The following is a 72,089-nucleotide window of genomic DNA, read 5'->3' on the forward strand; positions in this document are numbered from 1 at the left end:
GATGATGAATCTTCCCTACTCAGTCTTCTGGATGAGATTGGTGCAGACCGGCCTTCATTTTGGGCAGATGTAACTTCCTGTTCACTAATTTTAGTTTTACTAGAGTAGCCTGCTGTGCATGATATGCAACTTTTAATTTGAAGGAAAGTACAATCCTCTCTATATGGAAACAATACTATGGTCATCATCTCCTCCCTATTCTGCAACATTTAGTATTATTTGAAGGCCTTCTACTGTGAGATTGTTGACAGTGATTTTGTTTCTTCCATTTTTCTAATGGTTTACAAAGATTTGGATCCAGTGCTTGTGGCTCACTCTCCAACATCCCAGCTACTGGTAAATAAGACAACTAGAAAGTTTCAGGAATTATATCTTCACATGTATTGTAGTAAAATACTATTTCATGAATATTGTCTAACCCTAACCCACCTTTCATTGGAAAGCAACAATTTGGTATTATACAATCAAATAAAATATCAATACCAAGAAATAATCATAGCTTTTGCTGACAAGCAACTCTAGCAGAAAACATTCTCTAAAACAGAGGGTGTCGACAGGCTGACTTAACTGAAGTGTCTGCCATTAGCTGTTAATGAAATCAAATACACGGGGTTAGTTAGCAATATTTCTATTGTATTGGTGCCAATTAGCAAACAATTAACAACTAATAAAAAAAATAAATGCTACAAAATGTTATTTTTCCCAACATCACATAATATTTTCAAAGGCTTACCTTGGAAACTTTCAGAGAATATCTCTGAAGACTGTGGTAACAGGGATGAGTACAATTAGAATACAATTATTACAATTTTTCTTAGCTTCAAAAATGATCTTGAGCATCATATCAGTGGTACTTGGTTATCTTCTGCGAGGCAATCTCATTCAATCACATGACTGGTAAAGTGGTTCTCAAACTGGGGGCTGTGGCCCCCTGGGGGGCTGCCAGATGGCGCCAAGGGGGCCGAGTAGAAATTATAGAACATTTAAAAAAAAAAAAAAAAATCACCTGCATGTAAGTCAGGATTGTCAACCTTTGAACTATGATGTACATACAAATGAGAAATTTTAATTAGTTAAATCATTTATACAAAGTACACTAAGACACACACTAAACAGAGACATCCATTGATATACTGGTGTACTATTAGCCACACGCTGATAAAACCTAAAACTATTTAAAATGGATATGTTTTTAGATAGAGGACAAAGTCTCTTAGCTGAGAAAGTTAATACAGAGCCTAGCATTAAAAAAAAATTAAATTGTGAAAATTTGACGACTCTAGGGGGCCACAAATGGATGCACCCTACACAAGGGGGGCCTCATGCTGAAAAACTATGAGAACCACTGCACTGGTATGTTATACACCATAGCAATAGCTATAGTTATACAGCATAGCAATACAGGCAGTGGTAGCCCACTGGTTAAAATGTTGGATTGCTGATTGGAAGGTTGTGAGTTCAAATCCCAGGACTGCTGAGCTGTCACTGCTGTGCCCTTGAGGAAGGGCCTTAACCCTCAACTGCTCAGTTATAAATTGCCCTGGATAAGGGTGTCTGCCAAATGCTATAAGTGCAAATATTTAGCCGATTTGAATAATATTAAATGTACATATGCTTACACACTTCAGAATTTTTTTTAAATATTAATTATTCATGTTGATAGTATAAAAAAACTATGACATATGACATATTGACATTATTCAGCATCATTTTTACATTTATAAATTACATTTATTTGTAGTCATTTTATTTCGGTTATCTCTTTTGAGCAGAGGTTGGTAGAGTAGCTAAAAAATTACTCAAGAACAAGTAAATCTACTTATAAAAATAATTACTCAAGCAACAGTCAAAGTGATAATGTTAATAATTACTTGAGTAAGAGTAATTAAGTATCCAATGAGAAGACTACTCAAGTAGCAAGTTACTAGTTACTTCAGATCTGATTAAAATAATGGAAAATCCTGAATCTCAGACTACATGGAGAAGTTTTCAATTACTAAAAAAGTTACTGGTTTCAATATAAAGTTACTGGTTAAAGTTACTAATACTGGTTAAAGTTACTGGTTTCAATATAAAGCAGTCCTGTGATGGGTACAATAACACACAACCTGTCATTTTCAAGACAAAATATCTCTCTCTCTCTCTCTCTCTCTCTCTCTCTCTTTCTCACACACACACACACACACACACACACACACACCAACACTGTCCCAACAGTTGTCTTTAGTTTCACAACATGTTAACAACATGAACCTGTCAGCATCTGCATTTAAACAAGACAAGAGAACAAAAGAACAGACTATGGAATAGAACAGAAGACAGGGTGCGTGTGTGTGCGCGTGTGTGTGCGCGTGTCCTGCTCGCTTCTTCCCATTCTCCAAGACTGAGCCGCTAAAATAGCGAGCGGTTGTTATACCGCTCGGTTGTTATATAGACTCGTGACCCATTATACGTGATATAAACTATTAAATCTACATGTGTTCATTAACATTTAACAGTAACAGTAACGGAGGAACACCACCGAATGTAGCGAAGTAAAAGTACATTTCTGTGATTAAAAATGAACTTGAGTAAGAGTAAAATATGGCCAGTTAAACCTGCTCTTAAAAGTAATTTTTTTTTTCAAAAGGTTACTCAAGTAAATGTAACGAGGTAAATGTACCATGTTACTACCCACCTCTGCTTTTGAGTTGTATTTGCCAGTATTATTCCACCTCTAAAAAAGGTTACAGTGGTGCTTATATAGGCCTATCTGCATAAATATGACATAAAACATCATCAGATTTTCACAGTCCTAAAAGTAGACAAAGCAAACCCATTTAACCAAATGAGAAAAAAAATTATCCAAAATTACATATCAGTGAGTGGCAAAAAAAAATATGTGAATCTCTAAGATTAGTAGATATTTTGAAGGTGAATTAGAGTCAGGTGTTTTCAATCAATGGGATGAAACTCAGGTGTGAGTGAGTGCCTTGTTTTATTTAAAGAACAGGGATCTGTCAAAGTCTGATCTTTACAACACATGTTTGTGGAAGTGTATTATGGCATGAACAAAGGAGATTTTTGAGGACCTCAGACAAAGAGTTGTTGAAGCTCAACAGGCTGGAAACGGTTACAAAACCATCTCTAAAGAGTTTGGACTCCACCAATCCACAATCAGACAGACGGTGTACAAATGGAGGAAATTTAAGATCATTGTTACCCTCCTTGTTGTTCGACCAACAAAGATCACTCCAAGAGGAAGACGGGTAATAGTCTGCGAGGTCACAAAGAAGCCAGGGTAACTTCTAAACAACTAAAGGCCTCTTTCACATTGGCTAATATTACTTTTCATGAGTCCAGCATCAGGACAACACTGAACAACAATGATGTGCATGGAAGGGTTGCAAAGAGAAAGCCACTGCTCTCCAAAAAGAGCATTGCTGCCCCTCTGCAGTTCAAAGATCACATGGACAAGCCAGAAGGCTATTGGAAAAATGTTTTGTGGATGTATGAAAACAAAATAGAAAACACTGCATTCCAGCATAAGAACCTTATGCCAACTGTGAAACATGCTGGTGGTAGTATCGTGGTATGGGCTTGTTTTGCTGCATCTGGGCCAGGACGGCTTGCCATCATTGATGGAACAATGAATTCTGAGTACCTAAGCATACGTCATTCTACCAAAGAAGAATAAAGTTAATGTTTTGGGATGGCCAAGTGAAAGTCCTGACCTTAATCCAATAGACATGTTGCTGAAGGACCTGAAGCAAGCAGTTCATGTGAGGAAACCCACCAACATCCCAGAGTTGAAGTTGTTCTGTACTGAGGAATGAGCTAAAATTCCTCCAAGCTGATGTGCAGAACTAATTAACAGTTACCAGAGACATTTAGTTGCAGTTATAACTGCACAAGGTAGCTCTGCCTGAGCCACAACCGCCCCACAGCCATTGTGGGGCTGTGTTTGTAGGTCTGTATTTCCTCAATGCATCAGGATACTCACATAAAAAAATGTCACACATGTAGCGTAACCCCCTACTCACTAGCAAACTAATTTTTGGGTCAATTAGAGCTTGCATTATGAACATGAGTTCAGGTGTATCAACTCCCGTTCCGCCTGGCTTTATTTATCACTTTTTCATTTGTTGGGTGTCACAATATCAATCAAGTTAACCACTTCTGCAGCAAAATATTTTTATACAAGAATCAATTTTATATATGGGAGGTGTTCCTCCCTCTAGCCTAAAGTTCATGCTAATCTAATGGACAGTCTTGAGCCAGCAAACGTCTCTGACACTAAAATTAGGAGTAAGAAAACACATTTCAAATCATGAAAACAAATAATTACGAGTTATAATTACGCTGCTTATTAGTTCTGGTATGTGAAAGTTTGGAATTTAGCCTTTCACTGAAATTTGCAGTCACCTGATACTACAGAATCAAGGTCAATTGCCCAACAGCATCACCTAGGGGTCTAATTCAAAACAGCAGGACAAAAAATTAAGAGCTGTTCATATGTCTATACTGGGGGTTTTCTATTACTTTATTATTATTATTAATTAGTGCTATACATTAATACACAGGATCACAACCCTGATCCTGGAGTACCCCCTGTCCTGAACGTTTGAACGTTTTCCCTGCTCTAACACAACCACTTCAACTCAGAGGGCTGTTAATTAGCTGGTCATTTGAATTAGGTGAATTATGAGGAAAACACTAATATATGTGGGACAGTGTATACTCCAGGCCAGGGTTGGGAACCTGGGGGCTAATGAATGAGTTTCTAGGTTCATCTCTCTCACACTGTCCCCTTCCATGCATCTATCTACCTGTTGGTCACAATGATTGCATTCGAATCTGTTGAAATAAAAATTAAATCTCTTAACTTGATTTCAACAAATTAAACAATAGTTATTCCTCTCATGTGTTGTGTCTACACTTGTTTAGAGACTCTGGCTATATTCCAGCATTTACCTGGAGGCTCACAATTTAACATATGGAAAAATAGTCTCTGACAGTCTAGGGGCAAAAGTAAAGTCCAGTGGCAACAACCACCACTATAATGAAGCATGAGATTTTGGTATATAATATTTAATACATGTCTATAGCATGTATACAAGGGGAAAAAACAGCATGTGAAAGAATTTTATGTGGCCAAATTTAGTTACTTAACCTGAGGCCAGCTGCTGTGTACACACTCCAAAGTTCTCAAATCAATTCATAATCACAACACAGAATAAATCAAGACAATCATAAATGTTGAGCAAAGTTATTCATAAACACACTATATGGCCAAAAGTATGTGGACACCTAACCATCACAAATAAATGTGCTTGTTGAAATCACATTTCCAGATTTAGTCACCCCTTTGCTGCTATAACAGTGACCACTCTTCTGGGAAGGCTTTACACTATATTTTGGAGCGTAGCTGTGTGAATTTGTTCTCATTCAGCCACAAGAGCATTAGTGAAGTCAGGTATTGATGTCAGGTGTGGAGGTCTAGCACACAGTCAGCATTCTAGTTCATCTCAGAGGTGTTCAGTGGGGCTGAGGTCAGGGCTCTGTGCAGACCACTAGAGTTCATTTGGGCCCCTTTAGTTCCAGTGAAGAGAAACTGTAAATCACCCTTGAAACTGTAAATCATCTAAGTCAACCTCGTTCAAACTATCTAGCGGTTTATGTACGTCTGCAGCTAAAAAGGAATCATTATTTGAAGTGTCAGGAATGTAAGCGTGTGTCCTGTGAAATTCCCAATGTGAAGGAAAAGTGCCTCTTTGGTGTTACTCTGTTTTAATATTGTGACTTTGGATAAACTCAGTTCTTGTGTCCTCTGCCCACATTTCTTAAAAAGTGATCTATTAGATTTCTCACTATGGAGAGTCCGAGGAACTTTGCAGTAAATACCAGCAACGCATAACTTCATGGAAAATACCTTTTTTTTGGTACTACGCAGATTAAATGACTGTATATTATCCCAAAATATTGTTAAGCAATGCAATATGGCATTCTGCACTTAATAGATCTAGTTTTTACTTGCTAATATACTTTGAACATTGCCGTAATCCCAAAAGAGCAACAGTGGTGAGGAAAAACTCCATGTTAAATTTATTTAGATTAAATTGAGGAGAAACCTCAGGAGAGACCTGGTCTTTTGGGGGAGCTGTCCTCCTCAGCTGCCAGTGAGCACTATAGTTAAACAAGCACTGTAACTAGGCTTGTGTGATATAATGATACAGTATTAACATATTAATGTTGCCACGATATCCAGTGACTACTTCCAAGTTATGTCAAATGCAGCACAACAGCATAACACAACTTTCTGGAAGCCGCACCCCTTTCCTCCATTTCCTTATCTGATCTCACCTTTAAGGAAAGAATCAGGTAAAAAAAATCTATATCTTACAAGCCTAGCTTTAATATAACTAATAATAAGACCAAATTTTATATAAAATGCGTAAAACAGGAAAAGTATGTCACATTAACTGATCAGCCCTTATGGCTATGTAAGTTTCCTGCTATGTAAGATTTGTAAGGATACCTCCAGCTTAGAGAACATGTTTGAACTTGAATGCAGCGAGACCGCAGAGTAGTTTGGACTTTTAGCTTTCAAACTAGTGTAATGGACACCTAGGTCGTGGATTATCCCACTTATACCATGGTCACTTGCACTTATAATACATTTAAACTCAAACAGTTTAGGTGTTTTAAGCAAGATAGTCAGATCCCTTCACCCCCTTTCTCTGGATAATTTCTTTTTGTTTAATTTATTTATTTTAATTTAATTATTTATACTATTTTACATGTAGATATAATGGGATATATTTTTAAGACATTTTTAATATGATGCTTTGTCATTAAATGTGTTGATTCTTAGGGATGAAATATATTTCTGAACACCATCCACCACCCAAGCGCGCGCACACACGCGCACACACACACACACACACACACACACACACATTCATGTATACATCACTGCAAAGAGTTCCTCCAGAAGCAGAAATGTGATACAAAAATAGTTGCTTTATTTCGAAATTGAAAATGCATCTGAATAGTATATGAAACTAAGCAGATAAGCTGCCATGAATCATTGATTTTTGTGACTCCAATAACAGGGCTCCAATAACTCAGGACCTGAGTATGCTTAGTAGATATAACGGATAAAAACAGAATGTCATTAGAGTGTTACAAATACTTAAAATCTAGTCAAAACTACCATTCACAACACAATATGACTATTAAGATGGATTTTTCCCCACAAATAGTGATTGTCAATTAAGGCAATTAATTTATTTGAAATATTAAATAAATTATGCATTTAAGAATAAATTATAATTCTTCCTGGTTTCTCTGCACATATTTACTTTCTTCTCAATTTTGAATATTAAATATATTGTTTAAAGTGTAGTATCAAGATACATAAGTGTATATTTCTATACAAACAACAGTAACATGAGCCACTGCACAGTAATGTATATATAAATGTTTATCTTATAAGGTTGTTTATATCTTGAGCATTAATGTTCCAGTAGTGTAGGAAAAATTGTGTTCCAAACATTAATTTAACAAATAAATGTTACAGAAAAATCTTGTAATGTGTAATGGACCATATTAAGTAACAGGCCACGTTTATGTTAAAATTTTAATCAAGGCAGATTTTCCCTGCAGAGACAGAAGCAAGTTAGAGCCAAAGTATGTATAAGGAAGTTCTCAAAGACCCCTGGAACAACCTAATAGTGTACCTAAGAGAATTTATGCAGATTTATACACAAGGCAAATTTTTGTTTGATTGTGTTTTTTAATTAATTTAATTTTAATTTAATGTGTGTGTTCCAAGGGACAAGGGTTGCTTGGATCATGTTCATGTCCACATCCATATTGTAGCAAACATGGTTTTGATTCCAAAACTTTGAGATACTCAGATTTATCATTTCATAACTTTTCATTTCTACTACATTTTTATATATTTGGGAAACGCAAACGTATTTTTTTTAAGTTTAAGTTTTGTTGGTTTGTTTTTGTTATTTATGTTATTTGCTGATGTAGGCACACTGGCCTTCTTCCAGCGCCATGTTGTCCTTTAGATCTCCTGTAGCAGATCAGCAGGGAAGAAGCCGAGTTTACGGCCTGTACTGACTTTCAGATAGCCATTCACCTCCTCTCCTTTCTTCACCACTATCTGCAAGATACACACATGAGAAAAACTCTTAAGACATATGTGTCACTGTGAGCTCAGATTCGAGCTCAGGTCATGAATCTCAGTTTGAGAGCTGCAGGAAATTCACATTCACTGCCAATTTATTTTATATTATTATTGTTGTATTTTTAAATAATATATTTGTTTTTGCTCAATAAGGCAGTAAGTTGTGTTAGCTAGTGGTGGATCAAATTTTCCCTCAATTTTATTTAATGCTAGATTACAATGCTTACTTACTTGCAATGTAATAATACACCGTGGAACATAATCAGAAATACATTTTGGATTTTCCTGAACGTCCTACCTTCATGAAGCGCATGCTGGTGACTAAGCAAACCGTAAATGACGCCACGAACAGGATTCGGTAGGATGAGGGTGGAGTGAGTGACCACTGCCATTTTAAAGCAGTACAAGAAACTGGAAGGCTCGTTAGATTTGTTTACTGCTTCTCAACCCATTTCTAAAACTTAAGAATCCAAGACTATGGAGGGTGGAATGAAGTGCGTGAAGTTCCTGTTTTTTTTCTTCAACTTTATCTTCTGGTTGTGTGGCCTGGCTCTCATCATAGTGGGCGTTGTGGTGAAGACGGCAATCACCAAGATTCCTGCGATTCAGGAGCTGGCCAGCAACGGATCCCCCATTGTGATCATCGTGGTAGGAGCCGTGATCTTCTTAATCGCCTCCTTCGGCTGCTGTGGAGCGTGGAAAGATAACTACTGCATGGTCACTACGTTTGTCATCCTGCTCTCAATCATCATCATCATTGAAACTGGAATAGCCATTGGTGCTTATGTCTTGAAAGGAAAGCTGGAGGATCTGCCGGAGAAGATCGTGCAGGAAATGTTGAGAAATTACACAACAAATCCAGATGTTCGGAAGGGACTGGACAAATTACGGGAAGAGCTGAAATGTTGTGGAGCAGTGAACTCTTCTGACTGGGTGTTCTTCAAGCCTGACAAGAACTCCGTTCCCGACTCCTGCTGCAAGAACGTCTCAACCAACTGAGGAGCCGGAGCCCTGAAAGACGCCAACAAAATCTACATAGAGGGCTGTGGGGCTGCTATGGAAACTGTTATCAAGAAAAACCTTCTCTGGGTTGGCGTAGCAGCTCTAGTCATTGCCTTCATAGAGATCTTGGGTGTTGTGTTTGCCTGGACGCTGATCAGAGGGATCCGCAAAGGCTACGATGTCATGTGATCCCATCGTTGAACTTCAGTAAAAATCACTTTCACACTCTAGTCGAACACTTCAGATTTGTAAATGCCTTCTTGCAGAGTCTAAAATTCTAGACAAAAAATGTGCCTATATGCAGGTAGAGAACACCTGAATCTTGCTTTTTAATCATAGATGCTGAAGAAAAGGTGAATTACTGTCTATCATTGCCTTGTTATGTCTCATAAATTTGTTCTTCAGTATTCTTTATGGACTTCTTTTAGGGAGAGATTGTACTTTTATACTCTCACATTTCATGTATTTTATTATCAACTTTTCAATGTTGAAATGCTTAACAATTTTGGAATGGCATAAACAATAAACGTGTCCCCGTCCCCGTCCCCCCCCCCCCCCCAAAAAAAAAGAAAAGAAATACATTTTGTATTTTCGTATTACCTATTTTATACTGCATATAAATAACATTAAAAAACATTTTATAATGTTGGTCTTAATGTGACTCAGAAAGAAATGCTGAACGGAGAGCTACGTGTGAATGCCAACTTGACATGAGGAAAACAAGTTCATTGTTATCAAGTGGCCTTAAACTCTAGGACCTAGAACAGAGCTGTGCACATCATCAGAAGAAGAGTGGAACAAACACATTAGGCCTGTCTAATAAATTTAGTTTTTACAAGACTATGTAGAGGACTGTTTAAGATGAGTAAAACTGAGATGAGGTGTGGCAAAATCAAGTATAAATTTTGCATATATTTTAAAAATATTTTATAAGTTTCCTATGGATCTTAACTAAGGGTTATTAAGCCTCCTATTATGTTATGGGTCAATTTGACCCATTTCAACTTTTGAGATGTCTGAAATACTGGTTAATCTCTCTTCTTTTGACTTTCATCATTTAGAGCCGTATGTAACTTATATGCAAATATTTCTTCTTATGGCTTGTCAAGGACAATAAAGGTTTACTGTTTAAAACTGCTGGTTTGTGTGTATTTAAACTGTGGAAATCATTTTGACTCATAACTTAATGGATGTAACTTTTTAAACTTTTTAACTTTTTTTAAAGGCCACAAAAGGGCATGTCTGTAATTCACAAAACATATAAGATTTTAGATTTTACTTCATAATAGCAAACAGTGCAACAGGATTAAAATGTTTATTCTAAGCTTGTGAATAGATTTATGCCATTCTTCCAAAAACTATTCAGAATAGTAGAGTTATATAATTAAAAGCACAGTAACGGGTACATATCAAGAGTAATTCACTGTAAAAGTGTTATACTGTTCAGGAGGGGTTGTAAAAATCAGAACAAACAAACTTTTAAATCTTTACAGTTTACTGTTATTTGGAACACAGACAAATACCTGGTCTTTCTTTAGTGTGATCTGACCCATCTCTCTGTTCCCCACAAAGGAGCGTGTCACCTTATACACTCTCTCTCCTGCACGCACCCTGATGATGTAAGTCATGGGAAGGTAACCTGTTTTCTCTCCAATCTTACCCTAAAACACGCACATGTGAACGCACACACACATAAACACCCATACTTTACTTTCTTAAAGTAAAAGAGGACATAGGAGAAAATAGGAGGTACAACAGAATGGTTAAAAAGTGATGGAGTATCTATGAAAACTCACCCTCCACCATTCTTCATTAGAATCATCAATCACTGTAATACGATCACCAGGACTAAAACGCACATAGAAACAGTAGACAGTTTTAACAACTGTTAAATTGTTAAATATGTGCAGTTTTGAGAAAGGAGCACCTTAATCAAGTACAATAATATAGCTGTGAGCAGTATACATTATGTAAGATACAGTCATCTGAAAAAAATAAGTGCACCCCATGGAAATTGTTCGCTTTTTTGACATATTTGGACAAGCAAACATTTGATCATCTTTGAAACAGTGCCTATTAATCAAGTTGATATGCTTGAACAAAACTACAAGGAAAATTAGCTTTTTCAATCATTTGTTCAACAGAAATATAAATAGATGTGATATTCTTTTGTGGTAAAAGTAAGTACACCCTTGGCCTCAGAAGCTATTGCCCCCTTTAGCAGAAATAACTTCTGGTAGGTGTTTTGCATAATTATCTACCAGGCTTGCTGGAATTTTTTTGACCACTCTTCCATGCAATATTCTTTCAGCTACAAGATGTTTGAGGGTTTTCTTGCACATACTACCCATTTCAAATCCCCCACCACATTTCAATGGGATTCAAATCCAGGCTTTGACTAGGCCATTCCATAACCCTCCATTTCTTCTCTTTGAGCTATTCTTTGCTGGATTTGCTTGTTGTTCTTAGGATCTTTATCCTGTTGAAAGGTCCATTTCAGTTCAACATCAACTTTCAGACAGATGGCCTCACATTATCTTCAAACACTCTTTGATATGATGCAGAATTCATAGTTGAATCAATGAATGCAAGCTGTCCAGTTCCTGAGGGAGCGAAGCAACCCCAAACCATAACATTTCCACCACCATGCTTCACAGTTGGTATGAGGTGCTTCTCCTAAAAAGTTGTCTTTGGTCAGCACAAAACATGTCTGCTGTTACTATGGCCAAACAACTCTAGCTTTGATTCGTCTGTCCAGAGCACATTATTCCAAAAGGCCTGGTCTTTGCCTCTATGCGCCTTGGCAAACTGTAGTCTTGCAAAGGCTTTTTCCTTTTTCAATCCCTTGCCAGACTCATTGGCATCCTTTTTTCTGAAGGCTTTACAGAACTCTTTAGAGCTTGGCATGATGACACCACACACCTGAATAGCAAAGGGAACACCAGACACTAGATATGAGAGGAGAATAAATAAGACAGGTTCCACCTGCACTCCCTAAGCAGGTTCTAATCACTGACACCCAATCTTGAACACCTGATTCAAATTTTATGGATTTGAAGGTGTGATAAATGTAGGGGTGTACTTACTTTTTACATGTGACTGATCTGTGTTTTATTAATTTAAATTGTTAAAATTACTGCAAAATGTAAATTTTATGTGTCATTTGATCGAGTGTATCAGCTTTATTAATAGGCACTGTTTCAAAGATCAAATGTTTGCTTGTCCAAATATGTCAAAAAAGAATTTCCATGGGGTGTACTTATTTCTTCACATGACTGTACATGTATAACTCATACAAAGTCAGATACAATCAAGCTTTGAAACAAAAAGGAAAGAATTTTACACTTACTGGAAGTCCAGGTCATCCTTCTCAATCGCTTTAAAACGGTACAGTGCCAGGTAGTAATGAGTCTGACTAAAGGTCTGCTGCTGCTTTTTATTCTTTAACATTTAGCAGACAAACATACTGTTAGTAACTCTGACATTTTAACAACAAAACAAATTGATATAATTAACACATTTCTCACCTTGTCATCTGTAGCCGCCTTGTCTTTCTTATCTGCATCCTGCTTTCCTTTAACAATAAAAGATAATAGTCAACCGTTTATAAGATACAATAACAGTTTATGTAGTAAAATAACAGTTTATAAGATACTGTTATATACAGTTTATACAATAAAATAAGTTCATTAGATACAGAACTATTTTCAGCCAGTGCACAATAGCAATTCAGTTAAAATTCTGGTTTTTGATACATTAAGCAATATTCTGTTAAAATACTCAGTAACAAGAATATGTACAAAATATATTAATTATGTTTACAACAGCTTTCTTTTTCCTTTTTGACATACCAATAAATGAACTACATAATACTCAACTGGATATGTCTCAGTTTATAGAAGCATTGCAATGTTTAAACTGATATAACTCAGCATAGTGTAATAAATGTGTTAGACTACAGCACTGTTCAGAATTATTACTTCTGATTGGTTAAAAGGTGTTAAATAATTTCCTGTAACAGCAACTCAGACAGTAATTCTGGCTGTTAAGCAGTTCACAGCTTTTTTTTTTTTTTTTATTAATGCACACATTCTAATTCTAATATCATTTCTATAATAATTTTATGGTGGACACTCCACATAAATTGATTAAAATATGTGTGTAATTATTGCTGTGAAAAGTTTCAGTGAGGAGACATTTATTTAGCATGTTTTTGGAAGGAGTTTCCAGTGTCAGTGCTTTGCGACAGTCAGAGTTACAAAGATTTCCAACATGGGAAAGTCTTCAGGATGGAAGATTTTGGGCTTTCTCAGTAACATGGCTAAATCCTTTTTTATGTGTGTGTTATTAATTTTAAAGAGAAAAAAGTGAAAATCAGGCAAAGAAATAATAGTTTCTAAGTGCTATAATGTAAGAGATAACAGAAACTACCTGCTTTATGGATGTTTCACAAAATGAAATGTAACTATAAATAAATAAATAGTATGAAGTGTCATTAATGAATAAATATTAATATATAATTATAATAATTGCTTTAGTATAAGAGGAATAAAACATTTTGCACCCTGTTGTTGATTATTTTCCCATAACAGCACACACCATCGTGTATTATTTCTTACTTAACAGATTATCTACTGATCATAAACTGAGGCCAATGATCATAAAACATATACCTCAATATACAGTCAAATATTCAAATAAAAAAATAATAATAAAGTCTAAAGATGTCATAAAATATATGACAGATGTCACAGAAAACCAAGAGCCTTTTATCTTTAATAGCTTATTTGAAATTAAACTAAATTGAGTGGTTGAGTGTGCCACCACAGCATAATTTTTCTTACATGTGCATTGCACCAAACACAAATTTTTTTTATTAATTTGTTCTGGTTTCAAAACACAGCAATCTTCTTAACTACTCACTAGTAATAATGCCTAAATATCTTGCATATGTAACATGTCAAAGATAAAGCCTATTGCATGGATTATTACTTGATGAGATGCTAATGCTAAGTAATTTAACCAAAAATATTGATTAAGGTAATGTTAGTGCTTTTACCTTCACCTCCCTCTTCACCCTCTTTGGGCTGCTGAGCCTCTTCTTCCTCCATCATCATCATCATAATCTTGAAAATATATATATATATATATATATATATATAAAGCACTAAAAGCATATTTTAAATTTGAATTACAAACATTTTACCTTTTGAAATGGCCTACAGTCTAACTGACAAATGCCAGAAACAATACACAATGGCTATAGTAGTTAGATAATTTGTAATATATAAAAATCCATATATTCATATAAATTGGGATGGAATCGCCAGAACAACAAAGGCACATCTTAGGGAGATGGAAAAAAATAAAAAATTTATTGAAGTGATTTAAGTTTTTTTTTTTTTTCTTGAAAATGATTGTAATTAGTGTTTATTCTTTGGATGTGAACAGATCTTTATTAATGTCACTACACAGTGAGTGTCTTCTTCCTTACTACTTTGTATTGTCTAAAATCATGTTTGGAAAACATGGAAAACAAATAAAATAAATATCTGAAAACAGTGCACATAGGAATCTGACTCAGGGATTGGTGTGGAATTATAATGTAGTCTTGTTTTCACTATTTTTGAGCATTCTGTAATACAACTGCATTGCTCTTTTCCTATTTCTGGATCAGTTTGAATGGCCAAATGATGATGGAATGACAAGTACCTTTATAGCCTTAACATGATTTCAAGAGTTCACTTACATTCTTTTTACCTTCTGAACTTTTCTTTCTTTCTTTATTTGCCATAATAACTCCAGTTCGCAGAGTGTCGAAGACTGGATCACTGCGATTTTGGTGGCCTACACACACATATACATAAACACAAAAACAAAACTGCCATTTTTGTATCTGGGGTTTAAGCTGCAGTATTTATGGAAATATTTTATTGTTATGACATGTTTTATGCCGAATCCTTCAATGCTAGGACCAATTCACTTGGTACAGTACATTGGGGGAAATAAGTATTAAATGCGTCAACATTTCTTTCAGTAAATATATCTCCAATGAGGCTATTCACATGAAATTTTCACCAAACCTTGGTATTAACTCAAGAAATCCACACATGTAAAGAAATCCAAACATTAAAGTCCATAAATAAAGTTATGTGTAATAAAGTTGAATGACACAGGAAAAAAGTATTAAACACGCTAACTGAAATTTATTTCATACTTAGTAGAGAAGCCTTTGTTTGTAATGACAGCTTCAAGACGCTTCCTGTATGAAGGAATTAATCGGTCACAGTATTCAGGTGTGATTTTGGCCCATTCTTCTAAACATGTTGTCTTATGATTGACTGGGCCATTCTAACACCTTTATTTTTCTTTTCTGAAACCAACTGAGAGTTTCCTTTGTTGTATGCTTTGGATCATTGTCCTGCTGGAGGAACACCCACGTCTCATCTTCATTATCCTGGTGGATGGCAGCAGATTCTTCTGAAGAATCTCCCGGCAAAGCGGTCCATTCTTTGTTCCTTCAGTTATATGAAGTCTGCCAGTACCATGCAATGAAAAACAGCCCCACACCATGATGCTTCCACCTCCAAACTTCACTGTTGGTATAGTGTTTTAAGGGTGGTGTGCAGTGCCATTTCTTCTCCAAACTTGGTGTGTAGCATGACAGCCAAAAAGTTAAATTTTGCTCTTGTCTGACCAGACTACACTCTCCCAGTATTTCACAGGCTTGTCCAAATTAGCTGTAGCAAACTTTAAACAAGCTTTGACATGCCTTTTCTTTAGTAATGGAGTCTTGCGGGATGAGCGCGCATAGAGGACGTGGTAAAGTGCATTGCCTATTGTTTTCTCTGTGACAATGGTACCTGCTGCCTCCAAGTGTTTCTGGAGCTCTTTCCGAGTGGTCCTTGGCTTTTGGGCTACTCTTCTGACCATGCTCCTGTCCATGGCTGGTTGATGACGGAGTGATGTTGCTTACACTTATGGATAATGGCCCCAATATTGCTTACTGGAAGATTCAGAAGTTTTGAAATACATCTGTATCTGATTCTATCAATATGTTTTGCAACAATAAGGTTCTGAAGGTCTTGGGAGACCTCTTTGCTTTTACCCATCATGAGATGTTTCTTGTCTGACACTTTGGTAACGAAAAGCCTTTTTATAGACCATCAATTTACTAACCCAGCTGATATTAATTTGCACAGATAGAAGGTATAATTACTTTCTAACTACTTACAGCTTTCAGCTGGTTCCTTGCCTTACCTTGCCTTGGAGAACTGCTTTTTCTTAGCGTGTTCAATACTTTTTTTCTGTGTCATTCCCCTTTATTGCACATAGCTTTATTTATGGACTTTAATTTTGTGAATTCTTTATATTTGCAGATTTCTTGAGTTAATACTGATGTCTGGTGAAAATCTCATGTGAACAACCTGACTGGAAATATATTTACTGAAAAAAACGTTGACGAGCTCTATACTTATTTCCCCCACTGTATATGGCAAAAAGTATGTGGATGTCTGAGTACTAAATATCCCATTCCAAAACCATGGACAGTAATATGGAGTTGTTCCCTCTTTGCTGCTATAATAGCCTCCTCTCTTTTGAAAAGGCTTTCCATTAGATCTTGGAGTGTGGCTGTGGAGATTTGTGCTCCACAAGTTCAGCCACAAGAGCATAGGAAGTTGGGCACTGATGTTCAGCAAGTAGGCCTTGTGCAAGGTTGGTGTTTCCATTAATCCCAAAGGTTTTCCCAAAATCAGGGCTCTGTGCAGACCACTCGAGTTCTTCCACTCCAACCTTGATAAGCCATGTCTTCATTGACCTCACATCGTGTACGGGGGTATTGTCATACAGGAACAGGTTTGGGCCTCTTATAGTGAAGGTAAATCTTAAAGCTACAGCATACAAAGAGATCATATACAATTATGTGCTTTTAAATTTGTGTAAAAAGTTTGAGGAAGACCCTTATTTAGGTGTTATGGTTAGGTGTCCACATACATTTAGCAATATAAGTGAGGTAAAGCCTGAATGCGTTAATGAATTGAAACTGTTTAGACATCATTGCTCTAATACATTTAAAGGACACCATAGATAGTTTTAATAATGTGATACTCACCAGGGTTATTTATCTCCTGATCATACAAAGGGGAGCTGTATGCTCGCCTGAAACCTGGGGGCTAAAATAAAAAAAGCATTCAAATGTCCAACTTTCAATGTTGTGTAATGGCCATCATGCTACAGTATCAGGCACAGAGATCTGAATGAATTTGTCATATTGATGAATGATATCTCACTATTTTGCCAAAGCATCTCTGGAACTCCACATAGGATTGACATGCATGATGAATATTGGTCTTGCAGTTCTTGCAGCGCAGGGCGAATTTGTTATTGACTGAGAAGAAAAGAGATAGAGGGATTAGAGTGGTTAAAAAAAGCTAACCATATCCAACCATGTCTGAAGACAAATTTACAGTGTACTGTATTAAGACACTTGCAAATCCTTAATGATGGCTTCTTGGCAGACATATTTGTGGGTTTGTTTGCAGATGAATGTGAAAGCTCAGTCAAACACATGCTGAGCTACTTATTGCAGAATGCTGTGAACAACTCATTTTACATTGGAAATAATGATCTTTTTAACCCTCAGAAGCAAAAAAAAAAAAAAAGGAGACATAAGCTTACCTTTAAAATGTACATCGTAGTGAAGCAGAAATGAGGTGCTGAATCATTAGTGAGCTGAATTACAGTATGTGCTAAAAGGTTAATAAGTTATTACAATGCTACTGACCATTTGTATTACATTCCTAATCACATTTTATAAAATGTGTTGCACAGTATCATCTTTCATTTCAGCCTCTGCCACTAATCATACACATACTTCGCAGTTATATAAGCTTTATACCAGAAGTGGACAACTCTGAGTCTCTGTACTCCAGTTACTGATGTCATGAGATGATTTTTTATTTATTTATTTGTTTATTTATTTATTTATTTTCACAGTTATTCAGCTATTGTATGTGTGCCAGGTCTGGATGTTGATTCCTTCACTATATCAAGTTGCTTTAATCTGTTTGCTCTGAGGGCAAAATTAATAGGGTAAGTTCCTGTTTTTAGTAATAAATACATAAAAAATAAATTTAAAAAAATTGGGGACTTACTGTCCCTGAATTTAAGCACTGTACACCAATGACTACTCACATAAATGAAAGAAGATGATGGTTTTCAAATGTTTCATGTTGCTAAATAAACTAAACCAAATTTTTTTTTTTATATCCATCAGCTGTATTTTATTGTTGCCTTGTTGGAACACAATTTTTTGACTGTAAAAAATATTTGGTTTGTGATGTCCCAAGTACTTGGCCACATTACATCAAGAGTTCTGCCAGGCTGTGAACAAGTCCAGAGAGGACACATCTGTTCAGAGTACTCCACCCCAAAAAGACAGAGAAAGCTCAGATTTCATATCTGCAAAGATAATTTATTACTTTGGAAGATGACGTGGATTTGTTGATATTGCCACTATTCTACACCACTAGGGGGCCTGAACAAAACAGGCCACTGTACCTCCTTGTATCACTACACGGGAACAATGTGTGCCAAAGACTCACGGACAATCATTCGAGCACAGACATCGCAGAACTTGGGTTTCTTGCAGTAGTGATCCTTAAACTTATGTGGCCTGTCATTCACTTGGACCACAGGCTCAGGAGTCGGGGGAGGGGGAGCCTCTTCTTCCTCTACCTCTTCATCATACACAAAATATACCTGAGACAGAGACAGAGAGTGAGAAAAGGGGGGGACGTTTTAATGGTTTAATTATAGATTCTGAGACAACACAGATGTTGGACAGCCTAAAGTTCACCATGAGATTACTCTGGATGGTGCCACATAGAAACCATAAAGATGGTTGTGGATGTTCTCCCTTGGATAAACTTAGGACTAGAATTGCTAAGAACAGTTTGCTTTACAGTATCCATCATTGAACAGTTAATTACTTCAGTTTGATACTATAGACTTAAAGTTAAAACTATAATAAATTCAGAAATGACTCTGATGCTCATACTCAAGTTCCTGTTAACACAATTAGCATTTTTTATCTCTATAGTATACAGTTATAGAAGAAAACTAATTAAAATCGCATTGTCCAGTGTCATCCAAATGATGATGGGTTCCTTTTTGAGTCTGGTTCCTCTCAAGGTTTCTTCCTCATGTTGTCTCAGGGAGTTTTTCGTTGCCACAGTCACCTCTGGTTTGATCATTTGGGATAAATGTATATATTTTAAATTTATAGCTGGATTTCTAGCTGCTTTGTGACAATGTCCATTGTTAAAATACATATATATATATATGTATGTGTGTGTGTGTGTGTGTGTTTAAACAATACATAAAATAATACATACAGTGTTGTCATCCTCTTTGACCACATTATCAGGTACTGGTGGGTTATCATGGATATCCAGAGAGTCCTTATCCTCAAGTCTGAAATAAACATAAAGACTATTACTATCGTTATTTTCTGTTAACACGTGCAATGGTGGGCTGTCTGCAGGGTTGCACAACTTGAACAAGGGCCCTGTAGCTTTGGGGACCAAGTTCTGAAACATGATCATCATTTTCTGTGCAGCCAAGGCACCTTTAACAAATAAATCATTTGCATGAGGTATATGTCTTCTTACCACATGTCAAAATTTTTAGATATGTTTTAGACTGCTGTTTAAGCCATATAATTACAAATAAGTTACAAATAAGTTAATATTATTTTGCATAATATTTAATTAAACTGTAGAGTTAAATTCATTAAACTGTAGCTGTTTTCATATAAAATTTAATATCTGGAGATGTGAGAGTTTTAAAAAAACCTTCTGAAACTAACAAGGTGTGAACCTTGGTTTCTTCATAGTGATTCATAGCCATGTGCATAAGGAATTGTGGAAAGTGGAAAGTTTTCAATTGACTTTTTTGACATTGTAATTTTATAGTACTCAATGACGCGATGCTTAGCCATCGCAGCCAAAAATAAATATTGAATCTTTCACTAAAACAACACTTTGCTTCATGGACCGGGGCCAAGGCAGGTGTTCCCACATGCCAGATCTTCCCACACACTCACACACACACACACACGCACACGCACACGCACACACACACACACAGTTCCAGAGAAGGAGAAGCAAATGGTGCCCATATTTTTTTTTTTTTAAAGTGTTTAAATAAATATTTATTTCCTTTTTAATTTCTAGAGACATATGACATATGCAAAGTATACTAAATAAAATGAAGAAAAAAATGAAGACTAAAAACAGCAAAGCATAATGACAAACATTTGTCTTATGCTATGTTCAGTGTAAACCAATCCCCAGTATCGTCACAGTGAAGTCTCAAATAAACTCATTAATATCAGCATAAACAAATGACATTTGCCAAACTTTCTGGTTTGGTTCTATGTTGTGTGGGAAATAATGCACTGTGACATCACTCTTGATGGCTCAGGCAAATTATATTTCTTTTCACTTTTATGTAATTTCTTTCTAGATGTGGTGCCAAAAATTCTTCCTATTTTGACATAATTTGAATTTAGTGACACAAATGAGCAGTTAAATACATTTTTATGATTGTGACCATGTTTCATCAATTTTCCCAAACAAAATATATTTTATAATTGTCTACTTGCTATATACACTCACTGCCCACTTTAATAAGAATACGTGTACACATGTTCATTTATGCAGTTATCTAATCAGCGAATCATGTGGCAGCAGCCCAGTTCATAAAATCATGCAGATACAGGTCAAGAGCTTCAGTTAATGTTCACATCAAACATCAGAATGGGGAAAAAGTATAATCTCTGTGACGTTAACTGTAGCATGGATGTTGGTGCCAGATTGGCTGGGTTGATTATTTCAGAAACTACTGATCTACTGGGAATTTAACACACAACAGTCTCTAGAGTTTCCACAGAATGGTGTGAAAAACAAAAAACAATGAGTGAGCGGAAGTCCTGTGGGTGGAAATGCCTTGTTGATGATAAGAGAAGTCAGAGGATAATGGCCAGCTTGGTTCAAGCTGCCTGGAAGGATATAGTAACTCATATAATCACCCTTTACAAATTTGGTGAGCAGAAAAGCATCTCAGCATGCACAAAACATCGAACCTTGTAGTGGATGGGGTACAAAAGCAGAAGACCACATCAGGTTCCACTCTTGTCGGCCAAGAACAAGAATCTGAGACTATCATGAGCACAGACTCACAGAAACTGCACAGTTGAAAATCACCTGGTCTTTTTCCAGTCTTCAACTCTCCAGTTACGGTGAGTCTGTACCCATGATATTTGAATTCCTATAGACTCCCTGTCAGCTCAGACCAGTTTGGTCATTGCTATACACTGAAGCCTTCACGATGGTTTATCATTTTTATCAATAAATTCAGTCTTCCTGGGTGACACAAAACAAGAGTAGACATTCAAAGCTATTCATTGCTTAAACAATGAACAAGGCACACCTGGGCAACAAGAAACACTTGTCACTTGAAAAATGGGTGGGTTCAAACAAAAGGTGCCATGTTCTAAGTTCAACACACCTAGATGTAAATATCAGGAAATGAAAGCTGAAATTCTGATCTATCATCTCATGTTCATCTTTTTATCTCAAACCCAAATGACTTCTGTGTGTAGCAAAAATTATAGAATTGGCCTTGCTGTTCCAATACTTTCAGAGAAGACTGTATGTACAGAAGTTGTTTGTTCAAACAGTGTTTTGGTATGTTTGATTTAGAAAAAAGTAAGAAAGAAAAAAAAGAGTACTTACTGATCATACTGAGCCATGGTGTAGTATTTAATCTTGTATGGACTTTGGTAGTAAGCAGACTCTGTGGCTGTTGTATAATTTGATAACACACACACACACACACACACACACACACAATAAAATAATGACAAGAAAGAAATATGCTACTGTTTTATGTCATATTATCAGTTGATTTTGTAACTTTCATGCAAATGAACACACACACACACACACACACACACACACACACACACACACATACAGACACACACAGACAAAACTCTGCCTCAGCAAGGCTAAATTTGAATCTTCTGCCATACAGAGTTGAAGCAGTCAATATAAATTACAATTTATATTTCAAACATACATATTCTCTACATAAATAAAAACAAACCTTTCACTAAATGCTTGTCATAGAGTATTTTCAGTGAAGGTTCTGCTATGGCTGTTATAAACAGCCTGATAAAAAAGGCACAAAAAAGGCACACACATACATAGAAACACATAGAAACACACATCACATACCTTCTGGGGTAATAAACCCCAGCTGTCAGATTAAGGTGTTTTTTGGGTTTTTTTTAGTTTTTTAAGTACCACAGCAAGATAATCAAGTCCCTAAAGTCCAGTCCAGTGGTGGTTGTAATACTAAATATCTCCTCTGACTGTATGTGAACTATAAACCACAGTTGTTCTAATCGTTAAAATAGACATACAGTATGTTTGTGTGGCTGTCTGTCATGTTGAGTGGTTCAGACAGGTGAATGCCTCAGATGGTGGATGACGAAGGGTAATAAGATACTTTCTAACTCTCTCTCTCTCTCTCTCTCTCTCTCTCTCTCTCTCACACACACACACACACACACACACACACACACACAGAGTGAGAGAGAGAGAGAGAGAGAGAGAGAGAGAGAAAGCGATATTACCTAAACCAAGCTAAATCTGTCAATTCATACAGAGTTTTATAAGCCCTTCTAAAATACTTACGAGATAAATTTGACATCTATTTGGCAAACACAAATCTAATCCACGCAGTCCGTACTAGTGTATTTACCCGTAGGCATAGATTTAGGTTGGGATGGTGTAAACCCTACCAGCTTTCATGAAACGTCTCTACCAACATGTTGACTTTTAGTGGAGGTTAAATCAGACAATAGGTTTGTCTCAGTGTAGGCAGTTAGCTAGCTGTCTTGATTAGAATGTGACTCTTAGCCAGCAACCTCTCAAACTGTTGGAAGGAAGCATTTTTGGTGCATTCCCTCATAGAAAATATTCATGTTTGAAGAATATTGTGTAAAAATAACAATTGAGTTTATTAATTCAAAGTTTAGCAACTTTCATACTATATTGAATGAAGTGCCAATGAAGGGTTTTAGTAAGCTTTGGTTGCATTTTAGACTTCTAAAGCACAGTTTCCTTTTGTTTTCACTATGCTTAACCATTTACATTTTAGAAATGCAGAACAGCTTTCTTGACAGTACCAACAGATAATTCAAAATAAAAATCCAAAATGGCAGAGCAGGTATGGTTTAAATTACAATCAGCATCAAACAGACAACTAAGAGGCAAACAGGACTGAACAAGACTCAGCATTTAGAGTTGGCAATAGTGTTAATGAAAATTACAGTATGACGAAAAATGTTCATCGACGACCTTTTTTTCCATGACAAAGATTAGACGATGACAAGATGATACCGATGTCATTAAACACTAACTGTGACTATATCAACATGCAATATTGTTGACTAAAAAAGAGTCGATTAAAATGTAGTTTACAAAAATAATAACTTTACCAAAATCTCTCTTTATTTTCGTCACCAAAAAACAAGGAGATAAAATATTATAGACTTTTTTTTTCTAAAGCGAGTTCCACATACATATTCTGTGTGTGGTTCTGCAATGTAGCGCTTTCCTGATTGGCCATAATACCTACAGGTTGCATTTAATGGGAACGCTTCTCTTTCAGCGTGTCCTCACAGGACCAATCAGACCACCTCAGGTAAGTTAACAGAGCCAAAATACAGAAACAGTTACTTTAACAGATGTGAAAATAGAAATTTGTATATGGATAAAGCTAGTGCACATACCTGAAATGATCCAGGTTTCATCTATTTTTAACATCCTTATTCATCTTAATTTATTTTCACTTTCATAGGCTGCTAAGTATTATATCCACAGTTATGTTAGCCTGCATGTTTATTACAAATACTAAACCTTGGTCAATATTTACATAGAGAGATATGTAATGTTTGTAAAGTGTTTAGCTGTCATCAATCCACTATGGGCTTTAACTGTACCACTATCATCTTCTTTTGTATTGCACTGACACAGGTTGTCACTCATTTTTGTTGATAGTCAAAAAAGGCAAGAAAGAGAGAGAAGAGTTTGAAGGGGAGAGTGACAGTCAGTTGTGCAGGATGAAAAAAAAACTATATTAAATGACTTTGGACCACCTGGTAAAAAAGCTAAGGTTTACTAAATATGATTTTTTAAAAAAATATATCAAGTACAATTTACACAGGACTAAGACTAAGACTAAATTTAAAAATTGCTGTCAAAATTAACACTAATTGGCAAGACTTTGCAGTGGGTCAGAGGTTGAGCTAGAACACGAGAGCACGACCTCTGATGGCAGGGAGGAATAATGTCCTGAGCTGGGTGTTATGTATGTCCGGTGTGTTTCATTTAAAATCTTGTTATTTTTTAATGTACAAACATGTCCAAGCAAATGAAAAAAAACTATAAATGTAGTTTTATCCTGTCTGCTTTTCTGAAGGTTTTTAATGAGGGTTTTTTAATGTGTCCATCATTTATTCACTCACTCAGTTTTTTTTTTTCTGTTGTAAAAATATAAAGCAATTATTGGTTACACATTATGACAGTTATGCTCAGAGAGGTGTAAAAAAAAAAAAAAAATTACATCTATAAAAAATGTTGGGTTAAGCAGTGGGATTTGGTATATTTTGTATTTTTAATTGTTATTATTATTAGTAATAGTAGTATAGTAGTAATAGTAGTAATAGCAATAGCAGTAGTAGTAGTACTAGTAGTAGTAGTAATAGCAATAGTAGTAGTAGTAGTATTGTCAACCCAACTTTTGGGTTGTTAGCACAGCATAACAACCCAATGTCTGGGTTGTCATTAGATGCTGTTCATAATTTATATATTCTGTCACTGTTGTTGGTTTATCTATTTTTGTTGTGTATAGGTGATAATTATACATTTATTTATATGTAAGTGTAGTAATAAGTATTTAACTATTTAAAAACTGTATTTTACCCTGCAGGGTTTAGCTGTTTTGTTTGATATATAAGTAAAATTATCTAGTCTTTAACTGCTTAATGCAATTCAAAATAAATTACATTTCTTGAATACATTTTAAAGAAATAATATGTCAATGAAAAATGTCAGTAAAATATAAACCCTGTAAACATTTGGTACAAAGTTTGAAAGATGGCAAATGACATTCGCTGGACTGTAGTCTCATTAAGAGCTTCTGGTGCATATTGGACAGTGCATGCACGTTCATGAGACTAGATTGTCATTTCTAACTGTTCATCAGTCCACCCAAAACTGTCCATCTGCTTCTCAACCATTTGATTATCATCAAATGACTGCTATAAATAAAACATTTATCATAAGGAAAGATATTTGTGGAAATATCAAGGCCAACTAAACTTGTAAAATGACATTTTTATTTCTGAAAATAATTTGTGGAGATGCAACTTAAAATGGAGGTTTGACTTGTTTTCCTTTGACTTGCATGGGAATGGGCGGGGTTAAAGATTGCACTGCAGCCAGCCACTAGATGTCCTCAGAAACATATTGGCTTCAGTAATATACGCAGTCTTTGATACTGACTCAGTCCTTGGGCTGTATATAACAGAACACATGCTGGGTTGATTTAAACACATGCTGTTGGGTTATGTGTAGAACCCCAAATCCTAGGTTGCTTTTAAAACCCAAAGACTGGTTAATTATCACCGGGTAATGGGTTCTTGTTATCCTTATTCATGAAATGACCCCAAATGGGTTACATTTAACCCAGCATTTGCGATTGTGCGTGATAAGGGTTATTATTATTATTATTATTATTGTTCGAAGAGTGTTCATGGGAGTGTTTATTTCTTTGTTCTCACAGTACTGTATATAAATTAGTATATTGAAAATGCATGGATTGTTTTGAGAAATTAAGAACAGCAACACTTTCCTAACATGTGTGAGCACTATTGCTTTCTTTGGTGAGGGAATGAGGTTAATATGGTGTTCTTAGCCCCATATGCTCAGATCAATATGCTCTTAAACGTCCTCCTTGCACAGTGTTGGGTTCCGAGAAAGCATGATTCAGAAGGGTTTCATCTTTCAAAGAATCACACAATCTGATACAAATCAATGCATCACGACGCAGAGGTGAGACCCACAGGGCCATCACCCCACCCTTCTCTTCCACGCCCTGCACCCCATAACAACCTTCACCTTAGACTGATCTCAATGCTTCCATATAGCCTAGACAAAATGAAGTATTAACGCAGTCCTTTGCGTCTGGTAGGACATATGTGAACACTGTGGGTGATTATTCAAAACAGGGTATTTTCTTACTATGAGTTACCCAATATTTCGCTTCACTGAACTCTTTGCTTTGTCATTGTACTGGAGCTGCACGATCACTGCCTGTGTATCAGGTTGCCAGATTGCGCTTATACGTTCACTTGCTATATATAAAATCGCACTGGAACGGAATTGATAAATTGCTTTTGTCTTGAAAGATAAAATCTCAACATTTTGATGAGTTAGTCTACAGCTCGGGTGGTTTATAAACAGGTTTCTTATCTTTACTTGCCTACATTCTTTAGTTTCAGTCCTCGAGTTTAGACAATGCAAAACATCTCAAACAAATCTAAAACAGACAATCGTTCTAAACCAAGAGCTCTTTATAACACTGAATATTAAAATAGAGGCCAACTGGAATTAAGTAAGCATGATTGGTACTGCGGGAACGATCTTTGTTTAAAGTTCAGCATAAGACCATGGAGGCTAAATAAGACGTTGTTTGTGATGATCTGGCAACCCTGAGTGGCGCCGTACGCGCAGCAGACCGCACCCTGGCCTCCGCATCCGCTATAAACTGAGCGCAGCATCCTTCGCAGCATCATCTGCTAATAGACCGCCATCTCGCGCAGCCTGCAGACACAAAACAACAGCAACAGCGAAAATATATTTCTGGGGGGAAATTATTTTTCATCAGTTTTATTCGCAAGTGAAAGTCAGAGCAGAGAAATTTGCCAGCTTTTCCCAGCAGCAAGTGTTTGCGGCATTCGAGGACCCTACCCTATATAGCCCTTCCATATAGCCCTTCCACTTGTCTTCTTTGAATCGCAAAATTCCCTGTTTGTTCTCGCAGATCTGTTCCAGCGCAGTTTTCCAGGATGACCGAGCCGATCTCAGAGTGCAACATCAAGGTGCTGTGTCGTTTTCGCCCTCTGAATCAGGCCGAGATTCTGCGAGGAGACAAATTTCTCCCAACGTTTCAAGGAGACGACACCGTCATCATCGGGGTATGATTTCTTTTCCTCCAAAACCATCATTTCACAAATTATTGAGTCTGTTGAATTAGATATTTTTATTATTATTATTATTATTGAGACGCCGTACTCTAGTGCTGGAAATCAGTCAAAAACATCAGTCAAGATGACGTCCTGGATGACGTAATCATCGCTTTTTTATTCACCTTTGCTATAATAATATTTTAGTTTGTGTGTGTATGTTTGTTTTGTAATATGCAGTATAACATGGGCATGTTTTTTCACCTTTGCAGTGAGGCTTTTATCACTGCACTGGACTCGGCCTTGTCCTTGCTTCTGTTAAAGGTTTTTTTTTGTTTAACATTAGTCTATGTGTCACTGTCTTTGCTCATCCCAGCCGGTCAGTTAAAATATCACATCGTTTAATACTAATCCTGTCCACTTACTCATGTATACAGGATATATCACATTGTTTAGATGTCAAAATGCAGCGCACTTAAATAAGCTTTAGAATATAACAGGCAGTGGTGCAGCATGGATGTGTAAAGAAGAGTGACCTCAAATGTTTGGTTTAATTAAATAATGCAATTGAAATGAAAAGGAAGAAAACAGGAAAGTGCATCCAGCTGTAGCTCAGGTTTGTTGACTCCTAGTTCAATTAATTTAATGCTAACGTATTAGGATGGCATGGTGGCTTAGTGGTTAGCATGTTCGCCTCACCCCGCCTGTGGGGGTTTCCTCTGGGTACTCTGGTTTCCTCCCCCTAGTCCAAAGATATGCATGATAGGCTGATTGGCATGTCCAAAGTGTCCAGAGTGTGTGAATGTATGTGACTGCTCCCTGGGATAGGCTTCAGGTTCCCCACGATCCTGAAGGATAAACAGCATAGAAAATGGATGGATGGATGGTACTATATTTATGAATTAGACTGAGGGAGGGTGGGTAGAGGGATTGGGAGGGCAGCAATGAGACAGTACTGTGCAGATGCTCTGTGTTGTAGATTCTGTTTTGTTTGGGAGTAAATTATTGCATTGAATTAGTCAAAATTTATTGGCTTCAGATGAGGCCTGCTCCCTGCATGGACAGACACTGGAATTGATTATGAAATCTAAATGCAGAAAATAGACAGGATAATGTGGTTCTCTTGGATCAATGACAGGTCTTAAGGCGTGTGCATGATTTTTGGACTGACTGCGGCTCTTGCATTTTTAGGGAAAGTCCTATGCATTTGATCGTGTGTTTCCCACCAACACCACCCAAGAGCAGGTGTACAACACCTGTGCCAAGCAAATCGTTAAAGGTAAGTGCAAAATTGTTCATATGTTAGCATATGCTTTTATAATGATAATTCATTCAAAAGTATTGGTACAAAGACATTAGTTCTTGCTTGCATAGTGTGAAATAAAGGTGAAAATGCTACCATGAAAAAACTTTAAAATTGAAAAATTTCTACTTTTGTTTTAATTATTAATTTTTTTTGTCAGTTTTGAGTAAGTAAGCTTAAGTGATGTGCAGTAATTTGAATCCTTAAGGGTTCTTTGGTTGCTCTCTGGGTCTGCCCTCTTTAACACTTAAGATTCTCTGTAGAACCCATTAAGAGAGTGTCTCTATCAGAAAGAGTTCCCAGTACAACCCTTTTTAGGAGGCGAAAACCTTTTAACCTTTCAAAGAACCTTTGAAGAACCCTTACAACACATTCAATGGTTCGCCAAGGGTTCTTTGAATAGTTCTGTCTTTTTCGTTTCCTAAAGAGATTTGACTTGGAGCTCTCTTTGATAGGGAAACACTCTGCTGTAGTTTGTTACAGGGTTCTATATAAAAGCTTTAGGGATGTCCTTTAAAGGCCAAACCAAGAACCATTTAGGGTCCTATATTTAATCTTTTTTTCTAAAGGTCTATATGGATTTAAGTGGAATTTTCTAATATGCTTGAATAACTTTATACATTTTGCAGTATGTATGTATATAAGTATAACAGGTCAATATCTCAGTAGCATTGGATTTTTAAATGTGTGTAGTGATTATCATAACTGCAGTTCCTCTGTATGTATATGAGGAGAGACAAGTTGTTAATATAGGTACATTAAGAACATGAATTATATGTCCACACACAGCAGATCTAGACCTCTGAGATCTATGACTCATCAGTCAATCCGATTTTAGGATGGTCTCATCACTTAGGTAATGATGACTTAACCAAGCAGGGGAGGTATATGGAGAAATTAATGACCACATGTCAGTGCAATTACATCACTGCATTGTGCTGAACTGTCAGATTAAACTCGCAGAAACGCTAACTGGAATGGGACAAAAAGGAAGTAAATTTTTTTGCATTTTGTGTGTGTGTGTGTGTGTGTTTGTGTGTGTGTGTGTGTGTGTGCGCACACAATTATGCAGATGTACTGGGCGGCTACAATGGCACTATCTTTGCTTATGGACAAACGTCTTCTGGAAAGACCCACACCATGGAGGTAAGAGACTATTTAGGCTGCTTCTTAAGCAAGCCCAGTGCCATTACCACCCCAGAGCTGATTATTTTGTTATAAATGCACATCTCCAAATGGTTTATTCCTCTTATACCACAGCATTTTGACAACAATACTTTTTTATTTATTAACAATGAATCATACTTTTGATCTGTATATAATTACATTTAATGTAATTATACTTGCCACATAACTGAGTAACAGCTTTACCTCAAGGTGCTGCTACTGACTGTGTCCTCTTAAATACATCTTCTTACTGAGGTCTTCACCAGAACAATGTTTATGTGTTTTACCTTGTTAAATAACAACACTGTTTATTACTTCTGTTTATTGGTAGGCTTAAATTATATGACTGTCCTCCATACACGTCCCTGTGAATGAGCTGCTAATATAGAAAAATATTAGAACATTTAATATGCGATTTAATACACCCCTGGCAAAAATTATGGGAATCACCACACTTAGAGGATGTTCACCCGGCCTTTTTACTTGGTAGCAAATAAACAAATCATGGAATTGCCTTGTAATTTGCTTTTCTAAAACAAATACAAGCACAAGTCTAAAAATGCAAATTAGTCTGCAGGTAAAAGAGAGTGCTTACAGACCTTAAAATGGGAAGGTTATAAAAGATAAACATACGGGTAGACCAAGGAAGACAGCAAAGCGTCAGAATAGAAAACTCAAAGCAATATGCCTTGAAAACAGAAAAGCACAACAAAACAAATGAAAAACAAATGGGTGGAAACAGGAGTCAATGTTTGTGACAGAACTGTAAGAAATCTGCTGAATGAAATGGGATTTACACATAAAAAAAGCCAAATGAAAACCAGCACTAACACCTAAACAGAAGAATACAAGGTTAGAGTGGGCTAAAGAGAAGCAATCAAGGAGTGTGGATTATTGGCTGAAAGTGATTGGCTAAGGAGATGATGCTGGAACTTTTTGTCTAGTGCCGTTTTAATGAAACATATAAAGATGACTGCCTGAAGAAAACAATCAAATTTACCCACTCATTTATGATATGGGGTTTCATGTCAGGTAAAGGACCAGGGGAGACCTCAACAGTCAATGCACAGGTGTACTCTGAAATTTTGGACACTTTTCTCATTCCATCGGAGCAACAAAGTCCTAATTGTAATTTTTTTGTTGATGTTTTTTCCTCAACATTGAGTGATTCCAAAAAATATGTTCACAAAGCCAGAATGTTGAGCTATTAAACAAAAATAGTTTTGTGCCATAGCTGTGATTTGTTTATTTGCTACGAAGTAATAAAGCCAGGTGGGCATCCACTATGTGTGGTGATTCCATAATTTTTGCCACGGGTGGTATAAAACTGGGATTTGTCTTGCAGCTGACATTAGGTCATAGCCTTTGCGGTTATAGAAAATTAATTAGCACCTTCTGACCAATCATAACCAAGAAATTTACAGCACTGTGATATAATTAGACTTAATGCATTGCATTGTTATAATGTATGCTTCAAGAAAATAATGCAGATTTGCATTTTGTATTTTTGTGAACACAAATGAGAGAATCTAATGCCAAGGTCGTATACGAATATAAATATAATCAATATTCAATATATTATCCGATTTGCTCTAAATAACACATTCTGTTTCTGCTCTCCAGGGCAGCCTGCATGACCCTCAGCAAATGGGAATCATACCCCGCATCGCTGAGGATATTTTCAACCATATTTTTTCCATGGACGAAAACCTGGAGTTCCACATCAAGGTAAACACACACACACACACACTTGTCTTGCCATCCATCTAAAGACCTTCCATTGACATAATTATTGAATCTAATGAATTATATGCTACATCTTAACCTAACCCTAACCTTACAGTAATATAAGTCACCAGAAGGAAACTATATTTTTAAAAGACAAAGCTGCACAATGTCTGGTACCAACCAACGTCCCCACAAGGTCAAAACACTTAGTTCCTACCAAGATATAAATAAAACCCCACACTATTATATATTCTGGCATATGAGTAGAGTGTAAATTGCATATAAATTGACCAGTAGCAACCATTAATATTTATCTCATTATTGTAGTACAAAAATGATTACTCTGACTCATATCAGGATACCATTACAATTTCTTTTTATAAATACCACTCTGCTTTACAAACCTCAAAAGTCTGTTGTATCTGTGAGTCATAAATATTTATGTCTTTATTAGGTGTCCTACTTTGAGATCTACATGGAAAAGATCCGGGATCTTCTGGATGGTTTGTTGTCTTCATGTTATATTATGTTATTTATATTCTGCTTAAACCATACACTATAGTTTTTGACATTTTCACTTTCTGTGTGTAGTCACCAAAACCAACCTGTCTGTCCATGAGGACAAGAACCGTGTCCCCTATGTTAAGGTAAACAGTCTCATCCGTTACGTCTTATGATTTTGTTTCTGTGATGAAGTTCTTATCTGACCCTTGCATGTTAATCCGTTTCAGGGCTGCACTGAGCGCTTTGTCTCAAGCCCAGAGGAAGTCATGGATGTGATTGATGAAGGAAAGTCTAACCGCCATGTTGCTGTCACCAGTGAGTCTTTTAACACACTAATTGCAAATTTGTCATAGTGTGTGGATTGAATTGGCATTGATAGAGTAAGATATTTGTAACATCATTTCTTGTTTATTATATTTGTATAAATGGAGGTAATAGATTTGTCAACAGTGTACTTGAACCATCTGACATGACATGTGAGAGATTGCATAATATTTATAAATTTCTGCCAGTTAATCAAAATTCATGGTTTCTATTGGTTTCATCATGATGTTCGTCATCAGGTTCTATACTAAAATATTTTTTACGGTATTTTAATGAGTCCATTAACCTTCACAAGAGTTTCTGGAATACCAACCACAAAATAGCCTCAAAGCATCAATAATCCATCACTGTATTTTACAGTGGATACCAGGTGCTCTTCTGTCTAGGCATTTGACTTTTTTAGCCTAACATGTTTTGCACAGTCAATAATTATGTTGTTCATAGATTTTACTGGGTGCACAAATGTACAAATGTGTAGGTGAGACATGGGGCATGGAACAGTCAACATTTCTACAGTATCCATGACTATTATAAATATATGATCAAATAAACCATTTCAGCAGATTACATATGAAAGGAAACCACTGATTGAGTGGTTTTACCTTGAAATACGATGTGCTGTAGGGTTGCACGATGCATCAAACCTTCAGTGCTTTTTCAATTTTAAAACATGAAAATGGTTTGATTCGAGAACATTCAATATTTCTGGTTCTTTCTTTCAACACGGTGATGTTGTTTTTCCTGAACTAATCATATTACATATGCTGATCATCAAGAGTGTGTAGTGACGCAAACTGTACACCGAGTATAACATGATAAAAGCATGGCTGAGGTGAATCAACCTGATTTCCATTCACGGCCGCAGCTTGTCATAAAGACAGGGTCAAGGAGTGAGAAGTCATTCTTATTGCTATCACCAAAATTGTTAGTTAACGTCATCCTCATGATAATATCATAGAGTGACTTGATATTGTTTTCATCACTTTTTAACATATTACAAATGCAAATATTATTGGGTGCAGGTAAATGACTTTAATTTTCTACATAAATATTTAAATATTTTTCTTAAAGACATCCTTAGGCTATAGAGAATCATAGGAGAACATATTATACTCTGTAATTATTTAATCTAGTATGGATGACATGTTTAATTAATCATTACATAATTAAACTAACTAAATTAATAGTAATTAAATTAATAATTTATGTAAAGTTGTATTTTTACCAGAAGTGTTAAGTTGTATTTTTTTATCAGTGCAGTAAACAGATAATGAATTGATAACTAGTAAAGCATAATTTTTTGCCACAGTCTTGTATTAGTATCGAATATCATGATAACTAAACAATAACTAAAGTTAATGTTGGTATCAAAGTTCTGTATTGTGAAAAACATAATGTGCTGTTCTTGGTTTAGTCTGATAAATTAACTGAATTTCTACTAATATGCAGCTCTAGAGCAGCTTTGTTTTTCCTCCATGTAACAAATAACTCATTTTTTCACAAATCACCGAGTGGTTAATTGAATCGAGCTGCATGACCCATGCGTCCAGTGTCCACTGGAAGCTAAAGACGAGGACTCACTATGTGCTCACTGTTTCAGCACTGACCAGCTTCAGGACACAGTGCCTGGCTTGGACATCCCCAGTGCTGACTGCACAGAGATCCTGATGCAGACACAAAGCTGCTGATGCTGAAATGCTCGGCTGGCAGATTTAGGCCTTAATGCAGAGTCACATTTGTGCCAAATACCTGAAGCCTAAACAGCTCACTATTCACATACCCAACAACTGATAAGTATAATAAAGAAGTCCAGAAAGTTACTTTCTAGGTGAATTACCAACCTAATGACAGACATGGCATAGCTGAAATCAGTGTTTCAGAAACTGAGTCTGTGCAAAGGCCAGGTCACATGAGCCTCTGAGTGGGATTGGATAGTTCTAAACAGTTCACAACCATGAATGCGCTCTTTCGCACAGTGCTGGTCATTACAGAATTCACTATACCACAATGTAAGTATTTTATTAGAAGCTTTAAAGGAAGATTTAGACAGAAAGCTGAATCACACCCAAGCGCTGTGGCACATGTTTCAGCTAATATAACAGCTCATAAGCAGGTCGGGCTGGGCCACAGATCTGCCATTGATGCCTCTATTGCCGCGCTGGTGGTCCCATCAGACAAAGCACAACATTCATATTCATACTTCCCAAGTACTGAATGCAGACACTCTGATTACATTCTAGTTCTAATTTATGATCTTGCCTTATGTGTGGGGAAAATATTTTACTGCTAGCATTGGTGCAATTGGTCCCTCTGTGAGCCTACCCTATGCAAGGGTGTGGGTCAGTTTTCAACCTTCCTTACACATGTCTCCCAAGTGTTAGCACAATCCACACTTCTGGATATATGCAAACCAATCCTGCAAAATCTGTGGAATTCTTTGGGTCTGCCACCAAATAAGTCCTGGATCAGCAAGAAGACCATACATGTGGCACTTTTTATGTCAATGTAACTTAGTTTGGATTGCCTACAACCATCTAGGCAGACCCTAAACAGCGCCCCAGGGACCCTAAACAGCTTTATGTCCAATTTTACATTTGAGGTGGCTGAACTGGTCCCTAAAGACCCTGAATTTCTGTATGCTTAGGTTATCGTATGTAATCTATGCTATGCAACTATGCTGTGGTTTGCATCAGTGGAACTGATGATTGCCTATTTTCATGTCCCCATTGAGAATGTTAGCAACTTTGTCACCCCAGTGTGTAGCAGACATTATTATGCTTGCCTCTTAGATTCAGCTAGGTTGCTATGTGTTTTACCGGCTCTTGCTAAGTTTAATAATGGCAGCTGTAGAGACATTCCAACTAGGCTCGCGAGTACAACCCCATTTCCAAAAAAGTTGGGACAGTATGGAAAATGCTAATACAAACAAAGAGGAGTGATTTGTAAATGTACTTTGACTTGTATTTAAACAAAAAACATATAAAAACAAGGTATTTGATGTTTTACCTACTGCATACCAACTGCATAGTTTTTTGAAGGTAAAAGTTTATTTTGAAATTGATGCATGCAACATATTCCAAATAAGTTGGCACGGGGCAATTTAGGACTAATAGCGATGTGACAAGTTGAAATAAGAAGGTGATCTGAAACAGCTGAGGCACTCGTCTAATCATAGCATATAATCAGCCTCCAAAAAAGGCCTAGTCCTTCAAGAGTAAGGATGGGTCAAGGCTCGCCAATCTGCCAAATGATGCCTCAGTGAATAATCCAACACTTTGAGAACAACATTCCCCAAAGACAAATCGGTAGGATTTTGCAATTCACCTTCTACAGTGCACAATATAATTAAAAGATTCAAGGAATCCAGTAAAATCTCAGTGCATAAAGGGCAAGGCTGAAACCACTTCTAAATGTGCATGATCTCTGATCCCTCAGACATCACTGTCTTAAAAACCGTCATGAGTCTGTAAAGGATATCCTGACATGGGCTCAGGAATCCTTTGGTAAACCTTTTTCAGTCAACACCATTCGCCGCTGCATCCACAGATGCAAGATAAGGCTTTACTGTGCAAAGCAGAGCCATACATCAACACTGTCCAGAAGCGCCGCCAACTCCTCTATGCTTGGTCTCACCTGAGATGGACAGTAGCACAGTGAAATCGTGTTTTGTGGTCCGATGAGTCAACATTTCACATAGTTTTTGGACAAAACAGCCATTGTGTTCTCCCGGCCAAAGAGGAAAAGCACCATCCCAGCTGTTATCAGCGTCATGCTTCCAAAAGCCAGCATCTGTCATGGTATAGGGGTGTGGCAGCGCCCATGGCATGGGTAACTTGCATATCTGTGAGGGCACCATTAATGCAGAAACATATATACACATTTTCGAGCAACATATGCTGCCATCCAGAGCAGGACAATGCCAAACCACATTCTGCCCGAATTAAAAGCACACGGTTGCGTAAGCAGAGAGTGTGGGTGCTAGCATGGCCTGCCTGCAGTCCTGACCTGTCTCCGGTTGAGAATGTGTGGTGCATTATGAAGCGCAAAATAAGGCAACGAAGGCTCTGTACAGTTGCATAGCTGAAGATGTGTATAATGGATGAATGGGGGAAAATTCCGCTTGCTAAACTTAACCAACTGGTGTCTTCAGCGCCCAAATGCTTAATAAGTGTTGTTAAAAGAAGAGGTGATCTTACACAGTGGTAAACAGTTTTTGGCGTGTGTTGCAGTCATCAGATTTGAAATGAGTGCATTTTCAAAATTAAATAAATTCACAAATTAAAACATCAAATAATGTGTTAATAATGTGTTTTCATTATAGTACAGGGCGAACTGAATCGTCAAATGACACTTTTTGTTGTTTTTTTGCATTTTCCCTACTGTCCCAACTTTTTCGGAATTGGGGTTGCACTACAACTGTTTCAGCAGTGGGATATCAGCCTTTAGCCAGGCCCCAAACACTTCAAACAAAGGCTCATCCTTATCTCATCGAGAGAGACACAGACTGTATTTTGCAGGAGGTGCAGAGTTTTTGTCATGACTTTAGAGCAGTGCCCCATCAGAGAGTGTTAGTCATCACAGACGCTTACCTAACAAACTGGGGAGCAGTGTGGTGCCACAGTGATGCAGGACGTGTGTGGCCTCTGGTCTGTGTAAGACCAGAACACATGAACCACCTAGAATTGAGGGTGGACCATCTGGCCTGCAAGTTCTTTTTACCAGTTCTGAGACATTGCTGTGTGTTGGTTTGTTCAGACAGTGCTGTGATGGTAAGCTACACCAACCAGCAGGCCAACATAAGGATATGCAGTTCTCTCTACTTTGCACAAAATCTCCTTAGGGGGGCTTATCTACTATTAGCCTCACTGAGGACAACACATCAACCAGGAATGTGCAGTACTGTGCAATGGTCATAGACCACCCTTGTGTTTTCAATCAAATTCATTCAGTACATATTGGTAATTATTTGTGGGCAAACAATAATAATGTACAGTACATGAATTTTCTGTTAATGTGTTTTTTTTTGTTAAATTCACTCCCCTATTATTATTATTCATTATTGTTATTGTTCATAACCCACACAAACAGTAAAAACAGTATTAAATATGCAATATTTTATTTTCAATATTGAACTTGTCCAGTATAAATAAATAATACATAGCTGTTTGAATGAAAATGCAGTTAATTTAGCTAACTTTCTCATCAGTATTGTTTGCCAATAAATAATTAACAATGCTGAATGGCCATTGGAGTTAAAAATAAAAAGGGTCGTCGCCTTGTGGTTGAACCTGGGATTTTTGCCTATGGTCATTTAACCATCTATCATCATCAATCATCAATTCAAACCCCAAATCTCCAGACAACTTTCTAGTTAGTCAGTTCCTCATGACATTGTGGCATATGTGATTGTCATGTGACGGATAGGTGGGGTGAAATTATTGCATTTGCTTTTTGTAATGTTTAAAGGAACATATTGAAAAATGTGTGGTGGAAAAAGGCTACAAATCTTTAGTGTGTATTCTGGTGAAGGTAATGTTATCCTTATATGAATAGAGTGATAGAGTTGATATTCAAATGAGTGTTTACACAATCCACTATAAGATGTTATGGGGCTCTTGTAGTGGAGAAGTGCACTACTCTTTATATTGGCTACTGAAATATAAAACCAATATGCTTCCTTCTTCCTCATTTCTTTCTAACAGGTTTTGTCTAATGTGTCTGTTTTTCTCCACTTCCTCTCTCTCCTTTTTTTTTTTAGACATGAATGAACATAGTTCTCGCAGCCACAGCATATTCCTGATCAACATCAAGCAGGAGCATGTTGAAACAGAGCAGAAACTCTGTGGAAAACTCTATCTTGTGGACCTGGCTGGCAGTGAGAAGGTGTGTTTGTGTTGTATGAATGCACATATAGTATTGAATGTATGTGTCAAACCTTTAGTAACTCAGGTATTCTTTTTGTAAGGTAACTCATAAAAACATATAATCCTGTGAAGGGTGGAGTTTCCCAACAGGGAGCGTTTTCAGGGTTTAGCTAGCACACAGCTTGCAGAACAAATATCACAGGACAGGCAGAAATGAAAGGAGGAAACAAAATGGTTAACATCCTTGGCTATACTGTCCCATCAATAAATATTTGCTAAGAGTTGGTAGGTCCTGGTGTCTCCTAGCGTTTAAAAGTAGAGAGTGGGCCCAAGTAATGAGTTTGACCATTTGACATGGTGGCACATAGGTTTTATTTAGTCGGGCAGTTCTCAGCTATAGGTCAGTTCTGAGACGTTCATAATGCAGGATAGAGGAAGTATAGGTTTCAGTTTTGAGGAGTTCTTAGTGGAACTAGGTGGAATATAAAAAGGAAAATGTCTTCTAGATCTATATGTGCTGGTAAAATCACATACTGAGAGTTTAGTTTTTAGCATTTGCTGAATATTCTCCATGTCATTGGAATAATGTAGCACATACTTATCTTAGCACATCTACTTCTATGATAAAGAGAAGTTTTGGATCTAGGTGTTTTAAGAAAATGGTGGTGAAGGCCCTTTTGAGAGTGCAATAGTCCATTCCACCTTAGGACATGAGCACCTCCTTTCCATGAGGAAGGTAATGGAGCTGTAATGCTAATAAATCATCTAATGAGGCACCTATATAAATTTTCCAACCCCAGCACGCAAATTACACATTAATACTAGTGTGAGTAGGATGATTTTAAACAGTTTTGAATTTACTGTAATCCATAGTGACCGCTTCCATACTGATGATAAGAATAAAACTAAATACTTCGTTTGTGAAATTCACTCTTCCCAGCCTTAAGAAATAGTGTTTTCTAAAAATGTTTTATGCACTGTCCTGATGAGTGTTAAAAGTTTGGATTAGGACTACAAAATGTTCCAACATGTTTCTCAAATGACAGTATGGTTGCACAGCAGAGAGTTTTGCAGCCTCATAGCTCCAGGGTCCCCAGTTCAATCCTCAGCTCAAGTTACTGTCTGTGTGGGGTTTCTGCGCATGTTCTCCGTGTCCACCGGGGTTTTCTGAAGGATAGAAGGGACATTTACCAAGCCATAACACATCAACAAATATTCATAAATATTCATATCTATACAAATACTGGACAGACAGGTGAGATTAATCAGTATGATGGTGAGCTAAAGCGATCACAGTATGGAACTATAGTATAGTATGGAAAAGTGGTCATGGTTGCATACTGGGGATTCTGGGAGCAGAAAGTGGGGCAATTGTAACAATGTATTGTAAAAAGTGTAAATACCTTTAAATTCATGAAGAATCTGATTTATCATAGTTAGAGGCTGCTATTTTATTTCCCTTTAATGTAATTATACTTAGGGGTGGGTGATTTTTACAAAAATATATCACAATTGTATTCATGCTGGTGTTTAAGACCATTTTGAAAGTTGCTGAACAGATCAGCCAAAGTAATTTGCCTATTGATTAAAAAATATAGCTGTACAAGGAAACATAACCTTAAAGAAAAAGAATAGCAGAGACCATGTAGGCCGAAGTAACTTTTCAAACAAAGGACACTTCCCAACAAAATGTAAACAATTATTTCTAAAATGAAAGAAATAAATCATAGATAGCACATTTAAAAATGTTCAATAAAAATGTACATCACAACTACCAGTGTCTTCAATATTTAAAAGTGCAATAAATGGAAAGGTGATTGACAGGCAAGTGAGCATTTAAATATGTTTAAATGCTGGATGCATTAGCTTATCTTTTAAAATAAGCAAAACAATGTTTCACTGTTGTTTTTTTATTGCACTTTGCTCGGCATTCTGTGCACAGCTGATTAATAACATTGTTAGAAAAATATTTGCGTCTTGATAAGTCGTAATGAGCATCAACTATATCAAGTCACTTAAAACCCTCATTTTTTATGGTTTTGATGCGTATTATATCCTTGGACAGGTAAAATGTCATGAAAGCGATGTCATTCCAGCTCACACTTTTTCTCATATGGAGCGCCTTTTTGAAGTACGTTTGTTTATATAAGAAACTGCCTACTCTTGACATGTTTGTGAAGGAGAAGCTGGACTAGCAAATAAAGTACAGTCTAGTTCATAAATCAATTTGGGATGCCATGTTTGTGTGTTTGTGTGAGAGGCGCTGCTTTGACACAGCATCACTACTGTCGCCGCCAAAGCAGACCAGCAGCTGCTCCGACTTACGCCACTGGCCGGAGCGGTGGACGTAAGTACAGAGAGCCCTTACTGGACACAGCAGGTGCATCCTCTCTTGTTCCGGTGTAAGGAACGGAGGAGGGCAGAAAGCCTGCAACACCACAGAGTGGGCAGCCGATGTAGGCACTTTAGGAATATAATCCGACCTAGGATACAGGAAGGCCTTGGCTAATCCAGGGGCAAAGTTAAGGCAGGAAGGGGCAACAGAGAGAGCTTTTAGATCTCCCACTCGCTTGAGAGATGTCAGGGCCAGCAGAAGAGCTACCTTTAGAGTCAGAAGCTTCTCAGAGGCTGACTCTAAGGGCTCAAATGGGGCCCCTGACAGACCTTCCAAGACCACAGAAAGGTCCCAGGAAGGTATGCGTGGCCTGCAGATGGGCCTCAGCCGCCTGACACCGCGCATGAACCTCGAAGTTAGAGGATGTTGCTCCACAGAGGCTCCATCAACAGGGGCGTGGCTGGCCGAAACGGCGGCCGCATAAACCCTGATTGTAGAAGGAGCCAACCCTGCTGAGAAACGTTCTTGTAAGAACTCCAGGACTGTAGCTATTGCGTAGTTCACTGGATCTAGCTGACGTTCCTCACACCACAAGACAAAAAGCCGCCACTTGAGCGCATACAATTTCATTGTGGATGGTGCTCTAGCGTTTAACATGGTCTCTACAACCTCAGTTGTGAGACCAGAATCTATGAGCTGGTGTTCCTCAGGGGCCAGACCCACAGTTTCCATAGTTCTGGCTGAAGATGATAAACTGCCCTCCGGCTTGAGAAAGTAGACTGTTTGCAGCGAGATGAGTGGTGTCTGGTTTTAGTGCCTCTCTACTTCTCATTTGATTGTTTAAATAAAATCAAGTTGTTTAATAGACTGTTGACTCATGATTGTTTTACTTTATTAAAACAAGTTAGGTGGGATTAATAGATTGCCCAGGTTTTCATGGCATGTATCAACTAAAAGCGGTAAAGTGTATGACTAGTTGACCTTTTTTTATTCTTGCTTATTAGGTCAGTAAGACTGGTGCAGCCGGAGCTGTTTTAGATGAGGCTAAAAACATCAACAAGTCTCTGTCTGCGCTAGGCAATGTCATATCTGCTCTTGCTGAGGGAACGGTGAGTTCACACACACACACACACATACAAATACTATACATCCAAATGCAAACATAAACACATACAAATACAAATGTACCCATTTATTTAACTTGTGTGTGTGTGTGTGTGTGTGTGTGTGGGTCTGAGCAGAAGACCCACGTGCCATACCGTGACAGTAAGATGACGCGGATCCTGCAGGATTCTCTTGGGGGTAACTGCAGAACCACCATGTTTATCTGCTGCTCTCCCTCGGGTTTCAATGAAGCGGAGACCAAATCAACTCTCATGTTTGGACAACGGTATCACAGTTAGACAAAAACACAGTAGAAAGAGAAAGCAGATTTTTTTAAAATACGTGAGAAATGATGTAATGTAAAATAATGAAATGTTAAGTCTCTGATTTATAACTTAATAATGTTTTAGTAGTATCAGATCTTATTAAGAATCTTGAATAGACTATGTTTTTTCCACCACTGCCTCAAAACTTCCTTTTATATTGCTGATGGGCACCAGTAAATTAAATGTTCTGTTTTTATCTCATTTTTTCCATTCATCCTGTCAGTGCTAAGACAATCAAGAACACAGCCTCCATAAATCTGGAGCTAACAGCAGAACAATGGAAGAGGAAGTATGAGAAGGAAAAGGAGAAGAATAAGACTCTGAAAGATACTATTCAGAGGCTGGAAGCTGAGCTGAAACGCTGGCGCAATGGTAAGACAAATGTGCGCACGCACAAACACACAGCATGTGCGTATATAGAACATCTGGAGATGAAAAAACTAAACACTTTATGTTAAAGGTGGTTAATCTAAAACTCTTACTTGTAGGCCTGCTGTAATTTTATCCTCATATATAGTCTGTGTTCTACAGAATAGTGTAGCTATCACTGAGTTACATGAGTAACACTATTAATTTTGATATAACCACATGATAAAACACAAACACTTTGCATGACTCTGTGTCACTGCTTTCTCGCTGTTTATTCATTATTAGGAGAGGAAGTGCCGGAGGTGGAACAGGCTTCTGCTGACATGACAAAATTGGAGAACAATGATGAGTCTCTGGATAATGAGAAAGAGGTGGAGAGACAAAAGGAGAAAGAAAGAGAGAGGAACTTGGATACCTCCTCCATTGTGGTGCGTATCTCGGAGGAGGAGCGGCAGAAGTATGAGGAGGAGATCCGGAAGCTTTACCGCCAGCTGGATGACAAGGTTTTCTCTCTAACATACAAACACACACACAATATCAAAGTGTATCGCTGATTTTTCATTCAATCTGAAGTTTGTTTCACACCTTTCAAACCGGGTTCTCTCTCTCTTTCTCTCTCTCTCTCTCTCTCTCTCTCTCTCTTTCTCTTTCTCTGTATGTGTTTATAGGATGATGAGATCAATCTGCAGTGTCAGTTGGTTGAGAAGCTTAAACAGCAAATGCTGTCTCAAGATGAGGTGTTTATGTTCATTAATTAAAGAAATTATTTACAGTATTTAAACAGTTTACATTTACATTTGACATTTTTGTTGTACTTTCAATATTGTCTATCTGTGGGTATCTGTCTGTGTTCATTATGTTAACATGTTAACATACATGTTTATTTAGATATGTGCATGTTTGATAAGATGTTTTTGGGTTTTTTTGTATTATAGCTGCTGGCATCAACACGTGGGGACAGTGATAAGGTGCAGAATGAGCTTGGCCGGCTGCAGTCAGAGAGTGACAGTGCGAAGGCCGAAGTGAGGGAAGTGCTGCAAGCGCTTGAGGAGCTTGCTGTCAACTATGACCAGAAGAGCCAGGAAGTGGAGGAAAAGAGCCTGCACAACAAGCAACTGGCTGAGCAGCTCGGCCAAAAAATGGTACAAAAGCACAGACACACACATATACACATAGTCAGACATCATGAACATTCAGGAAAAATTACACTCACTGATAAGGAATTTAGAGAAGGAATTGCATATAAGTCACAAAGCCACTTTTGGGGCCAAAAAGTGAACTGCTGATGGGAGGTAAGAAATCTGCATGCCAAGGCAGTACACAACATCTTGTACAATTCACTGGCGTTGAAATTACTTATAATTCACAACAAAACAAAAATTGGTGAAAAAAGATGAGATACGATATCAAAGTGGTTTTTAAAATAAAATTCCTGCTAGTATGCAAGTGGTAGCTCAGTGGTTGGACTACTGATCAGAAGGTCATGAGTTCAAACCCCAGCACCACTAAGCTGAGGCCTTGAGCAAGGCCCTTAACCCTCAACTGCTCAGATGTACAAATGAGATAAAGTTGCTCTGGATAAGGGCGTCTGCCAAATGCCATAAATGTAAATGTACTTTCAGGTATGTCAGGTGACTGTATTAAAATTTTAGCCAATAAACTCTAGTTGGATTTTACAAAACATTTTTGACTAATTTCACATAGTGAAAAATTGCATCCTTCTATTTGGTGTACTATCCAGGGTTGGGTTTTTTAAAATATAAAAACAGACACAATACAAAACAAACAGAAGAAAAACTATATACATTTTACCAAAAGTAATCCAAAACTGCATCAAAATCTCAGCAGTGCCCCTCATTAAAATACACACAACAAACAGATCAACACAACAAAACAGAACAAAAACTTGTTAAAAGACACCTGTTTAATGATGATCAAGACAATCCCTCAGTGAGCACTAATCATTTATCAACAACCAGAACTATAAGACATCTGAATCCACTAAATTCTACTTCCCTTGGATTAATGTTATTATACAATATAATTATTATTTCATACACATTTTAGATTTATGATTTACAAGTGAATTTAATTATATGTCACAAATAATTTCTCACACATTAGAGCTTACACATAACCAAACTTTTTCTACAAACTGAACAAGAATAAAAATGGATCATGATATGTCTGCCCTTGTTCACTTAGAAATCTTAATGTTCCTTAGTTTTCTCTGTAGTGCTCAGCTTATCATCATCTCTCTCACTACTGCTCTTAGGCCAGTCTAATGGAACTGGAAGCTGAACTTGCTCAGATGCAGGAGGTGAGCTCGCAGCAGAGGAAACGGATTGCTGATGTGTTGAATGGCTTAATGCGGGACCTAAGTGAGTTCAGCACCATTGTGGGCAATGGAGAAATCAAATTGGTAAATATGTATATATAGTAGTTATTCATAGGAAATGCTACTTGAAGAAGATGACCAATCACAAGGTGATTGTTTAATTTCTAAAAACACTTTTTTCCTCAAACATTCTGTATGTCTCTTCAGCCAGTAGAAATCAGTGGGGCAATAGAGGAGGAGTTCACTGTGGCCAGGCTTTACATCAGCAAGATTAAATCGGAGGTTAAATCGATGGTGAAACGGTGCAGACAGCTGGAGTGCATGCAACTGGAGTGCCACCGCAAAATGGAGGAGACTGGCCGTGAACTCTCCTCCTGCCATCTCCTCATCTCACAGGTCTAGATTCTGAGAGAGATGATTAGCCTATTAGACTTCTTGTCTTTATGTTAAGGCCATATCGTGACTTGGTTGCAGCTTAATTTTAATAACCTCCTTGTGTATATCCGTGTAGCATGAGGCAAAGATCCGATCTCTCACTGAGTACATGCAGAATGTGGAGCAGAAGAAGAGACAGCTGGAGGACAGCTATGATGCTCTGAGTGAAGAACTGTCCCAATTACAGAATCCAGGTAAGGCAACCAATTAACCAGCAAGCATATTATAGATCTATAACATGCAGTGTGTTACGGCAAATCCACAAATCATAATCATTGTTCATTATACTTAAAGTAACACATGTACAATAAGACTTTGCAATGCAATGTTTGGAAACATCATTATTCAGCATACAGTATACAGTATGTTCTATTAAAATATGCAGCTTTCCCCAAAGTGTATACTGTATAATGATTGTTCTGAACCAGTTGGCCACTTTTCATTCAGAAATAGCTGTACGTTTGGGGTTATAGTGGTTAGTCAGGTGTAATTTGATGGTGAACACTGCAATAAATAAAAGTTTTAGTTTTAAAAAAAAAAAAAAAAAACAGAAAAAAGAGACAAAAATATCTTGTTTAAGAAAAGTCATGCATACTCATGAGTTGAACATGCTTTAAACTGGAATTGCAGAACAGCAGGATGGAGCAGAAAAGCCAGAGACAGGGGAATCTGATGGAAAGGTAAGTGATTATTTTATTTGTAGCTATTTATTTGTACTGTAAATGCATCAACATTTAACAACCAGGCAATTCAGTGGAAAAGATACAGTCAGAAAAAATCTGTATAGTTGTCCATTTTTTATTAAAATCACACCATTGACATAACCCAAGTAATCGTACAACCAGTTAGTGATAATCAAGGTGAAATGAATGTTGCAATATCCAAACACATTTCTCAGGCACACCAGTACAAAGAGTAATCCAAAAGCAGAACACAGGTAAAGCAAAACCCCATATAAAACAAGGGACTGTCAGCTTAAACTCAATAAGTAATTAGCAAGACCTTGTAGCAGGCACTGAGGAAAGAAGTGTTTATATAGGAACTGGATGAATAAACCACAGATGACAGTTATTAGTAATCCTGTTGGACTGCTTGGAAACACAGATGGCATGCAGAATGTGTTGTTAAGACCAACTAACCTCCCTGACAGAACTACTGCAAGTTCAAATCTCATAATGCATAATCTCACAATACAGAATGCTTTTGTCAATAAATGTCTGTCTTTCAAAAAAAAAAAAAATCAATTTGAGCTTCTTTTCAGGAGATTGTTGACATAGGGCTCTGCTACGTTAATCTTATTACATTGCATTATTTAACATGCATCCCACATAAATAATGTATAACCCCCTCCAAAATTACTGAAATAGCAAGGCCAATTTTTTTTTTTTTTTTTACATTTTTGATATACACCGAAGTCATTTGGGTTTGAGATCAAAAGATGAACATGAGACGATAGATCAGAATTTCAGCTTTCCTTTCCTTATATTTACATCTAGACATGTTAAACACCTTAGAACATAGCAACTTTTGTTTGAACCCACCCATTTTTTGAGTGATCAAAAATATTTGAACATGTGACTGACAGGTGTTCCTTGTTGCCCAAGTGCGCCCTGTTATATTGATTGTTTAAACAATGAATAGCTCTGAATTTTGACTCTTGATTTGAGCCCTGGGTTTTGCCTGTGAAGACTGCATTTGTTGTTAAAAATGATAAACCAACATGAACAGCAGAGAAAAGCAAGCCATTTTGAAGCTGAGAAAAGAGGGAAAATTGATCAGCGCCATTGCACAAGCTTTGGGCATAGGCAGTACAACAATTTGGAATGTCCTGAAAAAGAAAGAATCACTGGTGTACTAACAACCAGACATCAAACAGATCAGCAAGTTGTGAATCCAACTGCCAACAGCAGTTGATTACAAACATTGTGAAAGCTGTGAAGAAAAAAACTCAATCAACATCATCAAGAACCTCCACAGGGCAGGGGCAAATCCACTTTTAGAGCAGAAATATAGAGGCTATACCACAAGCTACAAACCACTAATCAGCAGTAAGAATCAGAAAGCTAGATTCATTGAAATACACAGATGAGCCACAAATGTTCTGGAACCAAGATTAACCTCTACCAAAGTGATTAAGAGACCAAAATGTGGAGAAAGAAAGGATCTGCTCATGATTCAAAACACACAAGCTCATCAGTCAAGCATGGTGGAGGTATTGTTATGGCTTGGGCTTGCATGGCTGCTTCTTGAACAAGCTCACTAATCTTTATAGATGATGTAACTCCTGATGGTAGCAGCAGAATGAATTCAGAAGTCTACAGAAACCTTATGTCTGCCAATTTACATAGAACTGGGAGGAACTTCATCATGCAGATAGACAATGACCCAAAACACACTGCCAACACAACAAAGGACTTCATCAGGGGGAAAAGTGGAAGGTCAATCAACAGATTTTAACAGAATTGAGCATGCTGAAGAGGAGATTGAAGGGAAAGCCTGGAAAGGCATCAAAAAAGAAGAATTCAACTGTTTGAATTCAAGTCCAAATGTCTTCAGTGTATAGCAAAATTGATTGGCCTTGCTGTTCCAATACTTTTGAGGGGACTGTATATATTTGTATATATGAATAGCTTTATCTCCCCCAATTTGTGTCATTCCAGAAGGCCATTCACAGAGCTACAGGCCATCGCGAACCTCGCCACACTCAACTCAGTCAACTGCGGGATGAGATCAACGAGAAACAACGCCTTATTGATGAACTCACTGAGTCAGTGACCAATCATTATCACATAATCGATCTATTTAACTAGTGAGCTACTAAACACTAGATCTGGTCTTCAGTATTAGTCTAAATGAGTTTAGTAATAACATATTTGGTAGCACTTTAGTATAGGGGATCTAATTAGACATATTAGACATAACTAATAAGTGTGCATATGGTAAGTAGTAAATACAGCCATTATTTGGCAAAATTACTGGCTGATTAGTGCTTTATTTCAACTTATGACTGATTGTGGCACCTGTTTCTCTTTAATAAATATTGTTTCTGGAAATACAACACAAGACAAGTAATGAAATGATACCTCTTAAAAGATGGCTCTTAAAAGTATTTGTTCAGTACAAAGCTATATTTTATAATGCAGATTGGTTTGTTATGTCAGGTAAAAACTAAAGATGGTAGGTACTAAGATGGTCAAACTCAGGTACACTTGACAAATATCTAACAGGTATTGGACATTAAATGAGACCAAAAATGAATTACAATTTCACGTGAGTATTTCTCACTTCTCATGAAATATTGATAGCACTTCACATTAAGGGTCACATACATTTCCAGTAACAGCCATAATTAAGTAGAAGCAGGTAACACCTAAAATATAAATGGAATATGAGAATGCTTAATAAAGCACAGAAAAACGTACTAATTTTGCCACTTATTAGCTGTGAAATATTTATTAGCAGTTAGAATGTGCCCCTAAACCAAAGTGTTACCTTACAGTTTTATACATTAGATAACTAATATAACTTTCCCATAACTTTTCACTGTAGTAAGAACCAGGCTCTGGAGTTAGAGCTGGCCCATGTGCAATCTGACTTCAGCAACTTGAAGATTCAGGAGGATACAAAGAACGCACGTTTGGAACAGCTATCGTAAGTTTCAGCAGAAATCAGAAGCAGTGACTTAACTGGAGATCCCTTTAGTTTGGCATAAAAAATGTAAATGCATTCCATCAAAATGCACTTTGTATTTTTATTAACAATATGTATGTATAGATTTAATATCTAGTTGTGCTATCGGAGTCAGTACTGTATTTAGTTAAGCTAACTAAAAACCACTAAAATGTTTAGTTTAGAAAAATAGTAATTCTTTGTAACAGTGTGATTTTGCGAAGCTTGATTCATTTGATGTTTGGAAATCTGGTGGTGCAGTAAGAATATATGAGAGATTGCAGTATGTGATTCAGAGCATGTGTAGTTTGAATGTGCGATGTCTTTGATTTCATGTATATATTGTCATATGTTTCGACATATACATTTACCCCATAATGTATGTAAAAGTAAAGTCACTTTCTCCCTCAGATTTCAGCAGGAGAGGCACGAGCAGTCTAAACAAGATCTCAAGGGCCTGGAGGAGACTGTCGTAAGTCACTCTGTTTATTTTTTAGTTCATACATTCATTATTCTTGCTCATTCTTATGGCAGGTTTATTGTTATTTTACATGTCTTTATTGAAAGTAAAGCACAATCCATACATTGCATATTGAAAGTATGTCTGTTGGTTTGTTTTTTGAATCCCAAAGCAGATAGATCCCTCATAGCAGATGATCTCTGATGATCTCCAGATCCATTTGTTTCAGAGATTACAGTGGCAGTGTAGACCCAACTGTAGAAAACAAAAGAGCATCCGAGTATTGTAAAATAAGTGATACTAGTTACTTATGTATCTGCAGTTGTACCAAAGTCCTTCTAGTAAGGTCTCCCCACTTAGCAGCCATTTTAGCAATGCTTCTGAGCAGTTATTTTCAGTCATACAAGACCAGACTCCTATCTATACGAATGGGGAAAGAATGATACAATGGGTTCAAAATGTATTCAGACCCCTTTCACATTTTATTGTGTTTTAGATTTTATTTAATTGGAAAAAATTATTTTTTGCTATCAATCTTCAGACAATAATGATAATGCAAAAAAAGTTGTTGTTTTTTTGTTTTTTGAAAATGTATTATTTTAAAACATTAAACAAAATTGTTCATTTGGATTTAATTTAAGAAGAATTTAGAGAAGTATTTTCTAGAAACACCTTTGGATTTCTAGAAAATCCAAAGACCTGGATTTGGGTAGGTTCTCCCATTCTTCCTGGTAGATCCCCTGAAGTTCATACAGATTGGATGGGGAGAGTCCATTAAGTTTCTGCTTTTTACCCAGGAGTGTTCATTTCCGTATAGTCACTCTACCATAAAGGCCTGATTGATGGAGTATTTCTGAGATGGTTCTCCTTCTGACAGGTTCTCCCATCTCTGTGGTGAATATTTAAACCTCTGTTAGAGTGGCCATTGGGTGCTTGGTAACTTCCCTGTCTAAGGCCCTTCTAGTCCGATCACTGAGTTTGGCTGGATGGCCAGCTCTGGAGTCCTGGTGATTCCAGACTTCTTAAATTTTACAATGATTGAGCCCACTGTGCTCCTGGAAACATTTAAAGCTTTACAAATGCTTTTATGTCCTTGACCTGATCTAAGTATTAACATAATTTGATTGTGAAGGAGTATAAAGAGTGCCTTGGACTTCATGGCTTGGTTTTTGGTCTGACATTCACCGTGAAAAGTGAGACCTTATACACACAGGTGTGAGCCTTTCAAAATCATGACAATCAATTGAATGTGCCACAGGTGGACTCAAGTTCAAGTCAAGTTCTAGAGACATCACAAGACAATCAATGCAAACAGGATGCACCTGACTTAGACAAGGGTCTGAATACTTATCCAAATGAAACATTTTAGTTTTTGATTTATAAATTTGCTAAATTTTCTAAAAACATGTTTTCACTTTGTTATTGTGGATTATTGTGTCGATAAATGGCAAACTCTATAAAATGTTATCTATAACATAATAAAATGTGCAAAAATGGAATGGGCCTGAATGTTTTCTGAACCCACTGCAAACAAAGGACTTACAAAATGATGTTTCACAGATGTGAAACAGATATGACAGATATAAACAGATATAAAATTTGACAAAAATGGCATTTGCTTCCTATAACATAGAAAAACTGTAGGTTGTGTATAAAACCATGGTTCTATGAATATGTGAAGGAATATCAGGGTGGTTTCTTTTCCAGAAATAGTCACTTAAGTATGTTACTGCTCCTTATTGAAATCCAGTCAAGTGAGATACTGATCTTATTTGAGAATAAGAATCACTTGAGAGCTCCTGCTGTTTCTCTTGAGGATACGAGTCACTCAAATACTGATACTTCTCTTTATTCATGAGAATCACTCAAACTATTAATAATATGCTCTGTTTATGATGAGAATCATTCAGTCTATTAATACTGTACCCTACTGAGGATGAAAATCAGTCTACTGTCTTGTACTCACAGTGAGAATCACTCGAATGCATACACTGACCTGCTCTGCTTTATAGTTATGGTGTTTGTCCTGTGTATATATTTTATGATATCTCCAGGGTGAGTAATAAATAATTTTCTTCATCACCCCAACCCACTACACTTGGTCTGTATGTCGTTCTATCTGATAGGCCCGTGAGCTCCAGACCCTCCATAACCTGCGCAAACTGTTTGTTCAAGACCTCACGACTCGGGTTAAAAAAGTGAGCACCAGATCAGACTGTAACAAATGCATGCTAATGGATTGTCACAGCTGAATGATACTTTATAGACACATATTATACCCTGTAATAATAATGACTAGATAAAGTATTTTGCTCCTCTCTTTATTATCTCTATCCAATTTTTGGCCAGAGTTCAGAAATTGGACCTGATGATAGTGGGGGGTCTAACACCCAGAAGCAGAAGATTTCCTTTCTTGAAAACAACCTGGACCAGCTTACAAAGGTTCACAAACAGGTAACAGAAGCATGTACCAATGAACTCATGTTTTGATTTCATACATACAGTACAATGAATGTTTAAATTAAACATTGAATAATTGAATCTTTTTATTTGGAAATTGAGGATAATCATAGGTGTCTAATAATATGTTTGTGTGTAATGTACAACAACTCATAAGTATAAATGTATACCATGGATGTTGGATGCTCTTCTCTTCTACTGCTAATCACCTTTTCTGAAATTCCTCTTCACATCTCCCTGTACTCTCCAGCTGGTACGTGATAATGCAGATCTGCGCTGTGAGCTTCCGAAACTGGAGAAGCGTCTTCGCTCTACGGCTGAGCGCGTTAGGGCACTTGAGACGGCACTAAAGGATGCCAAACAGGGTGCCATGAATGATCGGCGCCGATACCAGCAGGAGGTGGAGCGTATTCGGGATGCCATGCGCCTGCGTAACGCACTGCGCCGCCCACACACTGCTCAGATTGGTACTGCAGCCTGAGTGTGCCTCAGCTAATCAGTTTAAGGGAAATGGCAGATAGGCTCTTGTGGTTTCTCACATTTCTAGTTTCTAATTGATACAGGAATAAAAGATGGGGTTACTAGGTTTCTTTAAGCTTCTACATTCATTAACGTACATTATAAACCATAGAAGTCCCAAGATTCATAGTGTAATGTTTATAATTATAATTGAGGTTGGGCTTTATTAGCTCTAAAAGAATACATACATGAGAGGCTTTTATTCAATGCCAGTAAAATAAATTGTACACAGATACATTTGAGGTTTCTATGAAGTATTTTTTTTTTTGTAGCTAGGCAAAGGTTATAATACATAGTAGACATTTATTTAATTTATTTATAGAAGATTTAAAATTGGTGTGTAGATGTGCAGGTTGAAAATCATTGGGATATCAGATTTTCAACTGTTTGCTAAACTTTAATGAGCGATGTTTGCTTTGTTTTCACTTAGCAAAGCCAATAAGGCCTGGTAACTATGGCACCGCCACATCTCCCACCACCTCTCTCTCCATGCGAGCCAGTGAGCCTGTGACATCATTCAGTAATGTCCTGTTCCAGAGGGAGGAGAAGCCTGTTCCACAGAAAACCAACGTGTGAGTCCTTTTATCTTGCTTCTTTTTCTCTTGTCTTCTTTTAGCTTCTCTTCCTTTCTCTTCATGTATATGTTGTTGTGTTTTACAGAGTTGGCTACAGCACTGTGAGATCTATAGACATACTAAGCTCCTACCCACTGGATGTGGAAAATGGTTAGTGTATCTACTAAAAACATGGTGTTGTGAATGTGCATCATCAATATGTATACCTTTACTTGGGTGTGCATCCATGACTGTTAACATCTTTTCTTATAATTTCAGGAAACAGCCCAGACATTAATGACAACAGGTTGGTTATTATAGTATATTATATAAATTACTCATTTATGGTTGTTGAGTCATGTTCTGTATTGCTAAATTGCTTGGGGGAAAAAGGCAATATTTTTGTTGTGTTGTGTTTATTTTTGTGGTCAAAAGCGAATGTGCCTGTGTTGACATCAGTGGTGCAGTGCAACAGGGTGTACAACATTTTCTTAGCAGTAATGAAATGCTTAAACTTGTATTTTTCTAATTTGATTGATTTCTTTTTTACTAACACAAAGCATAAAGGGCTCATACACTGTATATGTCTCACCACTTAAACATAAACACGTTACATCTCTCAAATGCTAATTAAATACTGACTGAATGATCTGATATGTAATAAACAAGAACAGCTCAATGGTGAAATGTGACTCACTGACACACTACTATGCACTGATTATCATTTAAAAAAAATGGGGGAGGGAATTGTGCTAGCACTGTGATCATGAAAATAGTGGCATATATGTGTTATGCTTAGTAATCACAGTAAACGCGATATGTTGTAGGAGTGACGCACACTGTGGCAGTATGGTGGAACCATCCAGACATTATATCATACAGCCAGAGGCTGCAGCCAGTTAATAACCTTATCCAGGTAAGCACATATACAGTACACACTTACACTCACATACACATCCATGTGCACAAATTACACATGCATGTCATACTGTATGTACTGAACAGTCATTAAATAATGACAAAAGAAACTCAAAACTACACCTTAAGGACAACTATTTATCATATATTTTGCAAGCAATGTTATAATGCTTAAGGGCCAATCACATAGTCAAATAGCCTTGTGATCAGTTGTACAACACACACACACACACACACACAATACATATAATTTACAGTGTAATTTTAGAGAAACAGAAGTTTTTTTTATTTGTGTTCACATACAAAAGGGTAAGCAGGTATCAGTAACTATAATTTTGACATCAGCATACTGTTTTTAAAATTATTTTTAAAAATCATTTTTTGAATCTGTATTAACTTAGAACGTAGCTCCTGAATTCTGAATGTTTAACCCTGCTTCAATATTAGATGTTTCTTTTTGGGCCTTATTTATTCTGAAAGTGTAAGAAAAATAATGGTTCCAAACATCAAAAAACTGATCGATTGGACATTGAGGCAACATTGCAGATAAATTACACATACATGCAATGATGCTTTCAGTATAATTAAACTCTATTTTATTCTCAGGCTAATATTCTTCTTCTTCTTTATTTATTATATTACTTCCAACTATTCCCTGATGGGGTTTTTTCTTCTTCTTTGTCTTTTCTTGTCTTTCAGACTCCAGTTTCCTGCATGCTGTCAGCTTTCTTCATGTACTCAGAACTTGCTGTATTCCAATTCCCAGACTTTCTTGTTCTGTCCTGTCTTATACTGTATATCACTGCGTAGTTCCTCACTATGTCACAGTCATTATTTCCATTCTGCTCTCATATAATCCTACCTTGTATATTTCATAGCAATGCTGCATGTTTGTCCTATATAGTTTAAAATCAGAGCATAATTTATATCTTGAGCCACATGAAGAATTTCCTGAAGCATTACTACATCCAAAAGAATATAAGAAAATGTGACTGTTGTAAATTTCTAACGCCTTTTTTAGAGTAAGTATACGAAAGCCTTTGGTAAATCTGGACCATAGTCACATATATACATTGCAGCCTCTGGAGAATCTACTAGTCTTTTGCTGAGCCTTAAATTAGACAGCTTTCCACACCTCCCACTTTTCATGCCAGTCTGTAAGTGTGCTCAAAGTACAAGTGTATATTATTGATAGAAAGCTGTAGGTGTGATTGTGTTGGTGTGTACATTTTAATGCACATGCTATATCCATGTACTGACTACCTCCAGATATTTTAACATCATGTAAATGCTGTCATCCAGTTGAGTTTTAGTCGTATCAGGATAATGGGAAAATCTACAAAACATTCTATCGAACATAGAGTCAGCCGCAAGCTTTATCAACTTTTCTAAATGGATCGGGCTGGGATTGGCCACAGAATAACAGGCCACTGGATTCTCCAGTGTTGTTGGAAGTGAACAGTCACTTTTCCAAATGATGCTAATGAGGGGTTCTCTTTCTCTTTGGACAACCTGATCAGCCAGTCAGGATAGGAGAAAGCATGAACTATGTTGAGCTAGTTTTTGGCCATCATATATAAGGGCTTAATGATGTGTGTTTATAAAGCGTGTGCTAACCCAGTGTGTGTGTGTGTGTGTGTGTGTGTGTGTGTGTGTGTGTGTCTGCGCTATCTAATCCACTATTGCTTCAGTCTGCCTTGAGGTTCTGATTCATACACATATGTCTTTTATCCCTGTCGTCTTCCAGCCCATCACTCTCTCCCTCTTTTCCTTCTCTTGTGTACCATTTCACCTTTTTCCACTATATAAGTTAGATCTGCGTGTACTTCAGAATCCATCTCACTAATATCTATATTTTATCAGAAGAATATTTGTAAATGAGGAGTGTTAATCTTACGGTTCTTACATGATGGAAACAGAATGTTACACTATAAATAAGATTAGTATTAGTAATATGAATCACAATCTTTTCCTAAGTGCTAATCGAGGAATTGTTCTTACCCAAATTCTTACTGGAACCATACAATACAGTTCTACTCCTTATTAGTGAAGGACTGAAACTTGAGATAGTCTATACATTACTCATGTCTTATGTTCAGCTCAAAGAGTCTACATTAATGTAGTTTATGTAGTTTGTTGGTTACCAGTTGCAAGAAATAAATGTTCATTAAAGACAATTACACATACTGTGTGTGTGTGTGTGTGTGTTTGTTTGTTTAGAGTCTGGGGTAAATGATGTATTACATATTATTCATACACATCTACAAATAATTTATGTATTGATCAACAAAGAATGTAAACTAGTGTAGTTTAATTTAGATTGATTATAACATTGTCACCTCCAGAATTATTGTCACTGTTCATAAAAATTATTATATAAAATTCTTATATAAAATAACACATGGAGCTTATGAGGACACTGCACTGTAAAACATTTCAGGTGGTTAAACTTAGAAATGAAAGGTCACCTGCTGCCTTAAAAATGTGAGTAATCTGATCTGGAAAATAACCTTTGTTTCAACTCAAAAAGTTATATTTTGCAAATCGAGACTTTTAGTTACATTTTTTAAAAACTTATAAACTTGAGTTCAATATACAAAACTTGTCATGACAACTGGAGTTGAAGAGAAGAAATTCAAGTAAGTTCACATAACTTAATGGGGCTATCAGGTTTTACAGTGTGAGTACTTTACATTTTTTAAGCATAAAACTTTTAAGTAGTGCAATTATTTGTACAAAAACAGTGTTTTGATAATTATTGGCATCCCCACAATGAATATTTGGGGGGAATACCTTCCTTTGTCTTACTATGTCTAAATAAGTAAGTAAGAGAAGTAATGTTTAAGAAGTTTGGAGACCTCAGGTTTGTGCATATGGACTTGTTGTTTTTTGTTTATTCAAGCCACAGTTTTTCAATAGGATTCAAATCCAGAATTCAAAGTCATTTTGTGTTGATTTGGATGTCGCTCTGGTTAAGGGCATCTTCCAAGTGCCAAAAATATAAATGTCATTATCTTATTCAAAGATTTATGGCCAATCCATAAACTCTTAAGATCCTGGCAAAGTCATACAAGGGCTAAAATATGCTGGTGCTTAAAAGAATTCATGATACTATCAATTCTCATGAGAGGTCCTGGATCACTGGCTACAGAACAGTTCCAAAGCATCAATGATCCACTATCATAATTTACTGGGCATATGGTTTCTTTTTTGTGAAAGTAGTCCAATTTTCCCCCAAACATGCTGATTGTATTCTGGGCTCATCTGGTCACACAGCTGTAGTTCTAGTGATGCTTGGTAAAGTTCAGGCAGTGCATTTTGCAGGTTGCTCTCAGGAAGGGATTCTTCTGTGAAACCCTTCCAAACAGCTTGTTATTATGCTGGTAGCATCTTTTAATGTTTGAAACATGACAGTCTCAATTATATACTGTATATGATGGCGTTCTGAAGCTGTGATCTTTGGGCTCTTCTTTTTTTCTCCTTCACCATCCTACTCACTTTGCTATGGGGAAGTATACGCATGCATCCAATTCCTCACAATTTTTTTTAACTGTTCCAGACATTTGAAACATTTTTATATAGAGTCTCTTAAAGCCATAAAAGAAAACAGTGAGACACTGAACAAAGGCAAATTTGTGTGTATACTGGTTCCCCATGTTGGAGTAATAAGTATCCTATCATTGCCATACACACTTTGCTCTGCCATTAAAAGGCATACAATTCTAAAATGTGTATGGTCAAATCTGATCACAAAATGAGCATCAGTTATCAATCAATTTAATCTTTGCTTTATTTGTCTGATCAAATGTCTTTTTGGAGTGTACATTATTTATTAATCCCAATTTTCTCCCTAATTTATCCTTGGCCAATTCCCACCTACCAGATAGGTCGTACCTATCATAAAGCAGCTACCAAACTGAGGGTGAAGGCTATCACCTGTGGGACTCATGAACCCAGCCAGTCACATACAATATTATTAACAATTATAGCAAGTATACAATTATAGTAAGTATAGCCATAGGGCTATAATAATAATAATAATAATAATAATAATAATAATAAGTAAATTCGATGCCAGTGGCATTGATGGGGGGTGCCTCCATCACCAACAAGTCTAGTGATTCTTGTTACGCATTGGTATGCCAGAAATACCCATAAAATATACTTCAAACAGGAATGAAGACCATCTCATACATTTGACCTTGTTGTGAACTTGACCCTGCTTGTATCAATTTCAGAATCTAATCTGTTCATCAACTGGTTACAATTATAATTCCATATAAATCCTACAAACATTCAGCCACATGTTCTTGAGATATCACACTAAAAATAATCTCGAAACCCCAGACAGATGCACTGGATGCATGGATGGATATACTGAGAGATGGATAACCAAAACTTGTATATAGAAAAAAAAATGGGCCTTGAGTAACATCTCTGTATGACAAACAGGAAGGAAGCTACTGAACAGAACTTACTGCAGACATTTAACCTTGCTGTGACCTTGACCATCTTTCAGTCAATTCCAAAATCTAATCAGTTCATCTGCTGGTTACAATGATAATTCCATTTAAATCCTACAACCAATGTTTCTTCAGCTGTTGTGTTAATAATAATCTCAGACAGATGCAAGGACAACCCAAAACATAGTGCCTCGACCATAAAAATAGCAAACATCACCACGGTCGAGCCAAGGGGTGATTGTCTGAAATATTTTCAACAAACTCCATTTAGTCCTTTCAGCTTCAACCAGATCACAAGATTCCTGGCAACTTGGGCAAAAGGGCTAGGCATCATTTACTTACCATGTTTACATGGACATATTGGGATTTTATAATGTCAAACCAAATAGACTTTTTTGTGGTGGTTAGGAAAGCAAGATTGTACCATATGGGAGTGTGCCTGATTAATAAGAGTGAGGAGTTTATCTTGTGAAATTTCTACTAAGCTGTCAGAGTTGTTGCTATTGTTGGGTTTTAGACTGGGCTGATGAATGGTAGAGCTGAGATTCTAATTTTATTCCATAGTGTTTGTTATGCTTTTATACATAGCTCATCTGTCTGATTGAGCTGTAACTATTTGATGATGCATTGAATGGCAAGGAAATCTTCAAGAAAGGGTTTAGCCAACACTGGAGGTCATTGTTTATAGTTTTTCTTTATAGTTTAATACCTAAATATGTAATATAGTCAGTGCTTAGAGGTAGAGTCTGGTCTGCAGTGTCTGATAACTTTTTGTTGATTGGGAGGATAGTGGATTTGGTCGTTTATATTTTTCGATGATCTTTATAGTCTCTTGTATTGAGGACATAGCATTTTGTAGGAATGCTAAAATATCATCTGCAGAGAGGCTGATGTTATTTTGCATGTTTGATGTCTGGATACTGTTGATACTTACAGTACATCTTGGTGTATAGCTGTAACAAATTTTTCAGTGATGGAAAAGAAGGACAGGGAGAGCAGATCCCTGTCTGGTACCTCGGTGTAGTGTGAAACTTGTGATATTAGTCTGTTAGTAATAACTGTGGCAATAAGTAAAGTGTAGAGAAACTTAATCAATTTAATAAATGATTCTCCAAAGCTTAAATTTATCTAATGTGGGAAATAAGAATTTCCAGTTAATTATGTCAAAGGCCTTCTCTGCATCGAGTTTTAAAATGTAAATATATCAGGTTTTCACATTGTGTCACAACGGAGAGTCAGAAATGGATGCAAATACAGTTTAAGCAGTTTTAATATATAAACTCCATCAAACAAATCCAATACATTAGGCAAGTTCAGTCCAGGCAGGTAAAAGAGTCAGGTGATCAGCAAACAGCATATCATGGAGAAACCAAAAAAAAAAAAACAGGGAACAAAAAGCCAAAAAAAACCAGAATAGCAATACGGGCAGGGGGGAGGCTTGGTAATGACAGAACACAAAGGAAACTGAGCAATTACTTCACAAAGAGTGAGTGAATGTAAAGTTCTTAAATACTGTGGCTGTGATGAAGCTGTGGATTGTATGCATGTGTAAGTGATTAGAATGAAGGGAGAGTGTTCTGGGAATTGTGGTCCATGGCGGCAATATTTGTAGGCTGCAGTGCAGGATGGGAAATGTAGTCTGTAGTTGTCTTCTTTCCGGTATTTCCCTGACAAGGTTAAAGCTGCAGTACTGAACTTTTGCCTCTCTTTTGCTGTCTCTGTTTGAAACATAAAACTGCAAGTTACTTGGAGAGTTCTTTTTTTATATGGGTTGTGCTTCTGCACTGCTCCTCTGTGCGGATGAATCTGATGGTTTGAGGTATACATTTGAGTTGTATATTAGCTCCAATACTGCCAACGGAGGTGGTGGTGGATACAGTTTTCTTGGAGTAGAGGTGAGTTGCTCTCTTATAGCTAGCAGAAAATAAGTGCAATTTAGCACATTGACCATAGCAACAACAAAAAAAGAAACACATAGGTAACTCAATACCAGTGCCCTCCACTAATATTGGCACCCTTGCTAAACATGAACAAAGAAGGCTATGAAAAATTAATTAACATTTTGATCTTTTGTTTTAAAAAATCACAAAAATACTCTGCTTTCATGGATATCAAACAATTACACAGAAACAAACACAGGTTTATCAAAAAATATCTTTGTTAAATATATGTGTGCCACAATTATTGGCACCCCTATGTATTCATATGAGAAAATTTGAAGTACATTCCCATTCATATTTTACCTTATTTTAGTACACCTGAGTGACTAGAAACAGGAAATTGTTCAACCATGACTTCCTGTGTCACAGGGGTATAATTATAAGGTAACAGATAGCCCAAATTCCCTTAGTCATTCATAACAATGGGTAAGACCAAGGAATATAGCTGTGATGTGCGGCAAAAGGTTGTTGAACTTCACAAAATGGGAAATGGCTATAAGAAAATAGCACAAGCATCGAAAATGGCCATTTTCACCACCAGCGCAATAATTAAGAAGTTCCAGTCAACTGGAAATGTTATGAATCAACTTGGAAGAGGATGTGCGTCTGTATTGTCTCAACGCACCGTCAAGAGGATGGTTCAAGTGGCCAAAAAATCTTCACGGATCAAAGCTGGAGAATTTCAGAAGTTAGTTGCATCTTGGGGTCAGAAAGTCTCCAAAACTACAATCCGAAATCACCTACATCCACACAGGTTGTTTGGAAGGGTTTCAAGAAAAAAGCCTCTACTCTAATCCAAAAGCTCAAGCTTCTTCGGTTTGCCAGAAACTACTGGAACTTCAAATGGGATCAGGTTGGATCATGGTCAGATGAAACCAAAATAGAGCTTTTTTGGCAATAAACACCAGAGGTGGTTTTGGTGCACCTAGAGAGAGCCATATGGAAAAGCACCTCATGCCCCACATTAAATATGGTGGTGGCTTCTTAATTTTTTGGGGCTGTTTTTCTGCCACAGGTCCTGGACATTTTGTTAGGATACATGGCATCATGGACTCCTCCATGGAAACCTGATTGTCTCTGCCAGAAAGCTTAAAATGGGCCGTGGTTGGATCTTCCAGCAGGACAACAAAACATACATCAAAATCAACACAAAACTGGTTTACGGACCACAAAATCAAAGTCCTGCCATGGCCATCCCAGTCCCCTGACTTGAACCCCATAGAAAACCTGTGGGGTGAACTGCAGAGGAGAGTCCACCAGCGTTGACCTCAGATTTTGAAGGATCAACAAAAGATCAAAAGGTTAAACAATAAAGACAATTTTTCACAGCCTTCTTTGCTCATATTTACCAAGGGTGCCAATATTAGTGGAGGGAGCTATAAATTGTGGATTGAGTTTTTTTTATTATTATTTAAAACCAACTAGGACTGATTTAAAGTATGCATGCCCTTGCAGAGTAGACAGAGTCAATCACTACTTAAAACCTGGCCAGTTGACCACAAATGATCTCAAACTGATGCCAAATTTAAATTAAACAATATGTCAGCACTATGTTCATTGTCTTTAGATTATTTGGATTAGCTCCCCCTACTTGTGAGACATGATCTGGCAACCCCAATAAAACATTTTTTTTTTTTGTCAAACATTGGTAAAAAAATAAATAATAATGCAAATAGATGTACCTACAACAAGATCTGTGGAATTTTTTATAGAGGAAAAAGCAGGTATCATAACCAGCACTACACAATGAAAGATGTCCAGAGTAAATTTAATCTAAGTTTTACCTATTGTATTTCATGCACTTGATTTTTCAAATCAAGCAAAGCAAGGGCAAGCTATGCCATAAGCCACCCTCATACAATTTGGTTTTTAAAGTGGTTGCCATACTATGTGATTTTACTATGTGAAGTTTTATTTTTAAGTTAGCTGCATTTAGCTAACTCAAATACTGGGGCTGCAGTCAGGTTTTCCCGGACCATGGTATGCTCATCGGGCTGTGAGGGGACAGCGCCGGGTCAGGCTGGACCCATTTCTTTAGCAGGTTGACATGGTATAATTGGGTGTCTGTGTGCTTACCGGGCTGCTGCAGGCAGTAATTCACTGGACCTACCCTCTAGAAAATGGTGTAGGACCCCTGCCAGCGGGCCAGGAATTTGCAGCAGGCATTCGGGAGCAGGATGTCACTGGGTCATTCAAAACCTGGTCACTGGGTTTGAATTCCTGGGGCTGGGCTGGTCGATTGTAGGCCCTCCATTGCTCTCTTTGGGCAGCCTCCATGTGCTCCAGGATGATGGGGGAGACCTGATCGAGCCGCTTCTGCATTTCCTGTATGTAGTCGACCAGGGACAGGAACGGAGAGGGCTGCTCCTCCCATGCTTCGTGGGTGACATCCAGTAGTTCCCGTGGTCGCTGCCTGAAGAGACGTTCAAAAGGGGTGAACCCTGTAGAGGCTTGGGCCATCACCTGGATGGCGATGCGGATGTAGGGCAGGAGGAGGTTCCAGTTTTGCCTGTCTTCATCTACCACCCATCTGAGAATTTGCTTGAGTGTTTGGTTGAACAGTTCCACTAGGCTGTCAGTCTGTGGGTGGTAGACGAAGGTCCGTAGGTGTTTCAACTGCAACAGCCGACACAGATCACCCATTAACTTAGACATAAAAGGCGTACCTTGGTCCGTTAAGATGTCTTTGGGGATCCCCACATGGCTGAACAGGAGCACCAGCTCTCTGGCGATGTTCCAGGAGGTGGCCTTTCGAAGGGGGACTGCCTCTGTGTACCTGCTGGCGTAGTCGGGGATCACAAGGATGTATTTGTGCCCCCGGGCAGACTTTGGGAGCGGCCCTACCAGATCCATACCCACCCTGTGAGGGGGCATGGGCGAGTGGGGCGTGGGCGGTGGGCATCAGGGCACTGTTCATTGACACTGAGGGAACTGTTGGCAGAAGGCCCGAACATCGGCATCCATGCTGGGCCAGAGGAACCGATCCCGCAGGCTTGGCCAGGGTGTTGTGGGCCCCGAGGTGGCCGCTGAGCAGGTGGCTGTGGGCCACCTGGGGTACAACCAGGAGGTCGCAAGGCTGGCCCCGGCATGCCGTCCGATGGTACAGGAGGCCATTGGACACCAGAAAGTAGTTGGCGGGGAGGCGCTGCTCTGGCTCCTGGACCACGCCATCGATCAGATCAGACAGGGTCTGGTCAGTGGCCGTCTTTGGGCAGTTGTGCCAGGAGCACATTTTGTGTTGTGTGTGCGGGCTGCAAGCCTGCCATCACACATGTTAAAAGGCTAATTTGTCATTAGAAAACCCTCGTGAAATAATGATAGCAACCACAAAACACATCTGTGACTGGCCAATAAAAAGGTTAAAATGGGCAAAAGTACACAGGCATTGGACAGAGGATGATCGGGGGGAAAAGTGTTATGGACAGACGTTTGAGGGCTTCAGATCACAGAGATGAACATTTGTAAGGTGGAGAAGAAATGAAAAGATGCTGGGGGGGGGGGGGGTGCATAATGCCATTTGTCAAGCATGTGATGTGGAAATGTCGTGGTCTGGGGTACTGTGGTGGTGGTAGAGTAGGAAAGTTGTACAGGGTAAAAGGAATATTGGACATGGCAGGTTATCCATTCAAGAGCCCAGAACATGCAACTTAGTTACTTATGTCCTTCAACAATTACTGGTCATCCAGGAAATTATTCTAGCTGGGTAATCACATGCCAGCTGTAGATACCTTTGACATAGTCATTTTACTGCTAGCATTAGACCAATCACTACTGTTAATCTACAAAACTTGTTCCCTCTGTGGGGGAGCTGGTTGACACCTAGCACTTAATGGTGTTCCAATACTCATAAGGTTCTGCCTGCCTCACACAACCTTTGGGTAGATGGCGATACAACCTCAGGTCACTAGAAGGGGTCTGAGTGCTTTGTCCATCTTGTGGGCCAGGTTCTAAACAGCACCCCACCACTAAAGTGTCAAATGGAGGAAACCCCAAAGAATTTGTTGCAGGGATCAAAAAAGGGTCTTACTAACAAATGTATGTATTCAGAAGAAGTTCAGCTGTTTTCATCAAATTCTGGAATTGAGGGGACTGAACTGGTTCCTAAAGACCTTCCCTCTAAACATGCAAAGGGTATCAGGTCAAATCTATGCCATACAACCACAGAACTGGTTCATACTGGTGGACCTTAATGATGCCTATTTTCATGTCTCCATCACCCCAAAACATAGACGGATTTTAAACTTTCATGGTTGATGGTTATCTAGGGCTCAAATTACCAGAATTACATATGCAACTAGCAGTTTGTGGCCTGTTGTATTGATTGGTTAATTTATCAATGGATCCATAAAGCTAAATCACATGGGTACATACATTTTGGCATGCCATATTGTGGTTACATCAGACTGTCAGATGGCAGCACTGGAATTACATGTAACTGAGACATCCCTCTGATTTCAGTAAACTCTGCCTCACATACACAAATTCTGCTCAGTTGTAGTGTATAAGTCTGTACACACACATACCTCCACTCTTGGTTAATAATCACACCTTGGTCTTCCACTGCAGCACATAACTAAACGGCCACTCAGACTTACCACATAATCAGAATGCGTACTTATAGCTGCCTATGGCCATAGCAGAAGAATGTCTGTCTTGTCAGAATTAAGTAGGGGGAAGGTATCCAGTGTCTAATGTCCTTTACACATTTCTCAAAATTATTAGGCTGTGGTCTATCACCTGGCTTTGCTAAAACATACAGCTGTGTGTCATCAGCACAGCAGTGGGAACTAGTACCATGTTTACAGATAATTGTACTGAGATGTAGCATATGGGGGAACAAAATATTCTAGTCTGTTTAGAAAAATATTGCCATCTATGGTATCAAAAGCTGGACCAACACAAACAAGGAGACACAACTCTTATCCAACTGTTTCAGTACTGTGATAAGGCCTAAACCCTTACTGAAAGATGTGTGTGATTTCAATGCAAGTATAAGCTTAGCTGCTGATCTAGAACCTTTTCTAGGATCTCGGTGATGAAAGGGAGGTTTGATATTGGTGTATAGTTTGACAGCTGACGCAGGTCAGACTGGTTTAAAAGATTTAGGTTCATAACCAATGGTAAAGGAGGAATTTATTATTTTTAACAGTGGAGAGAAAGGTGTCAAAGAATCCACTAGTCAAATAATTGTATATAAACACAGAAGCCAAAACTATACAGCACCAGGAAGAAATCCCCAAAAAATGTCCACAGTTGAGAGACCTAGAGAAGTAGCACTCATAAAGTCTTTGTAGACCATGGTTTCAGCAGTCAAATGAAACTGTTGACAGAGGCAGGACACACACTTTCTCTTCTGTTCTGTTCCATAGTCTGTTCTTTTGTTCTCTGTTGTCTTGTTTAAATGCAGACACTGACAAGTTTGCAGGGCTCTACAGTGCGACCATTTCACTCGCATTTGCGACTGAAAAGTACTTTGTGCGACTGTGAAAAAATATATAGTCGCACATGTGCGAGTGACCTGTTCAGAGTTGTATAATACACTTGGAATAAAAACTACAACTCCAAAATGCATCTACACCGTGCAACTCAAGTTACTAATACACTGCTTTTCATCACCTCAGTCAAATGAACAGGTGTGTAAATACGAAGCCTTTATGATGACAAGAGTAACACTGTACATCATCTGCTTCTCTCAACTTGCCAATCTCTTAAGTCTTTTATTGATCACGCAGAATGACCTGAACCTGCAACTGTGACATGCTCGTGTAGACAGAGCGGCGTCGGGTGCCAGTAAATTAATAATAATGATAACGCTACAAGGTGGAGTTTTAATTCAAACTTCTTTATTAAATAATTCCTCACCAATCATAATCAAGAGTAGCAACTGTTCAGTCTGCAAACATACAGTATGTTGCTGCTCTCCCTTCACCAACTCTAATAGACAGCACATTCACGTCATTTAAGCTCACGGTTGCCAGATATCATTAGAAAAGTCAACTCCTGTTTCCATATTTTGATTTAATTCCCCCCCAAAACACAACATTATCAGCAGACATGGCAACACTGTACTGGGGGAACCCATCTAAAAGGAACAACTGATAAACAAACAAAAAAAAAGCTTATAAAATGTTAAGACAGAAAATGTGCTTTATCATTTTATATATATATAAAAAAATGGATATTATAATAACTTCATAAAATATAAATAAAAGGAGAAATGAAATGATGTATTCTTTAAGATATTTAAAAATAAATATTTTTGCTTGTTTATTTATCAATTAACCAACAGTATTTCTCATTGCTATTATTTTAATTCAATTAACAGTGACCATGAGCACAGAGCTTACATTTAACTGTTTATGACAGACCTCCTGATTAAAGTTTAAACAAAAAATTTGGCATCTGGATCAGTATCGGTCGTAAAAATCCTGATCGGTGCATCCATAATGAACACCATTACACTAAAGCACTTTGCATCTGGTGGGTAAATGAACTCACCCAATCACATATGAGGACTGGGATATGCTGCTTTATCTTGAACAGACAGACTTTCAAGGAGAGGTGTGATTTACAGTTCTCCATGTAGTCTGAGATTCAGGATTTTCCATTATTTTAATCAGAACTGAAGTAACGAGTAACTTGCTACTTGAGTAGTCTTCTTATTGGCTACTTTAGTACTCTTAGTGAAGTAATTATTATCATTAGTACTTTTACTGTTACTTGAGTAATTATTTTTATGAGCAGTTTTATAAGCAGCTACTCTACCCACCTCTGGACAGCTGTATGATAATTACTTTTGAATTTTTTTTGTATTGTTGTATATTTCCTGTTCTTTATTGATTTTTTTTAAAGCAACTGCGTCTTTTTGGTAGTTATTTCCAGCATGTACTGTGTAATAGGTACAAGAGTAGGCATGATAGGCTGTCGTCTGGCCAGCAGCCGATCACTGATACCTAGATTGCATTTTCACAAAGTTGGCACTTCTTTCACCACGTTCCTATGAGAGTGACAGGGCATCAAGGATTTTGCAGGCAACCTGTTTAACTAACTTGACTTGTACAAAAAAAGAACTCTCCAAGTAACTTGTACTTCGGTTTGATCTTAAATTAGCCTGTCCAGACATGCCAGGGCTCTTAGGCTACTTCCACATATGTATTATTTGTGTGGCAATCTGCCAAAACCCATTGGAAGTCTCTATGATTTAATTCTGGGAAATAGCCAAAATAATAATAATAATAATAATAATAATAATAACTGAGGTTTGAACAAAATTTAATTGCCTTGGCTTTCTGGCTGTAAAGATCATGTTGGGTAAAATGGACATGAGCATAATCGATTCAGTTTATCTTTGATGCCCCTGGGCTGCCACATAATCATCAAAACAGAGAAGAATGTTTACACACTCTGGAACATATTCAGAGTAAGAAGAAAACAGTACTTAAAAGATAGCCTACTGAATTTCCTCAGCAAATCAGTTCTGAAATGGCAGACAAACCCCAAATATGACAGGCTTACGCTAATGTGAATAATCTGATTTTTACTGTGTCTACTGAACTGAAATCAGATTAGATTAACAACAATAGCACCACAATTGCATTATTTTTAAGCATTGTCACTCATATAATTGAACATGAAAATCATTCTGGCCAATTTGGTGCTCTATTCTTGTTCCAATGCTGCTTGTCGAGTCTGAATACTTGAATACACACTGAATACATGTTTATCAAGCTTATCTTACAGGAATTTAGTATGTATTTGCGGTGGCCATCTGGCTTGCTGTAATGCTCTGAAGACCATGTATTTGCACAGTATTGAGGGTTCAAATGAAGGAAGATTTTAAAACCAATTTCATAATAAAAATCTAGATTAGTAAAGAAGAAGAAGAAGAAAAAGGGGGAAAAGATGATGAAGAAGAAAAATTGTATCTCTTATCTTAGCTCATAAAATGGCCCATATTCTCTGAGTCTGTAAGAAGCAGAATTTCTAAAGGTATTTTCTCTTTGCTAGCGTTTATCTCTGGTTTGTGAGTGGAGGCCACTCCTTGTCACTCTCCTCTTGAATTTTTGACTTTTAATTGACTTCTGGCATATGTCTTCCTCTTCTTCCATAGTATCAAAAGAACTGATTGAAGTATAATTCAGCTAATCTTGCAGTGAGTCTATCTGTTCTGTCTGCATTTGTGAGGGATTCTCCTTGAGGGTCTTAAGGGATAGATGCATTTTATGCTTGCTCAAGTTATTTATGTTAATGACTTGTTCCAAGTCATGTCACTCTCATTGGACACTTGTGAGGTGCTACTTTTCTTCTTAATTTCAAAAATGTCAATGAAGCAACAGACCAATGAACACCTTGTTATTAGATGAGTTTCTAGGAGTAGATGATGACACTGGATCATATGTCCCATAATCAAGGCTCCATTGGCTTGATCTGAAGCTGTGAGATGGTTGCATTTTTAAAGTAGTTCTGCATTATTTGTGAAGCTTTGATGACCTTATTGGTCATATGAGATGGAGGAAGGAATTGGATGATTTTTGGATGGGGAAGTGGGGGGGGGCTATTCTGAGAAACAGAATAGTGGACAGCCTTTTTACTAAGTAGAGGTGCTAGGACAAGTTGCTGCTTCCTTGCTGCCTTGCATTTGTTGGCTCTTCAGCAAACAAGCAACATTTTTCTTCTTTAGCTAATAATTTTCTGCTTCTGACTTGCCAACCTTACTTTTGCAGCCTTGAGGCTCACATTTGCAATTCTCAGCTTTTGATTGCTCAAACAGTTTATGTAGTTTTCGAACCTGGCATGACTGCTTCTAAAATGCATAGTTTTGGTTGTGCAACCCAGACTGGGCAAATTTAAAGGCCGTGACCTTGGCTTTGCTACAAGACAACAATTTAGTCAGTCTGCTAGCATGAAGGAGTGTCAGACAGGATACAGGGAGCTGAAAGGGGTTGAAACTTCTGGGTCCTTAGGATGGTGTGTACATTAATCTTTGATTCTCTCCACCATCATGCACCACACACCACCGTGACTTATCTCTGAAAAATTATCAACCTTATAAAATTGAATCCTGCACTATAATGGCATCATAAAAAGCAAAATGACATATATTTACATCAACACACTTTGTAGGCTCCCGGCTACCTTAGTTCTCTTTCTTGGTCTTCTTGGACATGAACATGTGGATTTCAACCTCCAGCTCCCTCAATCCATTCCTCTGTAATGCTACATACAGTAACAACGCTTTATTATTCTGTACCTCCTCTAGCTCTTGGGTTGAGGAAAGGGGAAATGGTGGTGGGATAGTGGTGGTAACAGACAGTTACACAGACAAATATAAGTCACAATGTGCCTATAATTTTCTAGGTAGTTCTAAGTAACTGCCACTGCTTTAACATTAAGAAAATCAAATCCAATTTCAAATTAGACAAATTCATGTTTGGACTTTTCTCTCTAAGGGTTCAGTTACTGTTCATGCTCTCAATCATGTTGTTCATGAAATCAAAGTTACTCACTGATGCCCCTTAGCCACTCCAATATGATACCAAGGTCATTTTCCTTGGAAGGCTTGACTGGAATATTGTGCTGAGCATTTCACTGTGTTTCTTCCCCTCCACTCTGTCATATGAAAACGTTGTTTCATCTTCATTGATCTTTTCCTCTGTCTCAGTGGCAGGATTTGAGTGAAGGACAGACTAATTTACACTGTAATTGACAGACTGAATCACCAGCTCCTTACAGAAAGGTATTATAGAGGAAATGTTTTTTCATTTAAAAGGGTTCTGAGGTTTCGATATCACAAATAGAATAATCAAAGACTAAGTCCATCCATCCATTTGTTGTACCACTTATACTACCCAGGGTCACAGGGAGCCTGAAGCCTATCCCAAGGGACTCCCTGGATGAGGTGCCAACCCATCGCAGGGCACAATCGTTCGCACCCATCCACACACCCATTCACACCCTATAGACAATTTGGAAATACCAATCGTCTACAATGTATGGGGGAGAACCTGGAGTACTGAGAGTAAACCCCTGACGCATGTGCAACAAGCAAGCTCCATGCACACAGGGTGGAGGCGGGAATCCAACCCCTAACCCCGGAGGTGCGAGGCAAACATGCTAACCTCTAAGCCACCATGCCCCCCAAAGACTAAATCAGCTTGTTATATTTATTTTTTGGGGGAAAAGGGTATTAGAGTTGTCTAAGTCAAATTAATTCAGGTTCTTATGTCAGCACTTGTATTAGATTAAATAGTAAATATGACCATTACCCTTTTTCTACGATTCAGTAGTGTAGAGTGGGCCATTTCTTTTTTTGAATACTATATGATATCCACAACCCCAATTCCGAAGTTGGGACAGTATGGAAAATGCTAATAAAAACAAAGAGGAATGATTTGTAAATGTTCTTTAACTTGTATTTAAACAAAAAGCGTATAAAGACAAGGTATTTGATGTTTTACCTAATCAACTTCATAGATTTTTTGAAGATAAACTAATAGAACTAATTATGAAGTGCAAAATAAGGCAACGAAGGCAGCTGAAGAAATGCATAATGGATGAATGTGGGAAAATTCCACTTAACCTACTGGTGTTTTCAGTGCCCAAATGCTTAATAAGTGTTGTTAAAAGAAAAGGTGATGTTACACAGTGGTAAACAGTTGACTGTCTCAAATATTTTGGAGTGTGTTGGAGTCGTCAGATTTGAAATAAGTGTATATTTTCAAAAATAAACTAAATTCACAAAGTAAAACATCAAAAAATGTGTTTTCAGTATAGTACACGGTGACCTGAATTTTCAAATGACTCTTTTTGTTCATTTGTTTTTTGTATTTTCCATACTGCCCCAACTTTTTTGGAATTGGGGTTGTATCTTATAGCAATATCATAATGATAGTAATATCATTACTATTAATATAAATTAATAGTAATATCTATGAATTAATGTTTTTCAGGTTAAATAGGGTTTTTTTTTTGTAAAAACCATCTCAAATGAAAACAACCAGGTATCTCTGACTACTGGTACTGAGAAACCAGAATCTTAAGATTAATTATGTTCTGAAATTGACCAACACAGAAAAATAATTTTTAGGCTATTTAACCAGTTTTATCCCAAACTTAATCAGAACAGAAGGCCATATCATGTTGTACAGAGCAGTAGTACAAATATTCAGTTATTTATTTATTTATTTATTTTTAATCCTGATTGGTCCATTGCAGGGCAGAAGCACAAATCATTAAAAAAAAAACAATTAAAGGAAACGGCTTTTTAAACATTTATTTTTAAAAATTATTATTATTATTTTACTTCTAGCTCTTTAAATGCGTCCCTCTGCAATGGTATAGGTTTATGATTGGCTGGATACTGAAGATGAATGAAATGAATAAGCACTCTTTGTACTGTTGTTTTTATGGTTAAAACCAATCCTTGAATTGAATGTCTTTTAAAAAAAATCTATTTAATTGGAATGTTGGTTAAAAATTATTCAGAATGAAAGTATGAAGTAATAAACAAGAGCCTAAATGACACAGAGATGCAAGATGATTATGTTACAAATTAGTTTCATAGCTCAGAATTACATTCGCTGTAAAATCTGATTTATAGTTAAATAGAGAAATACTTCAGTGCTGTGTTTAACTTTTACGCTTTTCATAAACTTCCTAAGTCGTTTTAATTGTAACCCTGAAACGATAGAGGTCATGTATTTGCTGGTGTCCTGCTGGCGGCGACAATCTCAGCTGCTCTGCTCTCCAGCGCCGTAGCACAACACGAGAAAGGACAAAGAAGAGAAAGGGGCGGGACGCGTGA

General features: G+C 37.4%; 3 protein-coding genes across 3 annotated transcripts; 2 read left to right on the forward strand and 1 right to left on the reverse strand.

Annotated features, from left to right (window-relative positions):
- Positions 1–6,984: 6,984 nt before the first annotated feature.
- stac3 (SH3 and cysteine rich domain 3) lies at positions 6,985–22,750 on the reverse strand. The gene is made up of 13 exons (XM_053624757.1): positions 22,489–22,750; positions 21,985–22,051; positions 19,582–19,660; positions 18,790–18,946; positions 17,476–17,573; positions 17,298–17,358; positions 14,934–15,031; positions 14,244–14,310; positions 12,712–12,758; positions 12,534–12,625; positions 10,981–11,032; positions 10,708–10,845; positions 6,985–8,158 (listed from the first exon to the last, which is right to left on the reverse strand). Exons 2-13 carry the CDS (start codon positions 21,999–22,001, stop codon positions 8,060–8,062), a joined length of 1,005 nt encoding a protein of 334 aa, XP_053480732.1. The 5' UTR covers positions 22,002–22,051; positions 22,489–22,750; the 3' UTR covers positions 6,985–8,059.
- LOC128607676 (CD63 antigen-like) lies at positions 8,351–9,679 on the forward strand. The gene has a single exon (XM_053624759.1). It carries the CDS (start codon positions 8,660–8,662, stop codon positions 9,179–9,181), a length of 522 nt encoding a protein of 173 aa, XP_053480734.1. The 5' UTR covers positions 8,351–8,659; the 3' UTR covers positions 9,182–9,679.
- Positions 22,751–26,931: 4,181 nt separating the features above from the next.
- kif5aa (kinesin family member 5A, a) lies at positions 26,932–55,305 on the forward strand. Its single transcript, XM_053624760.1, has 29 exons — positions 26,932–27,518; positions 28,698–28,785; positions 29,882–29,955; positions 31,600–31,704; positions 32,159–32,207; positions 32,296–32,351; positions 32,436–32,523; positions 38,291–38,415; positions 41,736–41,840; positions 41,973–42,121; positions 42,385–42,533; positions 42,816–43,033; positions 43,199–43,267; positions 43,466–43,672; positions 44,806–44,952; positions 45,076–45,264; positions 45,380–45,497; positions 45,934–45,983; positions 47,964–48,070; positions 48,853–48,954; positions 49,384–49,444; positions 51,559–51,630; positions 51,782–51,886; positions 52,143–52,359; positions 52,842–52,983; positions 53,072–53,136; positions 53,245–53,272; positions 53,793–53,881; positions 54,583–55,305. The coding sequence occupies exons 1-28, from the start codon at positions 27,390–27,392 to the stop codon at positions 53,866–53,868; spliced, it is 3,090 nt and encodes a 1,029-aa protein (XP_053480735.1). The 5' UTR covers positions 26,932–27,389; the 3' UTR covers positions 53,869–53,881; positions 54,583–55,305.
- The last annotated feature ends 16,784 nt before the right edge of the window (positions 55,306–72,089 follow it).

Source organism: Ictalurus furcatus, chromosome 5 (assembly GCF_023375685.1).
Source record: "Ictalurus furcatus strain D&B chromosome 5, Billie_1.0, whole genome shotgun sequence".
NCBI classification, from domain to species: Eukaryota; Metazoa; Chordata; class Actinopteri; order Siluriformes; family Ictaluridae; genus Ictalurus; species Ictalurus furcatus.

Excerpts from the sequence above, each read along its gene's own strand:
- LOC128607676 (XM_053624759.1), top strand. The coding sequence starts at position 8,660 with ATGGAGGGTGGAATGAAGTGCGTGAAGTTCCTGTTTTTTTTCTTCAAC.
- stac3 (XM_053624757.1), bottom strand. Across the intron at positions 17,574-18,789 it reads CTGTGCTCGAATGATTGTCC|TCAATAACAAATTCGCCCTG; the intron begins GTGAGTCTTTGG and ends TTTTCTTCTCAG. Across the intron at positions 10,846-10,980 it reads CTAATGAAGAATGGTGGAGG|GGTAAGATTGGAGAGAAAAC; the intron begins GTGAGTTTTCAT and ends TGCGTGTTTTAG.
- kif5aa (XM_053624760.1), top strand. The coding sequence starts at position 27,390 with ATGACCGAGCCGATCTCAGAGTGCAACATCAAGGTGCTGTGTCGTTTT. Across the intron at positions 32,352-32,435 it reads ACCGTGTCCCCTATGTTAAG|GGCTGCACTGAGCGCTTTGT; the intron begins GTAAACAGTCTC and ends AATCCGTTTCAG. Across the intron at positions 45,265-45,379 it reads GCCATCTCCTCATCTCACAG|CATGAGGCAAAGATCCGATC; the intron begins GTCTAGATTCTG and ends ATATCCGTGTAG.